At 35.0% G+C, this 72,089-nt stretch overlaps 3 protein-coding genes, 1 non-coding gene and 3 pseudogenes across 4 annotated transcripts; 4 read left to right on the top strand and 3 right to left on the bottom strand.

The window, feature by feature from the left end:
• Window positions 1-13,694: 13,694 nt before the first annotated feature.
• LOC119536838 (olfactory receptor 4C5-like) lies at window positions 13,695-14,630 on the top strand. The gene has a single exon (XM_037839562.1). The coding sequence runs from the start codon at window positions 13,695-13,697 to the stop codon at window positions 14,628-14,630; it is 936 nt and encodes a 311-aa protein (XP_037695490.1).
• A 1,509-nt stretch (window positions 14,631-16,139) lies between these two features.
• Window positions 16,140-16,672, bottom strand: LOC119536837 (annotated as a pseudogene).
• Window positions 16,673-29,299: 12,627 nt separating this feature from the next.
• Window positions 29,300-30,208, bottom strand: LOC119536836 (annotated as a pseudogene).
• An 11,605-nt stretch (window positions 30,209-41,813) lies between these two features.
• Window positions 41,814-42,764, bottom strand: LOC119536835 (olfactory receptor 5L1-like). Its single transcript, XM_037839561.1, has one exon. It carries the CDS (start codon window positions 42,762-42,764, stop codon window positions 41,814-41,816), a length of 951 nt encoding a protein of 316 aa, XP_037695489.1.
• A 10,438-nt stretch (window positions 42,765-53,202) lies between these two features.
• On the top strand, window positions 53,203-53,336 carry LOC119538925. Its single transcript, XR_005217707.1, has one exon. It is a non-coding gene; the product is annotated as a small nucleolar RNA SNORA70 (small nucleolar RNA).
• A 14,414-nt stretch (window positions 53,337-67,750) lies between these two features.
• Window positions 67,751-68,698, top strand: LOC119537986 (olfactory receptor 8H1-like). The gene has a single exon (XM_037840644.1). It carries the CDS (start codon window positions 67,751-67,753, stop codon window positions 68,696-68,698), a length of 948 nt encoding a protein of 315 aa, XP_037696572.1.
• Window positions 68,699-70,022: 1,324 nt separating this feature from the next.
• On the top strand, window positions 70,023-70,719 carry LOC119536834 (annotated as a pseudogene).
• Window positions 70,720-72,089: the final 1,370 nt, after the last annotated feature.

Genomic DNA, 72,089 nt, shown 5'->3' with positions numbered 1-72,089 from the left:
ATTAAAAGATAAAACATAGGATTGAACAACACAGTGAATTCTATTGTAAGCAATGGACTATAGTTAATAGTACAATTACAAAAATATTCTTCATGAATTATAACAAATATGGCATATTAATGCAAGGTGTTAATAATAGGTTGGTATATTGGAAAGAATACACTCTAATGTAAACTATGGACTATAGTAAATACCACAGTTATAATACTCTTTCATCAATTGTAAGAAAGGATATCACACTAATGCAAAGTGTTAACCATGGGGGAGTAATATGGGAATGCCTTAATTTTAACATATTTTTTTCTGTAAACCTAAAAATTATATAATTAAAAAATTTAAATTGTATCAAAGACCTAAATATAGGAATCTGAACTTTTATAAAACTCTTAGAAGAAAACAGGAAAATATCTTCAGAAACTATATTAGGCAATGGTTTCTTACACTTTACACAAAAAACATGAGCAACAAATTATATATATAAATGGGACTTCAAAATTAAAAATTTTTTACAACAAAAGACTTTCATCATGAAAGTATAAAAAATATAACTCACCAATGGCATAAAATATTTGGAAACCACAAATCAAGCAAGGATTTAACATACAGAATATATAATGAAATACTGCAACTCAACAACAAACAGGTAAACAATCAAATTTAAAAATGGGGAAAAAACTTAAATAGACATTTCTCCAAAGAAGATACACAAATGACCGAAGAGTGCATGAAAAGATGCTCAGCATCATTAGAATTAGGGAACTGCAAATCAAAACTGCAATGAGCTATAATTTTACATGCACTATAATAAATATTATTGAAATGGAAATGAATAAATGTTGGACGGGGTGTGGAGAAATAGGAACACTCACTATTGGGGAAATGTAAAATTTTATAGCTGAATGGAAAATTTTGCAGCTTCCTCAGAAAATTAAGTGCAGTATTACCACACAACCCAGTTATCTGTCTTCTAGTTATATACCCAAATACTGAAAATGGGGACACAAACAGATATTTTCACCCCAAGTTTGTAATGGTATTGTTCACAATTGCTAAAAGATTGAAGTAACCCAAGTGACTCTCAACAAATGAATGGATAAAAAAATCTGATATACATACACACACACACACACACACACACACACAATGGAGTATTATTCAGATATTAAAAAAATGAAGTTCTGATACATGCAACAACTTGGATGATCCTTGAAGTAATCATGCTAAGTGAAATAAACCAGGTCCAAAGGACAAATATTGTATGAGCTCAATGATATGAAATAATAGAATAAACAAATTAATAGAGTCAAAAACTAAAAAAAAGGTTAACAGTGGCCAGTATGGGGTTAGGTAATGGAAGGTAAATGACTAATTGGTGCAGAGTGTTTGTTTGGAGTGATGAAAATTTTTGATTATGGGTGGTGGTGATGGTAGTACTATACTGTAAATGTAATTACCAGCATTGAATTCTATATTTGAATATGGATAATGGGGGAATTTTTTTTGTTGATTTTATGCTGCAAGATAAAAACACAGTTAAGACTACAAAACAAACAGTGGAAACTAATGTAAACTATGTGTTCTCTTTAATAGTACAATTATAATAAAATGTTTTATCAATTGGAGCAAAAATACTGCACTAGTGCAAAGTGTTAATAATAAAAAACTGCATGTGTAAGAGGTGGTATACGGAAACTGTATTTTATGATTTTTTTTCAAACCTACAACTTCTCTAATTTGAAAGAAATTGCAAAAAAAATACAACACACAATTGTTGTGAACTAATATGTTCAGAGAAATTTGAGGCAGTTTAATATATGTTCACAAACTTAATAATTCTGTGTAAAAGGAGACACTGTATAATATGCTTTTTTAAAATTTCTCAAATTCCTTTAAAAAAAGAAGAAAAACAATCAGGAGCATTTCTAATGCAGGAAGAAACTGATAAATTTCATTTGAATACTGTGGTATTTTAACTTGCCCTCCTAACATTACACACTTCACACCTAAGTGGCAGCCATTGGAAAGGCAACTCACATTCCTGGTGTCTTAGGGACAATGTGGAACATGATGTCAAATAATTCTCATTTTGTATGTTGACTTGTCTGGTGGGTCCATCAGGTATTTGCTCTGAAAGTTGCCTTTGTTTAAATAGCCTCAAAAGTTCATCAAGGCTTGAGCAGACTCAAGGGTGGATTTGTCAAAAGCAGTTAAAAGCAAACATACTGACTATAGTAGCCTAAGTCAAGTAGGGTGGAAGAAAGAATCAGTGAAGTTGACTATAGTCAATTGACATTATACAGTCTGAGAAGCCAAAAGAAAAATGGTTGAAGAAAATTTAACAGAGACTAAGAGACAGTAGGATGCCATCAAGTACACAAACATATGCAAAATGGAAGTGATTAGAAGGAGAAGAGAAAGAGAAAGGGGCAGAAAGAATATTTGAAGAAATAATGGCACTTCACACCATCATTCCGCACTTCACACCTCAGCAGCAGGCATGGGGATGGTAGCTCACATTCCTGGTGTCTTGGGACAATATGGACCATGGTCTCAAAAAATTGTGGTTCTTTGTTTGACCTCTCTGATGAGTCCCTGAGGAACTGACTCAGGGGCTTAACTTTGTTTCACTGGCCTTGACACTTTCTCAAGTCTGAAGGAACCTCCTGGGTAGCTTCTGTCAAAAGCATTTAAAGAAAAACATACTGACTACAGCTACCTAGTGGAAGGGACAATATACAGGGAAACAGCCACGAGACAGAAAAATATGTGAAGAAGGAGCTGTGGGAAGAGATGCATGGTGATAAAATGGCTTTGGAAGGATACTGTGTGTAACAGGTAATACAAAAAGCCACATGCATATTCTTGTCCAGACACATGCTCAGAAAAGTGCTGAGGAGACCATAATCTTTTAATTCTGGTTTATACTTAGGCTCTGCACAGCAGAAAGTGACAGATAAAGCAGAGTTGTAATAGCCTGAATTATGGTTTGTGACCACGGATACCTCTCCATGAATGGTACATGGTAGTGTCCTAGAAAAATAATACATCAAAAACATGATCCTGGATCTGATTCCCAATTATTCTACATGCTATATGATTCCTGCATGTCAGTTAATTTGTGTGATCTTGTAAAAAAGCCTTAAATAAAATAAGATTATTAGGTGGAATGATGAAATATAGCCTGTGAGTACATTATGAATAGAATTTTTTTATTTAAATTTAGAGAAATGGTTGCATGGCATACATTTCTTCACAATATTATAATGTGCTTTCATTTATTGACTTCTGACCAATCTGTGTGATCTTGAGCAATTCATTCAATTCTCTGTGCTTTCATTTACTCTTAGGACAAATGTAAATAATAATACCTTATAAGGTTGTTGTGAGGATCAAAGTAGTCAATGAAGAAGGATGTAGTGGTCTGGAGCTGTATGTGCCCCCAGAAAAGCATGTTATTAAACCTAATCCATTCCTGTGGGTGTGAACCCATTGCAAATAGGACATTTTGGTGAGGTTACTTCAGTTATTCTAATTATTTCATGTTAGTGAGATCATGCAATATTTGGCCTTTTGTGTCTGGCTTATTTCACACATGAGAGGGTAAGAGGTAGAGAAAAATATTATCACAGTTATGTTTACAGTTATCTGTAAGATTGAAATTACTCTCCCACAGAAAGCTCCCCTTCATTTGCAGCTGACGGTCCAGGATAGGCCCCCATCAATTTAAGAAGTGTTCTATCTAGAATTATCTGAGATGTATCCCAAGGACTTCAGCTTGTGGGTGAAGATTTCAATAATTCTAATTTTGCTTTGCCTTTTGGTTTTCATTTTACTGTTTACTTCCATTGACAAGACCCCTTTGGGGAAAGGAATGTGAGAAATAGTGTCTCCTGGATTCATCCAAAGGACTTTATTTAACAACAGAGCCACAGATCACTGAGCAATTATTAACCTAGGTGATGGCCTGTTGAGAAAGGGACCCAGATATGATGCCTGACTTGTCATATTATTTTATGCTTATTGATCATATTTTTGCAGATCTATGGCAATAATCAAAGTAAAGCATATACTGAACTGAAACCAATGTCATTTTAATATTGACTGGTGAGCTCATTGACTGCTCATTGACAGGCATTCTCATTGACTGCTGGGAATGCCTATGAAAAGTTCTTTGTTACACTAAAACTAAAATGTATGTGGGGATGAATAATAACCATATGACATTTTCCTGGGTAATTCAACTTTTGGGGGCCCAGAATATATATTTTAATTCTATTTAATTCATACATATTCAGCAAAATGTTTTGTGGATTAATAGTCACTGACCAAAATGGTTTAAAGTAGTATAGTTTGGAATAGCAGATAATATACAGCAGTTCACTGTTGGTGACATCAGTGGTCCAAAGATGTGAGTGTCAATGCAGGAGAGTTTCAGCAGACATAAAGCTCACACATGAAATGGCCAGTGATGTTGGGGTCACAGAAGGGCAACCAGTATACAAAAAAATATTTGAATTAGAGCATGAAGAAATCTTCCAGCCCAGGACATGGCCACCAAGAGGCCACACATCTGCCAGTTCATTGTGGTCATGTAGTACAGGGGCCTGCAGATGGCCCTGGGATTATAGGCCATTGCCATGAGCAGAATGATCTCAACTCTCACAGAGAAAAGCTCCACAAAGAGTGGTATTGGATAAAAATTAATGTGGCTACAAAAGATTTTAAAAATCCATTCATAATTTAATGATGGTGGCTAATGAAAAGGATTTTGGTTTTGCAGTCAGAATATGTGGGTAAATATATTTTTTCCACTTGCTGTATGGAATCTTTAGTGTTTCCTCTTTCATGAAATATCAATATTTGAATAAATGATGACTAAAGTCCCTTATGTTTAGAAAAATTATTTGGATTTACAAATTATTCATCAATGTGACACTGCAAATTGATGTAAGTTTGTCACAATGCTTGAAAAATCCATGGCTTTTTATATTCAGTGGAACAATTATTTGCAGAACTCCAGGTATAGATTACATGAACTAAAGGTATTATGGGTGAGTATTTTCTTAAAACTTCACAGTTTTTATAACAACTGCTGAGTCAGTATAAACTTATTATTGTGAGATATAGGAATCAGCCAGAAATATATGGGTTTGGAAAAATGAGAGAAAGTCAGTAAGACAGGACTCATTGCAAACTTAATGTTGCTCTGTTTCATACATCAAGGGAGCATCATTTAAGCTATAATCTGGGCAAAGTCCAAAAATGAATTATTATCTCTGCCTAAATCCAAGGACTGATATTAAATTCTTCTAGGTAAGCCATATAACAAACTTAGTCATGATATGCCCAGGTAGAAGATATTTCTGGAGCACTTTTTGTGTCAAAAACACCCTATAGAGGAACTGCATCCCTGAAATAGATTATATTGGATGAATGGGCACCTTGGCTAATAGGAACAAACTAGCACGTAAAAGAGAGTATATGATATCTGAGTAAAGAAGACAGAGAATCTGCCCTTTTAAATTTGAATATAAAATTTCAAATCAGTAATAGAACAAAGAGATGGAGAATCACTTGTGATATAGACATTTATAGTATACTTCTAAATGAAAGAATCTAAATAAAAAAAGAGCATCCCAAAATTCTGATGATACAGTGACTTAAATCTATCTTCATAAGAACAGAATTAATACAAATTACTCTAGAGGCATGACTAAATCTTATGTTAAATATATATTACATGAGAATTAATATTCAACACTTTTGTAAACAATTCATTCCAAATGGGAAAGTAGCTTTCTCAGTGGTGGCTAGCCCATTTGCTGATCACCAAATACCTGTGTGCTCCCATCATATTTTCATCCCCTTTGTATTTAACTGGCACCATGTGAATAGTTCCCAGAAATGATATGTTCCACATTCAGGAAGAAATATTTAGAAGCTGTATTACATATACACTCCAGCTTTCTTTATCTGCACTGCAGAAAGACTGGGAAAATGCATCGGCACATGCCTACACAGAGGAAGCAAACTGGACTACTGAGTAAACACAAGGAGGACAACTGCCCTAATGGATCACCCAACCTTTAGTGGATTATACGCCTGAACATGAAATAAAATGTATATGTTAAGCCACTGAGATTTCAGAATTCACTTTTTGGCACAACTCAATGCAGCTTATCTTGACTAATGCATTAATTAATCTTATATTTACAAAGACCTATAAATATTAATGAGAATATATTAACATGCCTTTTACAATTATATTGATTCTCAAATACTGTAAAATGGATAAACAACAGTCATACAAAACCAAGCAAAATTATAGATTCTCTCTGCTTCAATGTAGTACAATATACCAACTGAAGTATTTAAATCATAAATGTATACACCAACTTTTTTCTGCTTTACCTAAGATATAATGCAATGCTGAAGAAAACTATGCAATCATAGTTGAGAGGGTGCCAACAACAATTGAACTCCAGTACAAGCTAGGTCTTTAATCCATAATGAACAAATTATCAGGCTGTTTAAGACAGTTGTCTCTTCTAAACACTCTTCAAAGCATAAGCTTCAATTTTGTACCAGTTTCCTCCAATCCCTTTTCTTCATTTTTTTAAAAATCTTCATTTTATTGAGATATATTCACATACCACACAGTCATACAAATCAAATTGTACATTTGATTGTTCACAGTACCATTACATAGTTGTACATTCATCACCTAAAACAATCCCTGACACCTTCATTAGCATACACACAAAAATAACAAGAATAATAATTAAAGTGAAAAAGAGCAATTAAAGTAAAAAAGAACACTGGGTGCCTTTGTCTGTTTGTTTGTTTGTTTCCTTCCCCTATTTTTCTACTCATACATCCATAAACTAGACAAAGGGGAGTGTGGTCCTTATGGCTTTCCCAATCCCATTGTCACCCCTCATAAGCTACATTTTTATACAATTGTCTTCAAGATTCATGGGTTCTGGTTTGTAGTTTGATAGTTTCAGGTATCTACCACCAGCTACTCCAATTCATTAGAACCTAAAAAGGGTTGTCTAAATTGTGCGTAAGAGTGCCCACCAGAGTGACCTCTCGGCTCCTTTTGGAATCTCTCTGCCACTGAAGTTTATTTCATTTCCTTTCACATCCTCCTTTTGGTCAAGAAGATGTTCTCCATCCCATGATGCCGGGTCTGCATTCCTCCCCGGGAGTCATATTCGACATTGCCAGGGAGATTCACTCCCCTGGGTGTCTGATTCCACGTAGAGGGGAGGGCAGTGATTTCACCTTTCAAGTTGGCTTAGCTAGAGAGAGAGGGCCACATCTCAGCAACAATGAGGCATTCAGGAGGAGGCTCTTAGGCACAACTATGGGGAGGCCTAGCCTCTCCTTTGCAACAACAGTCTTCCCAAGGGTAAATCCTGTGGTAGAGGGTTCAACCCATCAAACCACCAGTCCCCTATGTCTGTGGTCATGTTAGCAACCATCGAGGTGGGGTAGGCCAATGCCCCTGCATTCTACACAGGCTCCTCAAGGGGGCTCTACATTCCTCTAATCCTTATCCTACAAATTCTCATGTGTTAGAAGAAGACTATGCTAAATACTTTCCAAGAAAAGAGGGTCCATTGCTGAACCATTATTTCTATCTCAAGTGTCTGCATCAATAATTTTATCTATAAACCTTCTTCACTCTGATTCCTTCCTTCCAAATGAGTAAACTGTGCAAAAGAACACCAATTTAATTTTAATATTTCAGCTTGTATTTGACATACAGCACCTTCCTGTCTCCAGAAATTTTACTTCTAGGTCCCATGACCAAAACACTCCTCCAAATGTTGATGGGTCTGGTTAAACCCTAAGGAGGTTTTTAACACCATAATGGAAAACAAGGGGAGGAGAATACAAAATCCAACACCCTTCATTTCTGTATAACAGTGAAATATTAGTTTTAGAGATAGAGTTGTTAGATTTTTTTTTACTACCATTAACAGGAGATTCTAGCAAGGGGTTAAAATTCTCCTGTCTCTGCTGGTATCTTCCTATAGGAACAGAATTACAGCATAGCTTTCAGATTAGATTATCCCTCCACCCTGCAGCCCTGAAAAATTCCAAAATCAAAGATGCTTAGATAATGCTTAGGCAGGTTGCCAGGATAGGTGCCAAACATAGGAAAGGAAGTTAGGAGATGTTCTCTTATGTCTGTGTCTTTGATCATCTGCTAAACAAGGTCTCTGTCCAAGGAGTAAATCCTTTCTCCCCCTACTGATCTATCTCCCAAACAATCCAGGGTTGGTCTGAACAGCCCTTCCTCTCCCATCACATCCAGTGTGTAGATACATCACAGAACCACTGTCTGATTAAATACAATAACACAATGATTAGAGCTCAGAATTAGAAATCAGATCACTCTGGACTTAAATCTGGGCACTATTATTAGCTTTTCTTCTCAGGCTGAATTACTTAACGGAAAATGGAAATAGTAATATTTTCCTCCAGGGAATTACATGAGACTCAGACAAGACACCACACTTAGCAAATTGACTGATAAATAAAAATTCACATTATTTATTATTTCTCATCATAGTCACATTTCCTTTATCTCCTACAACCTTTTCTGCAAATCTTAACCTCATTGTCAGATGTTTTAGTGGAGAGATCAAACATTCATAGAAAAATTACAGATTTGTGATTACTTGTGAAACAGTATTGAATACCTCTAAACTTGGCCTTTCTTTTCTCCTAATTTCTACATTTGCCTAGAATCCCACCATACACAAGAGAAATGAAGATAAGCTACATATATGATATAAGGACATTTTTGCCAGAGCTTAGGCACAGTCATATCATGAGCCCTCATTTCCTATACAGTAGATGACAGCAGAAAACAGTTTATTCTAAGCCAGACATCATTTTAAGGATTATATGAATTAGCACACACAAACCCACAATAGTCTTTGAGATAGATTCCTTCTCATTCCCTTTGTTCAGATGCGGGCTATAAGGCAAAAAGAAGGTGAGAAACTTGCCCAAGGTCACATAGTTAGTAAGTGGACAATCCAGCCCTAGGAGGTAGCGTTTATTGTACTCCAAAGTTCTTCCTCTTGTGCAAGTCAGAACTTTAACATTAGAGAGCAGTTTCTCTAGCCTGAGCGTGTCTATCCTCAAGGCATCAATAGTAGAATAGCAGTTTTCACTGACCTACATGTTTTCATATTTTATCTTGCTGAATCCTCACTATAATTCTGTGAGACAGGTATTATTAGGACTCTTATAGGCTGTGAGAAGCTCATGTACCCATGCCTTGGTGACTAGAACATTCTGTACCCTACATCCCAGACTCTAGGATTACTTCTAAACCATAGCCATAGAGATACAGATAATCCAACTCTGTTAGCTTTCCACAGACATTGGTCACAGATGCTACAGCCACAAGAGAAAACAGCATGAAGTGGGTAAGCTGCCATCTTGGCTGAAACTGCTAATTCTAATCCTCTGAGAACTGAAAGTTCAGAGCATCCCTAACTCCTTGTGCTTGGGAAATATCCATTTGAATATTTACCTGTAACCATATATGAAAATGTTAATAATGATAGACTCTCGGGATTCCTGAGCCTGGAACACCACGTAAATGTAACCAGCGCCATGTTACTGATGCTGTGTGGATCTAAATTGCAAAACTGTTTGCGTCCAGATTCAGAGGGACAAAAGGAGCTATCACTTATCTTAACCCAGGGTTCCTAAAGAAAAGGCTCAAAAGCACTGACACGGGAGACCTACTACTCTAGGGCAACTTACCTTTGTTGCTGAGTTCATGGCACTTGCAGTACCTAATTATTCTGCTTTAACATAGTTTGCTATTTTGAGATCTTTAAAAAAAAGTTACAAAGAAGATCATGAGACTTTTATAATATACCTTATCTGTTCACCAAGAAAGCAAGACTGGCAAATATGATGGGAGATGGCTTGGGAAGAGATGACTTTCAATGGATAGATTTTTCCCCATCAGGTTCTTTTGAAGCATAAAGTTTTATGAGTTCTGAATAAAGAAATTTTTATCTGAACTGGGATGTGTGAAACACAGGTTGGTGTGAACTTATAGGGCAAAGATAAAACCACTCCACAAAACAAAATTTACTTAGGAAGTCACTGTAAGCAATCATTTTAAAAGTCAGTACTTGAGATAAAGAAACACTAAACTTATGGTAAAAATGGATGAACTTGCAAAACAGCAGTGAGTGATGGGTTAGTGTTTGCTGACTCCATAGGAAGTGTTCTCTACAAACAATGGCTTTTCATGGAATGAGCTTGATGTTTCTTCCACAAATGCATCCTGAGAGGTAGGTAGAACCAGTGATTTCTTATTAGTATTTTCCTTTCAAGATGACACCAGGATACAATTTACAGGCAATTTATATTTATACATGTATTTATACTATCACAGAATTTTATAAATAATAATCAGCATACCAGTCTACTCAGAATATCAGTCACTTGAGAAGTTACAGACTCAGGCCTGAGATAAGAAAATAAAACTTTTTAAAATTAAATTATTTTACTGATTACAAAGGCAATGTATTCTGTTTATAGAAAAATCAGAACAGAAAACTTATAAAAGAAAAGAAAACAAAAATTGCCTTTAATCCTATTTTCAGATAAGCACTACAAGTCTAGGCATATGTTCTTTATATGTTTTTAGTGTATATGTCTTTTAGGCAATTGAGATTCTAATATACATGCCATTTCATATCTTGCATTTCCACTTAGTGTTTTATTGAAAACGTCTTTCCACATCATTAATCTTTTGGCAAATCACTTTGATATCTACCTGATATTTCATAACTATACACCAAGATCTATTTCACTGTACCCCTTATATAGACATCTGGGTTGCCTTCATTTTTCACTATTTTTAAAAATGATGAATTCCAATCTGTAAGCATAATGTTGACCATACTTTTTGTCTGGAGTAGATTCTAAGAAAAGGAGTACAGAAAATTTTATACAAGCACACACTCACAGGCACTGGATAATAGCTCCAATAAATGTTTGCTAATTTGCCAAATAAAATATTTCACTATTTTAAAATTTAATTTGCTTGATTAATTCAGAAATGCAGGAATTATGGATGTCTGATTTTTTCCAAGAGAATTACCTTTTCATTAATTTTGCCTTTTTAATAAAGCTGTGAATAAATATTTCTTATTTGGAAAAGCTATTTCTAAAATAATGGTTGTCTGTCACACTTGTCACAATTATTTCTCCATTGTGCTCCATAACTACACATAGTTGAATTCATTATTTTAGTTCTTTCATACAACTTTTCTTTTTGTTTAACATGTTATCCACCGAGATATGAGATACATATTTTTTTTTGTTTTGTTTGCAAACGCACTTATGGTTTATTTTAACATTTTAATATGCACTATTCTCTTTTTTATTTTATTTCTTTTTAGGGGGCCTGCAAGAAAAGGTGACTTACTTTGTTTGAAAAATGCCTAGCAGTTACTGAAAAAAATACTTTTATTACTCCCTGGGAACTATTCTTAATACTCTCTTAAATATTTAAAAAACTAAGGTCTTTTCAACTTTTGACCATACTTACTTCTTAACGAACTTACCTGTGTTCATCAGTTTCATTAGTATTTTATCAACCCAATATGTTTTTTAATTTATTTATCATATGATTTTTCCTGCTGGTTATATTGATTTTTGGTTTAAACTTTCTTTCCTAATATAATTGGTTGTTTATCTAAGTTTTTGTGTTGAGTACTTAGTCCATTTACTAACTCTCTCAGTTAATTTATTTACTCATTTAATGTTATAGGTGCAAATATTTCAAGAATAAAATTATTGATATATGATTTCCTCTTTTTTGTTTTTTACCAATAAAGTGGAAGTACGTGGAAAGATATTTTTACACTTGGTTACAAATTTTGATATAATAATAATGATATTCCTCTATGCCCTTTGTTATTTTTTCCTATATTATATATAAACAATTCAGGAGTCATTAAGACTCAGGACGAAACACAATGTTAAACAGCAATTAGTCACTGAAAACAGAATACAAAAAAAAAAAAAACCAAAAAAAAAACAAAACCAAACAACTGCCTATTCTAAAGACCAGGTCCTATAAATTGTGGTGTTTCTTTGTCTTAGATATATATCTGTTTTTTAATAGATATATTTATTTACCAATAAATTGGTAAATATATTTATTTACCAATAAAGTGGAAGTACGTGGAAAGATATTTTTACACTTGGTTACAAATTTTGATATAATAATAATGATATTCCTCTATGCCCTTTGTTATTTTTTCCTATATTATATATAAACAATTCAGGAGTCATTAAGACTCAGGATGAAACACAATGTTAAACAGCAATTAGTCACTGAAAACAGAATACAAAAAAAAAAAAAGACAAAAAATACCAAACAACTGCCTATTCTAAAGACCAGGTCCTATAAATTGTGGTGTTTCTTTGTCTTAGATATATACCTGTTTTTTAATAGATATATTTATTTACCAATAAATTGGTAGATATATTTATTTACCAATAAATTGGTAAATATATTTATTTACCAATAAAGTGGAAGTACATGGAAAGATATTTTTACACTTGGTTACAAATTTTGATATAATAATAATGATATTCCTCTATGCCCTTTGTTATTTTTTCCTATATTATATATGAACAATTCAGGAGTCATTAAGACTCAGGACGAAACACAATGTTAAACAGCAATTAGTCACTGAAAACAGAATACAAAAAAAAAAAAAAAAAACCAAACAACTACCTATTCTAAAGACCAGGTCCTATAAATTGTGGTGTTTCTTTGTCTTAGATATATATCTGTTTTTTAATAGATCTAGAAATCATTTCATAAAGTCCTTAAAAAGTTTTTTTCCAAAGGATGCTGAATTCAAAATATGACAGAAGTTCTTCAAACAGTGAATTCTAGTTCAATTAAATTTAGGTAATATACATTGCCTCAGGCTGCCTGTTTTATCCTCTTCCTGACATCTTTCTTCCAGAGTGTATGATATTCTCATACAATTTTGTTCTCAAGTAGTATAAACTCACAAATCTACTTCCAGGGTGCATGTACTGTACTTTCAAACATTCACACAGATCATTTGATTCTGAAATATGACTACATCCTCCCTAACTTCAAACTGAATTCACTTGATATTTTATAGTGACTCTGAAACATGTAAAAAAATATCAAGGATAACAAACCTACAACTCAGCCTCGTCAGCATGAATGACAATAGAAGAGATACAGGTAAATGGGCTATCATGAATTCAAGCCTCTGCTCCTTTTCCAGGTTCCTTTTTATTCCTATTTTCCATGGAAGACTATACTATGGCAGTGACTGAGAGAAGATTCAGCTATGTATGACTGCAGAAAAGGTACCTGGCATGCCAAAAGTCATAAAATCATGTGTGTGTGTGTGTGTGTGTGTGTGTGTGTGTGTGTGTGTGTGTGTGTGTAAAAGAGGACTAGATATTCAACATGTAACTAAAAATATACCCAAGTCTATGGTTTTTCTGCCTTGGGTTTCCATCAATCATATAATAAATTAATTATCTGAGAGGTATAAAATTTCTTCATCCAAAGTGATCTACAACAGTTGCAATTCCTGTGTTATTTGCAGATAAATCAGTTATCCAAAGGCAAAATTGGATTCATGGAAACAGTAAACAATGTGACGGAATTCATCCTGCTTGGCTTGACACTGAACCCAGATGTGCAGAAACTTTTGTTTGTTGTGTTTGCCCTCGTTTACTTTCTCACTCTGGCAGGCAACCTACTCATTATAGTGACCATCACCACCAGCCCAGTCCTGGGATCCCCCATGTATTTTTTTCTGTCTTTCTTATCCTTTTTAGATGGCTCCATACCTTCAACCATGACTCCCAAAATGATATATGACCTACTGGTTGAGAAGAAAACCATTTCCTTCAGTTGGTGCATGACTCAGCTCTTTGTAGAGCATTTTCTTGGTGGAGTCGAGGTCATTCTGCTCATGGTGATGGCCTATGACAGCTACGTGGCCATCTACAGGCCTCTGCACTACATGATAACAATGAACCGGCGGGTGTGTGGCCTTCTGGTGGCTGTGTCCTGGGCTGGAGGATTTCTTCATGCTTTAATTCAAATCCTTTTTATGCTGTGGTTGCCATTCTGTGGTCCCAATGTCATTGACCACTTCTTCTGTGATCTTTACCCACTGTTGAAACTCTCCTGCACTGACACACACATCTTTGGACTGTTTGTTGCTGCCAACAGTGGGTTCATGTGTATGCTCAGTTTTTCTATTCTTATCACTTCATATGTCCTCATCCTTTGTTCCCTGAGATCTTACAGCTCTGGAGGATGGCAGAAGGCTCTTTCTACCTGTGCCTCCCATATTACTGTGGTGGTATTATTCTTTGTGCCCTGCATATTTGTATACCTTCGTCCCACAACCACCTTCCCCATTGATAAAGCAGTGGCTATTTTTTATACTATGATAACACCAATGTTAAACCCTTTAATCTACACACTCAGAAATGCAGAGGTGAAAAATGCAAGTAAGGAAGCTCTTGAGCCAAAAAGGGATCTTGTGAAACAATACAGGTAAATAGACAAGATGAACAAAATCTATTGATATTTTAATTAAAAGTGTGTCTAAAGCAAAAGACAATCATGTTGCAGTCAGCATATCTGGGTTTAAGTATATTTTATCCCTGGTCATGTGAAATCTTGAATAATTCACCTTTCATGAAGTATCATCATTTAATTATATTAATTAAATATATAAAGTCCCTCCCAATTAGAAACATCTTTGCATATACAAATTATTAATCAATGAGTTATTGCTAATTGACATAAAATTGTCACAAGGTTTAGAAAATCCATGACTTTATACATTGTGCAGAAAAATTATCTGTAAATATTTGGTTATAGCTATGTAATCAATAGACCAAAATTTTTAAAATATATAGAAAATGTTTATGGCTAGAATTCTGCTGAAAATTCAACAAAATCCCAATAGATCTGAACAGATTTGCTTTTGTGGGAGATAGTAATCAACCAGACATCAAAGAGTTTGGAGGAATCAAAGAAAGTGATCAGGGCAGGAATCATTCCAGAATTAATGCTATTGTGTTGCACAACCCATGAAGCACCAATGTATAGCAAACTGGGCTATGTGCAGATAAATTATTTTCTCAGCTTTAAGCCAAGGAAGAATATTAAATTATTCCAGGTACAACCTCTTTTAAGTCCCTTATGTATAGAGTGCCCCACTTGAGAATGAACCAAAAATAACATGAAAGAAAGAAATAGTTTCTACCAGTTAGTGGCATATAGTTTAAATTTAAAACAATCAATAGTAAACTTGGCCATGTTTATGTCATACAAATTCACTCAGTATCTATACTGGGGAATATCCTGTAATAAAAAAGGAAGGGTTCAAATAATGAATAATTAATAAGGAATAATGAATAAATCAATTAGTGTGATAGATAACAGACCCAAAAGGCTACAATGTATGGCAGAAAATGCTGAGGGTCTTAGAAGAAGCACACTTAAGATTCTAGTGAGGGTCAGAATACAAGTTATCTGAAAATTAAAAGAAGATTCAGAAAAAATCATGTAGTGTTACTATTTGAGCAGTACTTCTTATCATGAGTAGAATTTGGAACACTATGCTACAATGTGCACATATGTACACACAAGCAAAAAATTGATTAGAAAAATACTCAATGAATTGTTTTTATTTTCTTTAATAAAAAAGGATTATAATATGACAATGGTTTACCCAATATTAGGATTAATTTTGATGCAAGGTTAAGGTGAGAAGAAATAATGAGTAAGAATATTAAATACAGGAGATAAAATGAAGGATAGAACTGCACCTGAAGTAAATATCTAAAATTTCAACTTTAAAGTCATAAAGAGCCATAATATAAGTGATGCCAGAGTCCCCTGACTGGGGTACTATTTCCCTGACTGGCTCCATTCTGTAACTGAGGCCTTATTACCTGCAGATTTGGGAACATTCACATTAAACTGACTTTTCTATCAATTCTGACCTTACAAGGAATAGACATCGTTGAAAGTCTTCCAGGTCCAATTTCATCCTTTCCTAAGAAAGCAATTTTAGAGTGATCGTCTTTCTAAAGGCATTTTTGACATTTCTGTTCCTAGGACAGCATGTCAATTCAAGGATTCAAAGTATGTATAATCAATGTACAGAACACAGAGGCACTTCATCAATATCTCATGAGTGATCTGTGCTTAGTTGCAAATGAATGAAGATTAGGGCAGCATGGTATATAGTGACTGCCATCAGGAGGGAAGCATAAGTGGAGAAGCCTTTCCTTCTTCCCTCAGCAGAGCCTGTCTTGAAGATGGCTGTGATGGTGTAGACATAAGAGAGAAGAACTGTTAGAGGGCAGACATCGTCAACCAAACTAGCAAAGACCACCAGAACCATGTCATGAATGTAAGTGTCAGCACAGGACAGAGAGAATAATGGGGAGATATCACAAAAGAAATGATTAATTTCTTTGGAGCAGAAAAACAGATGGAAGGTTCTTAGTAGTGTGAAAAATTCAGCTTACAGTGCCCCTCAAAAATGCTCCAATTTGCAAGCTGGCAACAAATCCTCTTGGACATAATAATGGTATAAAACAATGGGTTGCATATTGCTATTCACTGGTCATAATCCAAAAGGAAATATTCTGTATCAACTAAAGAACAGACAAAAGAGAATTGTGCAGCACATCCAGCATAAGAAATGATCTTCTCATAAGAAACCAAGTCTGTAAGTAATTTTGGAGCAATGACAGAAGAAGAGCATGCACATATGAAGGGCAATATGCAGAGGAAAAAGTACATATGGGTGTGCAGGTAGGAAGTGTCACAGAGTAGAAGAGAAAAAAATAGAGCGGAAATGAAACTCTGAAGTTATGGATAGTCACTAAGTCCCAAGGGAAAGAATTGAGTTTTCACAATGCCATTTTCTATCTCCATTACTCTGCAGTGCTCTTGAATTTTGTTGGAGCTATTACAGAGTAATAATGATGACAATATTAATAACCAATAGAATCTAACTACAAAAAAGTATGACTCCCGGGGAGGAATGTAGACCTGGCATCATGGGACGGAGAACATCTTCTTGACCAAAAGGGGGATGTGAAAGGAAATGAAATAAGCTTCAGTAGCAGAGAGATTCCAAAAGGAGCCAAGAGGTCACTCTGGTGGGCACTCTTACGCACAATTTAGACAATCCTTTTTAGGTTCTAAAGAATTGAGGTAGCTGGTGGTAGATACCTGAAACTATCAAACTACAATCCAGAACCCATGAATCTCGAAGACAATTGTATAAAAATGTAGCTTATGAGGGGAAACAATGGGATTGGGAAAACCATAAGGACCACACTCCCCTTTGTCTAGTTTATGGATGGATGAGTAGAAAAATAGGGGAAGGAAACAAACAGACAAAGATACCCAGTGTTCTTTTTTACTTCAGTTGCTCTTTTTCACTTCTAATTATTATTCTTGTTATTTTTGTGTGTGTGCTAATGAAGGTGTCAGGGATTGATTTAGGTGATGAATGTACAACTACGTAATGGTACTGTGAACAATCGAATGTACGATTTGTTTTGTATGACTGCATGGTATGTGAATATATCTCAATAAAATGAAGATTAAAAAAAAAAAAGGATGAAAAGAAATGGAGCAGTAGTATTAAATTCAGTTGGGCACCCTGATAGCACTTTGGCATATTTACAGTTGGTGTGCTACAAGGCATAAGTTATCAAATATTGTAGTGGTGGAATCCTGCATTTTTAAAACTAATCTGCTCTATTTAATGTCCCTTATTCCTTAAAGCTACTTGTTTTTGGTTTCCATGTTAAATGGCACCACTATCAAGCCAGTTGCTGAACTCTAAACCTGAGCTTCATCCGTAATTTTTTCAACAGTCTTTTTCACATCTAATGCATTACCAATTCTGCAATTAAAACATCCCATCTCTGTCCAATCAGTCTAATCCCCACCACACTTAGCAATTCCTCCTTCACCTCAGCCCTAGACTGTTGCCCTAGCCTCTTTACCATTTCCCCCCTGTCCAATCCTCTCTGATACAAAACATTTTGCCCTCATCTGCCATTGGCCGGTCCCACAAACTCCCTCTAACACTAAGGTCTTGCCTCCATCAGCATTGGTGATGCTGAGAGAAAGTCTCACCTCTGGAATGATGCAACCCCACCAGCCTAGGGCTTGGTTAGCAGACAGATGGTTTGAACAAAGGAAAAGGTGTTCCCTTCCTCTGTTGTTCTCAGCTCTTTGACAGAACACAGCTCAGCTAGTGTCACACAACAGGATTTGGGCTCTCACTCATCCCAGAGTAGTGCTTTTGTGGAGTGCTGCTGTATGAGCCCTGTCCCTCAGAGCCTTTGAAAATGCAATTTGTTTTGACAGAATATCACCTCCCCACTCATATTCTCATGCCACAGTTTAAACACTAATTCTTCAGTGAGAATTTACTGACCAACTCTAACTAATTCCGTCATTATTCTCTATCATTGCATCCTATTCATTCTCTTCAGAGAACTTACTACAATTTGTAATAGTTTTATTATTTACCTGTTTATGTGTTTATTATCTGCCTCCCTCCCTAGACTGTACAATTTTTTGAGAGTGTGAATGACAACTTTTTTTCCATAACTTGTATAACCAATTCCTTGTATAATACCAAACCACAGTAGATGCTCAGTCAATAACAAGGACTGAATAAGTTATAACCTCTTGTATATAAACACTGAGACTAAACATACAAACGGTAAATGGCTGGATCATATATGACCATAGAACCCTGACTTAAAACCTCTGCAGCAACTAGCCCAAGAATTCAAACTGCAACCTTTGCAACAACCAGCCCAGAAAGGGGAGCACTTAGTCAATGACCTCCCCCTTCTCTACTTTTTGCCCCACTTCCAACTGAGGACCAAACAGAAAAAGCCAAATAGCTCCTCAAACCATTCATAGATTATGACCCTTTTCTAGTTAGCCCATTTCCAGCTTCCTGATTGGATTCCAACAGCCTCTAAATAGAGCTTGCCTGAAGCCATACCCTTTTTTCACTATAAGCTTTCCCACTCCCCTGCATGCCTTTGAGTCTCTGCTAAATGCAAGTGACTGGTGGCTATCTATCTTGCTATAGCAAGCTCTAAACAAATATAACTTCTATTGCTTTCCATTTGGACTGTACTCATTAATTTCTACAAAAATGGAAGCATTATTCCAGGTGAGTGCCAGTAAGTTGAAAAGTTCTATGTTTCTCACCTTCAGATGTAGCTTCACTGCCACAGAACAAAAAAGTCCTTGGGATAGTTGGAATTCCACTGATAAAACAGAAAGAACACACATTTTGAATTAGTTAGACAAGTGACTGAATCCTGCCTCTGAAACTCAGTAGCTTTGAAATAAAAATTAACTGAACCTCAGTTTCTTCATCTATATGAGAATGATAGTGCTTTTCTCATCAAGTTTTATTTATAAGTGCTAAATCAATTTCCTTCCATAGTCCTTTTATGCTCACAAAGTTGTTCATTCACTCTGCCAAAGTGGCAACATAGCAACTCTGGGTAAAACCAGCCATATGTTTTATTTTTCCAAACTTTGGAGGCAACTAAAGAAATCTTCATGCTTATCAATTTATTATATTTAACCTAGGATATCATATTTTAATGAGATCCGGGAATGTTTCCATGCCCTCTGTAGCAAAAAATTTATATATTTATAATATATAAATATATATATAAGAAGACTTCAAAATAGGCTCACCTATCCATCTCAGTAGTTCATTGTTCTTCCTTTAGTTCAGAACTCTGTAAATTACAAATAACTGATAACAATGCAAACGATACTTCCTCACTGACATGCTTATTTTGCCTGGTAGAGAGAAGAGAACAATTGATTTCTTCTTGTCTTGTGAAAAAAGCCAGTATTGTACTATTTCTAAATTCATCTGTGCATTCCTGAGCTATAACATTGTGGTTCTTTGACTTTTCCATTGTACCAGGTGTAAGTTTATTAACTATTGAGTTAAGTAGTTTAATTTTTATACATATTCATTTCATATTTGCATTCTCTTGCTTTATCATGTGTCTCTGTGTGTGTGTGTGTGTGTGTGTGTGTGTGTGTACCAATATATGTAATAAACACTTCATGCTTATCCATTTCCCTTATTTTATTTAACAACTGTTTTAAATCTTCACTATTCCTCTTAAGGCCCCACTCCATCACATTTTTATCACTATCAGAAAGTTATTTCTATTTCACATGTAAAAGTATAGGCTAGCAAATGCACACAACCTTGATTTTCCAATTAAAGAATCCTGTAAGTATGTTCATACTTCTGTGAGCCCCCTGCCCTTCTTTGGAGAAAATTTGTCCCTCCTCCTTGAGGATGATTCCTCTAACTCTGCATTGAACACCAGCTGTTTCCTTTCATTCCAGAACTTATGATATACAATTCTTACAAATTTCCAGCACATATTTATGTCATTTCCATCTTTGAAAATATTGCCTTGCATGTATTTGCTTTTATTTTCCTTCACTTTTTTGCAATGTTTCCTTAGAGGCATCTACATTTTGCCACTTCAGCCTACTGAAAGATAATTTTTGAGCCAACAAGTTAATTAAAGCACTTTTTATTTAACTTCTCAAGCTATGTCATAGCTGCAAAATGTAAAGAGAATTATTTAATAAGTAATGCACTTCATTTCTCCATCCCATATGATAGTTTTGATATCTCCTTTTGTCTTAATTTACCACTTCTCTTGGCTTCTAAACACTTCTTTTGATTTCCCTCCTGCAGTTCACTATGTCTGTACATAGTCTCTTCCAGAGAATGTTGTATTTTCTTAGCACTTCATTATTGACCTACTTTTATCCTCACCTGGTACAACATCTCTAGTTAATTCTGTCTTTTTTTAAACTGCCATATACAGAATGATAGCTTTCATATTTCCATTCCAAAATCATATGCCCATCTCAAACATATTCCAAATGTTATTACATATCTAAGTGACTATACTCATTTGGATGTCAAATAGTTAGTTGTAAATTTCATTGGATCTAAAATATGATTTAGACATGTAGGAGGATTTCACTTCCTACAATTTATCCTATTCTGAATCTCTATCTTGATATATGTCTCTACCACTCATTAAGCTGGTACGAATAACTCTCTCCTAACTACAAACTTACCATGGGCCATTAACTCCATCTTGTAAATATGGCAAATATCCACACTTTGCCTTTAATGTCACTGTCTTTACATTATTTAACACCAGTCTTCTTTTCACTTATTTGAAACTTTTAATTGGCCTCATTCCTTCCAATATCTCCTCACCCAACCTCCAAACATAGACCAAAATTTATTCATGTGCCACTGTCTAAGTAAGATCTGTAAAACATAGATTTTTTTTTTATTATGTTACCTTTTACTTAACCCCTTCAATGATTCTCTGACTCCTACAAGCTCAGAATTCAAATACTTTCAGATTCGATATATATTTATATTTAGTTCCATTTCCATCTCCTCTATATCACCTGTGGTTTGAAGCTGTTACTTACCCCAGAAAAGGCCATATTCATTTAATCTATTTCTGTGGGTGCAGACCTGTTGTGAGTGGGAACTTTTGATTAGGTTACTTCAATTGAGATGTGACTCACATCATTTAGGGTGGGTCTTGATCCTCTTGCTGGAGTCCATTATAAAAGGATAAAACACATACAAAAGCTAAGAGATGAAATTTGATGAAGCACCCAGAGAAGCTGAGAGGTGGACTAGCCAGCAGCTGAAAGTAATGAAACCCAGGAGAGAAGGACCCACAGATGCCTTATGCCTTCTCATATGACAGAGGAGCCCAAGCTTGCCAAAAGCTGGCCTTCAGAGTCCAGGTATTGACCTGCTGATGCCTTAAGTTGGGACATTTTCATAGCGTCAGAACTGTAAACTTGTAAGCTAACAAATCCTGATTGTAAAAGCCAACCTATTTCTGGTATATTGCATTTTGTCAGATTTACCAAACCAAACCAGATTTTTGTACAAGAAGTGGGGAGCTGCTGTGATTGGCAAATACCAAAAATGCTGAAATGCTTTATAAATAGATAAAGGGAAGATTCTGGAAGAATTGTGAGGAGTTTGATAGAAAAAGCCTAGCTTGCTTTGAAGGGACTGTTGGTAGAAATATGGACACTGAAGGTACTTCTAATGAGGCCTTAGACAGAAATGATGAATGTGTCACTGCAAACAGGAGGAAAGGTGACCCTTGTTTTAAAGTGGCAGAGAATTTGACAAAATTGAATATCAGATGGAAACCAGAATTTGAAAAAGATGAGCTTGAATATTTAGCTGAAGAGATTTCTAATTAAATGTGGAAAATACAGCCTGGCTTCTCCTTGCAGCCTATAGTAAAATGTGAGAGGAAAGAGATAAGCTGAGAATTGAACTCTTAGGTACAAAGATATCAGAAACTGATGGTTTCTGAAATTCTGAGTTTCTGGAGAGAAAGTCCCCAGAGAATATAGCACCATGTGAGGATTTAACTGAGCATTGGAACCAGTCAGTCATTTCAGTGTGTGTCAGGATTGGAAGTGTAGTTATACAGAAGGGATTTGTGGAAAGTCCTATTATCTAATGTTTGGGACACCTGTGTGCTTAATGTAAAACTGACATATTTTGCAAGGTCTATATGAACAGAACCACTGATAGCCAAGACTAAAGGACAGAAAAAGGGTAGATTGAGGGAAAAAAAAATGCCTTCAAAGGTAGAACCATGGAATCTGAGGTCTGGAGTGAAGATGCCTTGGGCCAGGAGAGCAGACCTACACATGTACACGGAAAAGTTGAATTTGCCCCAGAGTTTGCAGAGGGTGGGCTTTCCACCTTGTTGTTCAGGGAGAGTGCTGCTGCTCTAGGCTTCAGAGAGGGTAGAGCATATTCCCCAGGGATTGAGGAGAGTCTGGCCACAATCCCACTTTTCTGAGCGTTCAGCCAGTGCCCTGGAGATGATGCAGTGTCTGGATGCCACCCTGATGCTTAAGGAGGGTGGATCTAGAGTTCAGTTGCATCACCAGTGCTTGAAGAGGGTGGAGCCAAGAGAATGGGCCATTTCCCCAATGCTTGGAGATCTTGGAGCACTCACCCCAGTGTTTGGAGAGAGCAGGGCCAGTAGTGCACAAGCTCTTGTAAAGTGTGGAACTGCTGCTTTATCAATCCTGGAAGAGAAAACATCCTTCCATAGATGGATGCTAATGGAAAGCTAATGAAGTATGCCCTGCAGCTTTGCAGACCTGTTTGGGTGCAGTGACCTCTGTTTTTCTTCCAATTTCTCCCTATGGAAATGGAAATATTCACTTCATGACTGTCCCTCCTTTGCATATTGGAAGCAGATAACTTGTTTTAAGTTTCCCAGATTCACAGCCAGAGGGGAATTTTGCCTCAAGACAGAACACACCTGTAACTGATTTTGATGAAACTTTGTACTTAATACTGTTACTGAAATGATTAAAGCCTTGTGCATTGTGATAGAATGAATTGTTGTGGAAATAGAATGAACCCTAACCATGCTAACCACCTTGATTTGCCTGAGCTTCCACTTTATCCAGGTAACTATGAAGAAGAAAAGGAGGCCAACTGAGCTAAGTTGGCATACAAATGATCCTTTGCAATGGTAATGGAAGCCTCTCCCTCTGTGAAGAAGAGAAACTGTAGTCAAGGTCAGCTATAAAGTGCCCAGATGGCCCTGACCTTGAACAAACTTCCTTTCCTGCCACTTGCTAATTAACTGACTATTGCCTGCCCAAGGATACTCCACTCTGATTAACCCATACAGTCCTTCACTCCTACCTTCCCTTAAACAGTCATATAAGCTGCTTAACAGTCCAGCCTTTTGAGAAGAACCCCAATTTTTTGCTGTTCCACATGCATGCTTCTCTTTCTCAAAATAAATAAAAAACAAAACTACATTATTATTTTAGCAGCAAATTCCTGTGGTGTTTTTCCTTTTGGAGAGTGGGAACTTAGTTTCTAGGTCTTTGGGGGCTTTAAGTTTAATATTTCCATGTGCAAAGAACATGTCTTTTTTGGGATCCAGAGGTGGAGTGTGGTAGTTTGAAGCTGTTACATGCCCCAGAAAAGGCCATGTTCTTTTAATTCATTCCTGTGGGTGCAGACCTGTTATGGGTGGGACCTTTCAATTGCATTTCTTCAATTGAGATGTGACTCACATTATTCAGTGTGGGTTTTGATCCTCTTGCTGGAGTTCTTTATAGGAGGATAAAATGCATACAGAAGCTAAGAGATGGAATTCAGAGAAGCACCCAGAGAAGCTGAGAGATGGAGCAGCCAGCAGCTAAAAGCAATGAAGCCTGGGAGAGAAGAACTAGCAGATGCCACCATGTACCTTCCCATGTGACAGAGGAGCCCAAGCTCATAGTTAGTTGGCCTTCAGGGTCCAAGTATCATCCTGGTGATGCCTTCAGTTAGGGCATTTTCATGGTCTCAGAACCATAAACTTATAAGCTAATAAATCCTGATTGTAAAAGCCAATCAACTTCTGTTATATTGCATTTCATCAGCTTTACCAAAGCAAAACACCATCCCAGAACCATATCTAACATTTCTAAAATCTTAACCACCATGCCCTTTCCGCAATTTGTTACAAACTGCTAATAAATCTAAATGTCCTTACTAAAATTGTCTATAAATATAAAGTAAATAAATAGTATATCTGAGGAGTGATGATCTGGGTACAGAGAATGAAAAATGGATACAACAATGATTATGAATTCTGGAATATGAATCAGAGTTTATTTTGCTACCTTTGTTCTGTTTCTGGTTAGCTAAATTAAGTGAGCTCCAGGTAAGTGTTACATGGTGATTACCTTGGGCTGTGTGGATCTGTTATAAAAAAGCCAGGGTAGGAAACTAGAAATTCTATATCATTGGGATCACAAATATTTCTAATAAATATTGCCTTCCCAGAACATGGAACTGAGACAGAGAAAGGCAGTACCTAAAAGGATTAAATAGGTATCATTATTTCCTGGCAGCTTAATGTGCTACATTTGATATAGAGATATCAGTTACAAAGTTAATTTTTCTTGTAGAGTATATGGGCAAGAACAGGCAGGTTACTTCTTTTAACACAGTAACAGAGACTTATGATGTGGTGATTCAAAGCACAGACCCTGGAGGCAGAATGCCTGGGTTTAAATACAAGTTTCTGCCATTTACTATCTATGTGACTTTGGGCAAATTATTAATAACACCATTGCTCAGTTTTGTGATATGTAAATTGTTTATTATTATAGTGTGAGTGTTGTGAGAAGGATTAAATGAGCTAATACAATAAAGTATTTTGAAGAGTGCTTGTCACATGCCAAACAATAAATAATAGCTATTATTAATCAACAGTTGGGCCATATTTGAGCTTCACTAGACATTTGTATTTAATTATTTAGTATCATGAAATATACTCTTTGTTTTCTGATAAAAAGGTCTAAGTGGAAAAAGAAACATCACTGAGCTCAAAGTTAACTCTTTGGATTTCTGCTTTCTAAAATAGAGATCATTTCCTCCCTAGAATGGCAGCCCATCTGTTCTTATCTACTAATGTGTTAATAAAGCCTGTAAAATGACCAAGGAGTTTAGCAACATGAAGATGAGAGAGAAATAAAATTACATCCAGTATCCAGAAAGTAAACAATGGAAGGAAGTACTTCTTTTTTGTGCCATCCTGTTTTGCTAATTGTGAAGAACTACCCTTGAAAAATAGACATTAAAAACGAAGGTTTATCTTTAGGACCAATATTCAAATAAGCTTGGGGTCTGGGCCACCCATCATTTTATTGATGGTGGTTTTCTATTAAAAATCCTGTTTCTTATCACAGAATTGAATGTTGTAAAAAATCAATTAAACAATTTATACTAAGTATTACTTGTAATGACCTTTCAAGGAAGTTCTAAACTTTGAGACTGAAAGATATTTGCAGGATACAGAAATGAAATATGAGAAGCCAAGTAGAGCAATGAAAGGAACAATGATTAAGAAGAAAAAAAAGAGGAGCCAATTAATCTTCTCCTATGCAAATGTCAGTTTGCTAGAGAAATTTCTGAAAGCTTTCAACAAACTGATACATTTCACCACATGTTCTCTATATTGAGTCCTATTCCTGCTTTTTAAAACATTTTTTTTCTGTTTCCTTATGGCCAGGCCCCCACCTTATTCCCAGTTCCATTACTTGTGTGTCAACTGTTGGTATTAGTGAATTGCCATAGGGTAGAATAAAGAATATGCTATAAATTTGGGTCAGCATCAATTGCTATATAAATCAGCTTAACTTTAAATAAGAAATAACAGCTAATGAGGATTGTGTTTTTGTTTGGATTCCTAATCAGTCCCTTAATACTGACAGTTGCCCTATGAATAAAGTATGCTAAATGTGCTTGATTGTTTTCCTTGTTTTTGTTACAAATACCTTGAGGATTTATGACCTGTCTTATTCCAAGCATGTTTCCTTTCAGAACAGCAGCTTCCTCTGTGTAAAATAAGCAAATATAAGGAGATGAGCCTTTAAAACCAGATACAGCTGTAATATTCTATGATTCTGTCAGAATACTTACCAGGTTAGCCTAAATTCATTTTCTATTGGGAAAATTAAGTTTGACACAGAGAGACAAAAAAAAGAAGTTCATTGCAACATTAATTAGAATCTGTTTGGGATAGGCCTTCTGTGTTCATAGAAGAAATTTTTGTCTCCCATTGGAAAGATGTGGTTCTTTAGGAAAATGCAATTCCTTTTTACCATTTGCTTTGAAAATGTTTAGATTATCTTCATGATCACACATCAGATCTCTGGGCACTAAACTCTGATATTCAAATCCCAAGAGTAAAGATGAGTGAGCAATGAAAAGCTCTACTCAAGAGTTGATTAAATGCAAAATGAAATGATGGGATGTGTTTTTGTACATCTTGAGAATGCCCCAAAGAAATATATATTGACTTTCAAAATGGTAGACTATTAAATAAAAAATTGGGTTCTAATATTTGTTATCTAATATTATAAGATATTAGGAGAGAAAGTAAAACATTATCTAGCTAACCAGGGAGAGATATAAAGATCCTGGCACCCACCATGATGAAAGAGAACCAAGTGTTAAGGAAGCTATGTCTCTATATGTGCTATGATGTATTTTTGACTGTCATAAAATTGATTTCTGTTAATCCAAGGCCAGAACAGATCTGAAAGCCTTCATTCAGCCAATATATATATTTTGAGCATATTGGACCAGGCACTATCCTAAGTACAAAGTAGAAGAGTTGGATAATGTGAACTGGATATGAATGGTTTTGTCAGGTACAGAATAGTGAATTAAAGAAGGGAGAGAAAAAAATAAAACTAAGTAATTACATGAAGATGGGAAACTATGAGTCATGCTTAGAAATGTGAAAATGAAAGTTAGAGAGAATATGTTGCCTATTAAATATAATATGGCTGCAAAGATATATTTGTTTCAAAATAATATGGCCTTGAATTCCACTTCAAGGGTCATGAACTTTATTCTTTGATTTAGAGGATATTTATCACTAGGTGTTTTAGTTGTCTTTTAGTGCCAAACTCCTTTTAACAGACTTAAAAAATGGGAATTTATTGTTGATATAACTTAAAAAAAATCTGAACATAGTTCAGTTAACAGAGAATCAAACTATACAAAAAGAAAAAATTACCTTCAAGTACTTATCTTTTATCAACTCTTAGTATTGTTTCCTCTTTGATGATTTAATTCTCAGGCAGACTCTCCTCTTCTTGACAAACAGAGCTGCAAACAGTTTTGCTTTAACCTACCCAGAAGATTGAACTTGGCAGAAATTAGCTCTCCTTTTCCAATAATTTCAGCAAAATCCCACAGTTGGCTCACTAGCTTAGTTGAGTATCCTCCAGGAACCAATCACTATGACTCTTGGTTATAGTAGTTGATACTTGTCCAAACCCAGAGTCAGTGCAGAGACAGAGCTCTACTCAGAATGGGAGAGGTGTGGGTGACCCCTAGGAAAACAGATTTTATTGGCAAGGAAGTTGGGAATACATATTATCCCATAGTTTGTCAGTAATGGGGTGATTGTGATTGGATTGCATATATATAAAATAAAAAAAAATGATTAAGGGAACTCAAGAAGGATCAGATATGTTCCTTTTTGGAAGAGCAATTAGTGTGAGTTCATTATTCTCAGGAAAGTGGAGGCATTACCTGTGAAGTGACATCAGGTTGGAAGAGAAACCTGGAATTTGAAAGCTTTTTGTGAAGCAGAATCTAACTCAGACTGCCTTTTTGCTAACAGCATAATGAGTATTTATACTAATTCCACCCATATCTCAGAAGGAGAAAGATACAGATTGTTATCCACACTAAAGAGATATCGTGTGTTCTTGAAGCCCTAATTACAAGGACACTGTAGATTCTGGATACTCAAATACATGATTTATTCAAGTAATGAAGAATGAAAGTACAATACAGAGCAAAACTTAAAGGTAAAAACAATGGTAACAATATCAGATAATTCTTTAATCAATTACAATATACTATATGTAGCACTAATAATTTAACATGCAATATGTATTTAATCATCATGATAATTTTATGATAGATTATATCTCCATTTTAGATATGAGAATTTCTAAACTTGATAATTATAAGCCTTGTAGCAAAAAAGGTAGTAAAAATAAGATAACCAAAATATACCTAAAAAAATAATACCCACATATACACATATATCCATGGGAAACTGAGTCCATAGTTTTCAAGAAAATGCAAATAATATGAATAAGTGTATATTTAGTTCCTGGAAGAAAAGTGAAATCAATTCAATAAGAAGGGTCATTGTTGTAAAGGCAGGTCGCACCAGTTGCACTTTGTTAGAATTGGTGTTGCCTAGACCCCAAAACTTGAGACTTAGAAACCATCCTGGATACCCACTCAAAACACTTAGGGGTTGGAGAAGAGCAGTAAAGCTGACAGGTGCATTTGAATTATGCTCTGTCCAATACTGGGTAACAATCAAGGCAAGGGGATAATAAAGAAGGATGCAGAGAACCTAGCTCCTAAAATCCATCCCTCTTTTCCATTTCATCCCCATCCACCCAAACAAAATCTCCTTCCCAAATCTCCCATTTGGAACCCTGAATACAGCTAAGGAATCAGCCCCTGAAAGCGTAATTTGAATTCTACCATTTCCTGAGTGCTGCCTTCACATCCTTTTTCCTCAGGCTATAGATCAGGGGTTAAGCACGGGAATCACTACAGTATGCAACACCATGCCCACTTTATCAGTTTCCAGACTGTAGTCAGAACTGGGCCTGCAATAAATGAAAAGGATCGTTCTGTGGAAGATGACGATGACCGTGAGGTGGGAGGCACAGGTGGAGGAGGCTTTGTACCTTCCCTCTCTAGAGCACATGCTCAGGATGGTGATGATAAACAAATAGGAGGTGAGGATTAACATGATGGTGATGATCTCACTGAAGGTGGTCACAACGTATACCATGAGTTCATTCATCGGCATATCAGAGAAGGTAAGAGATAAGGGAGTGGATAAATTGCGGAAGAAGTGGTTGATCACATTTGCTCTATAGGACAGGATCTCAAGAGCTAAACATATGTGAATCAGAGAACACATTTTCACAGAGACAGCAGACAGACACCAGTCCCATACAGAGCTTCTGGGACATGATAACCATGTAGAGCAGTGGGTACCAGATGGCCACAAAGCAGTCATAGGCCATCATGGCCAGCAGGATGACCTCAGTGATCACACATGTGCTAAACAAGTATAATTGCACAGTGCATCCCAGGAAGGAAATGGCTTTTTCCTTGTCTAAGATATTGGCCAGTATCTTAGCCATAATGATGGTGGAGTAGCAGAAATCCACAAGGGACAAGTGACTAAGGAAAAAGTACATGGGGGTGTGGAGCTGAGAGCTGACCTGGATCACTGTGATCATGCCCAGGTTGCCCATCACTGTGACTCCATAGATGAGAAGGAACACCAGGGAGAGGAAGATGCTCAGCTCAGGGACGTCTGATAATGCCAGGAGGATGAACTCTGACACAGTGCTGCAGTTTCCCTCCTCCATTTGCCACTATATTTCAGATTCGGGAAAACACATAAATTTTTTTGCCTATCTCCTAGGAAAAGACTAATGGAGAAAAGAAGATTTCATATTAACTTCAGATAAATGGCATTGATATAAAACACTGTTTTTATGAGTTATAAGAAAAACATATTTTTTTTAATTATTCCAAATGTGAAATACCTCAGTAGAGCCCACTGATCAAAAATAATTTTAGCATAAAAAAAAAGCCTTATGAGTTTCTTTACACTTATTGCCACAATAGAATTGAGTGTTTCTATTATGTTAGGTTGTTCAATGGGCTTTAAAATACATTTGATGACATGCTTTACCAATACATGGAAATTAACACTTGTCCCCTGATCAACTTAATAAGCTCTGAAGAATCAGGGCTACTCCTATTGTGATACTATATAACATACACTTTTTGTTAATCCATTCTACCTATAACATGACTTTACCCAGCTGAGGGTCTCTTCAATCCTATAGTTGGGGAGTGTGAAATCCTAGACTGCAGGAGAAATACATACCTGACTTCACACATATGGGAGATGAGAACTGTGTGAAGACTAGAAATCACACAACCTGGTATTTTCACTATATCTTGGACTAAATTTAAAGAAATGGGAAAAAAGAGTGGTCCTGAGTCATGCTTTCTCTACTTCCTAATCAAAAATATGTGAGTTATTTGCCTGCCCCAGAGCTAAAAGAGGAAAATAAACTTGGAATATTTTCTTCCAAATTTTCTAGGCCAATAATAGGAAACCCAGTAATGGTAAATGCAACAGAAAGTTCAAAAGAATATATTTCCTTTTTCGAGCAGAGATAGTTCACATGTCCCTGAGTCCCCATGACCAGCTCATGGGCACATTAATTCAATCTTCAGAATTAAGGTGATATTTAGGAAGCATCTTCATGGTTATTTTTACTAGATTCCATGAAGAAAATTGGTGTGAAAGAAGGAAAAAAGGGGCAAGAAGAGGGAAAGAATAAGGAAAAGATATACCATTTTGTTTGGTCTGAATTCTTTCTCACACTGATAGAGGTTATGCAATTTTTGGTGTTCAGATGAAATTGTCCCAAGTTCCCATCCATTATCTTTTAATGCCAACGTAAGCATTTTGTGACATAAATGCAACAGAATATGGGCTATATTAAAAGTTCTCCACTTTGAAGAGCTTAATTAGACATACTTGTTAGAATAATTTTTGCTCAGAGAATATATTCATTTGTATTTTCAAGTAATTTGAGTCTAGTTCTAGTGACCACCCTGATGGACAGACATTTATTGTCTGGTCCTGAAGATATCAGGATGTGTACAGAACAGAGTTAAGACTGTATACCATAATAAAGCTCCTGGGAACTGGGTACCTTAAATTCCCAAAATAATAATTATTTTTTGTGGAATAAAAAAGTAAAAAATTAAATATAAAACTAACTCTGTAGAGGTTACAAGATGCAAACAGTTAATCTCTATGGCATATCATCAGGATTTTTTATAAAAATCAGAACCTAGAAATAGACCTCTCTCATAATCCTAATAGGCATCAAGTACCTGGACAGGAATATCTAAAATTTCAGAAGTAAAATTGATAGTTAACTTTACTTTCTCAATAATTCTAAAACTTAATTCTGAAATGCAATTCTAAAGATGTGAAAGTGTAGGAATTATTAAATCAAGCAACTTGGATGGTAACAAGTACTCAAATCCTCATGTAAGACATGCCAGTATCAGTGACCTTCATGAGTTCTAGAAAGAAGGTGAAAGAACTGTTTATATCTGTCCTACACAAACTAATGAAAAGTGGAAGCATCTAATGTATCTTCTGTAATTACAACAAATTTCAACATAATAAAGATATGCATATATAGTGATACAAATAAAATATATCCATTTTAATGTCATTAAATCAATATTTTAAACAAAAGCTTAGCATTTTCTCAGCATTCCTCTTTTTGTCCAAGGAAGTCAGGCATCAAAGTCATAACTGATTAATGTTTTTCAAAAAGGAATATCTATCAAACTGCTTTATTCTACAGGTGAGTAAATGGAAGCCCAAGGAAGTGGTAACTTTCCCAATGACACTAAGATATTAATCAACCTACCACTACTACTCAGATCCCCCTACTCCCAGACATGTGCCCATCTCTCTATGCCAGTCTCATTATGGAGTGAGATAGTAACATTTTCATTTTTCAAAGAGCACATTTTCCAATGCTTCATTTTGCTAATACATTTGACTAGTTATAAGGAAACCTTTAGAAAATATAACTAGGGAAATTAATCCAATGGAAAGCATTTAGTGTTGCAGAGAGGTTCTGAAGAGCTGTGTCAACATGAGACATAGGGGAAAGGAATTTAAAGAAATGTTGCCATTCAGGATTAATTATGATATAAGTATTAAACTTTGACAATGTTACATAGCTTTTCTAGGCTGCTCTATCTTCTCTCCCTTTAAGGTATGTAGAATAGGCATTCTGTACCTGTATAACTTGATAAGAAGCTGTATGATAGCTTAAATTGTCAACACACTAAAAAAATTTACAATAAAGGAGTTTTTAATACTGAAAGAATGGTGAGATTTCTCAAATTGGTTCCCAGATAAGGCGGTCAGATAAAATATAGGACACCCAATTGAATTTTAATTTTACTTTTCATTGGATTAATTTCCCTTTTTATATATTCTAAAGGTTTCTTATAACTAGTCAAATGACTTAGGAAAATGAAGCATTTGAAAACATGCTCTTTGAAAAATGAAAATGTTACTATTTCACTCTATAATGAGATGCATAGATAGAAGGGTACATATCTGGGTGTTGGGGGTTCTGAGTTGTGATAGATTGATTATCTAATATCTTAATGCCATTGAGAAAGTCATCACTTCCTTGGGTTTCCATTTACTCACCTATAGAATGGATAATGATTTTTTTTGTCAGTATATCCCAAATACTACCTGGGGCATACTCATATCAAAAAATGATTTCATTATTTGTCTGAAGTTCAAAGTAAATTGGGTGTAAATTATATGTTTATTTGCTAAATCTGGCAACCTTGTGCCCAGAATTCAGAATTTCAGTCACCAACTCAAAAGCCAGGGACCTTCCTGGTTTTAATGCTGTGAATTTCATATGCCAAGAATCCCTTTAGTCAAATTCCCCAGAATGAAGATCTCCTACTAGACTATCACTTTTGGTAAGGTCATTTCTAGTTCTGCAACCCAACAAATATGTTCCAGATGTTCCAACACTAAAGGCCTGAGGTCCCATGCAAAGATGAGGCCTCTCAATGGTACTATCTGTGCAGATACCCAAGAATTTAAGGACAAATCAGAAGGCTACTTTCTTCCAACAAGCCTCACTGTTATAAAACTCTTTTAGTGTCTTAATTCTGAGTTTCTCAACCTCAGCACTACTGGAATGGAAAACTATCTGTTGTGGGGAGCTGTCCTTGCATTGTACCATGTTTAGCAACATCCCTGGCCTGTACCCACTAGAGGCCAGTAGCTGCACCCCATTCAGTCATGGCAATGAAAAAATAAGTCTCCAGACACTATCAAATAACCCCTTGAGTAGGAGGTGCTTATAATCACACCTAGTTGAAAAGACTCCCTGATTTCCTTGATTCTGGTAGATTTTAATGCCTCTATTGTCTGAATTCAGCTTACAATTAATATGCAGATTTAATATCATGGTTTCTTTTTTTCCCAAATTATGTCCAGTATATGGTTTAACAAAAAAGTATTATCTTTGAATACATCTAATATGGTTTCTAACATACTCTTCATTATGATTTCTTCCCATTTATTTTTCTTTTGCCTTAACATTTTTTCAATATTTAAAAATCTTACTTAGAACAGTTTCTATTTATTTATTTTCTCCAGAAGGCTCATTTCATTCATTTCAAATGAATATATTTTTTTAATTCCTTCCTATTCTCTCGTGAAATTCTTTCAGAAATTCACCAAAGCAGGGAAATATGTTGCTGAAATCTCTCAGGTCAAGTCTGTTCTATTTCTCCCACTCCCAGGAAGCAATTGTTCAGAACACTGCCTTTGAGGAGCTAAGTTAAGCCAGGTCCTCTATAAAAGCTTGGTATGAAGAGTCTACTTCCTATTCCTCATGTATCCAGATATATAATGTCTGCAGTGGCAGGAAATTTCCCCAAAATGATTTTTCACTTGAAGAACTGCTTGTATCAAAGGCATTTTCTAGATATACTACATGTGAAAGAATGCCATACTTTCTCAGAAACTGCAAATAAAAAAAGGCAGCCAATCTCCTGGTTCTCGAGAGCTTGTTTGTCTAGATGCTAAGACTCCAATGTCAACTTCCACTCTTGTGGCACCAGGACCCTAGAGAAAATCTGTTGCCTTATTCTCCAAGATCTCGAAGCAGGTAATTCATATTAACTACTATTTTCTGCTATAATACCAGATTCTTGTAATCCCTGAAGGCAAACAACAGCAATTTTAGAAACATTTTAGATGAAACATAGCTAAAGGTTTAAAACATTCTCCCTGCTCTATCTTCCCAAAGTATCCAAAAATGTTTGTGTGTTCAGGAATCATAACAGAAATTATATTTTTAATTTACTCAAAAATATTTCCTAAGTGTCTTCCATGATCTTGGCCTCTTCAAGGCATAACCACACCTTCATTGACACTAAACACACACAGGTTCCTCTGCTACCCAGTTATCTTCTGCCAAGGGTATTAAGTGCAACACATCTCTTCTCTACATTGAAGATAGGATGACAAATGTTGACAATTTGATTTCTCAGTGTCCCTAGCAGAAGCTACATCTGGGTCTAGAACTTGCATTATTAAGGTTTATAATGTCATTGCCAACACCTCAAATCCCTGATAAATTTAGATATTGTCTCCTATTCACAACATTACCCCATCTTTGCTTCCAATTTATCATATAGTTTTCCCCAAGTCATCCAGAATTCCGCATTCCCTTCACATCCCATGTTTCCACCAGGTTCTTGATTCTTCCTTCTTCTTACCATTGATATATCCTTCAAACATATTTTAATTATTCATACTTATATTATTCTATACCCTCCTATTGGTCTTCCTGCCTACAGACTTTTCCTTTTATATCTGCCCATCACACTGTTAATAAATAACTGTTTACAAAATGAACAAATTTACCTTTATATATTTGTCTGAATATTCATTAATACCTCTACAAGGGTATGCTGGGAATGTTTTATATGACTGAGAGAAAAGGAGAGTGAATACTCCTGTGAAGGTATTACTTATTCCAAAAACAATTAAATTAAATAAACATAAACTAAAGTAAAATGAATAAGTGAAAGCTATCATAAGCAAATCATTCCCCAGCTTGTAAATATGAGTGACACCCATTCACATAGGTATATGTCCAAATTCCTAAAAAAGACAATCAAGTCCTTCTCTATTAGCCTTATTTCTCTCAAGTTTTCTGTAAAAATTTTTGGTTCATATATATCAAGATACATATATATATATATATATATATATAATTTTATCTTGTTAGGGCTGATATGAAAAATAATACCCTAGTTGGCTTAAACAACAGGAATTCATTGTCTGTTAATATGGTGAATTGAATTGTGTGCCCCAGTTTGGCCATGTCCTTGGTCTGAAAATTGCAAATAAGATCTCGCCAATGTGATACTTCAATAAAGGTGTGGACCAATTGAATCAGGTTGGGCTTTAACACACATTATTAAAGTCCTATACAAACAGAAGGAAATTCAGATGCAAAGAGAGAAAGCCGTGAGGAAGAGTCAGGAGCTGGAGGTTAATGGAAACTGAAGGAGAAACGAGAAAACACTGTCATGAGCATTATATTTGGCAGAAAAGCTAAGGACCCATACTCATTAGCAGTCAGCCCCAGAAGTCCACAGTTTTTCAGGAGAAAGCATCACCTTGCTGGTACACTGATTTTGAACTTCTCCTAGCCTACACTTTGAGCCAATAGGTCCTGTTGTTTAAGCCAAGCCACTGTATGCTATGCTTTAGCAGCTAGAAAACAGAAATGCATGATATTGAAGGCTATAAGTCCAAGAGTAAGACATTAACAGGCCATGGCTTCTCTTGGAGTTCTAGTGATGACAATCCTCCATCACATGGAGATAACACTTTCTGGCTTCTTCTGGTTTATTCTGATTTCTTTGGTCTGAATTTCTCCCATTTATATTGCTTCCAGTCTTAGGGATTAAGGCTCACCTTTATAATGTTTGGTCACACCCAAATAGAATCTTTGAAAATGCTATTCATAAATGAGTCCACACCCTGACATACCTGAACATATTCAAAGATACTATTTCAAAATGAGCACACACCTACAGAAATGCAGATTAAGACTTGCACATGTGTTTTGTGGGGTACATAATTCAATGCCCAATTCTACATAGCTGCACATTTGTGCAGTGTCTCATCAGCCTGGTTTATTTCATCCATGAAAAACTACTGAGATGTGAACCATTGCAGGAAACTTTTTTTAACTCCTCCAGACTAAGTTCGTCTTATTTGATAGTTATGGTTTCTGTTCATCATCCATTCTTTATTTCTTTCTCACACCACAGTGTGTTGTACTTATCTGTGTATTCATTTCTGTGGCTTTCTATGCAACTAGAGTGTGGGTTCTTGGTGATCACTATTTATCTTTCACCTATATATTCTCTTCACCTATTTCTGTGTCTATCCCAGAGTGTATGTTATTGAATCAGAACTCTCAGACTTATTTTCATCATCTGAAACATTTGAGATAACAACAGTAGTCTTCATTCTGTGAGTAAGAACATTTCCATTTTTCAATTCCTTGTATTAATTACTGCACCCAGGCCTGGGTCTCCAGTCATATGCTACTTTCTAGTCTTGTGATCTGTCTTCCTTCCTACACTAACCTTCTGTCTTTGTTGTAAGATGCAAGTAATAATGAATTAAAATGCATTCATGCCTTGAGTGAGCTATAAATATTCAATTTAAAATGTATAATAAAATCTTGACTCAATAGTTCCTCTTTGCCCTGACAGTTCTGAATCCCTACCACATTTCTTTGATTTTAAGATGTGTTTTGATCCATAATGACATTTCTGAGATAGGATCTATTTTACAATCACTATGTCATTGTTGAATTAGCAAAGTTTATTCATAGTGGATATATTTAAACATGGTGAATATTATAAGAGTGTAACTATTAAATGGTAATGGACATAGAGAAGGGTGCACAGTGAGAAGCTTCACAGAGATAGTGACCCTGACACTTGGACACACTGTCCCCACCTGTCTAATTAGGATACTCATTGATGTGCTGAGGAATAATTTGAGAATGAGTTGAGATTTATTCTTTCCAATATTGTGTCTTTCAGAGTGAATGCTATTGTTGACATTATGACCTCAATGTTTAGGTGGATTTGTCTAAAATCACAGCTAGTGAGAGAGGCAAAATTTGTCATAGTTTTGTTGTTGTTCTTTGTTTTGTATATTCCTCAGCTAAATACCCCTTATTAAACCAAAGTATCAAAATAAACAAATAAGAAAAAATTGATTGTTATTAAAGGCATATCTCAGAGATACTGTGGGTTCAGTTCCAGTCCACTGCCATAATGCCATCACAATAAAGAGAATCACACAGAATTTTTGGCTTCCCAGAGTATACAAAGTTATGCTTACACTACATTGTAGTCTAATAAGTGTGCAATAGCATTTTGTCTAACAAATGCACATACCTTAATTAAAATGTGACACAGAGACATTAAGTGAGAACATACTGTTGGGAAAAAGAACAGATAGACTTGCTCAAGGCAAGGTTGTCATAAACCTTCGATTTGTAAAAAATGTGATATTTGCAAAGCACAATAAGATGAGGTATGCCTGTATTGACTTGAGTAGTTTTAAGTGTGTTTGTGTCTAAGTCTATAATGTACTGAACTACCTCTTATTTGTACATCTGTAAAGATAGTTTTGATTTTAATACAAATGGCATTAAAGTATTTCTAAGAATTGAACAACTAGATGGATTGGAACAAAATTTCAGAACATGGATTATTTTAACCCTGTAGTCTGTTTGCTTGGTCCTTAAACAGGTTTTGCAGTGAAACATTTACATCAAATTTTGAATTCTGAGCATCACTTTTTTGATGGTTATTGATTTTTTTTTCAAAAGTGAGTTTTAGTGTGAAATGAACAAATGCTCATATGATTGATTTAATTGATCCTGGGAAGTGAATAACAAATAAAAGGAACTCTTATGGAAAAAAAATGCAAGGAAATCTCCAATGTGTTCCCATTCAGGTTGAGGTTTAATCTTTTTTCTAGTTTGTAAATGTCCTCCTTCCACTGATGATTATTGTACCAAGCCAGAGGCACAGTACAGCTCTGTCCAGGTAACAATAACACAATTGCTAGTAGAAGAGGGATGGTATTCCTTATTGCTTTTCATTATACCAATATATTCCATGGTTACCATATAGAAAATTTTGTACTTTGACTGTTAAATGGCACTATAATATCTTGTAACTTTATTTTAGAAAATAAGGTAGGGGTAGTGTTTTATGTTCAAGGTTCTAGTGGAAAGGTATAATGCCAAGAACATAGTTTATAGTTTAATAAAGATATTATACATTTTAAGGGATATATCACAAACCCATAGAAAAGGAAATAAGTATCAATAAATAGGGTTGTGAAAATTACTATACAGTTTGGGAAGAGGAGTTAGAAAATTACTTTGTAAGCAATCATTCATTCAGCTAACATACAAAATCACATAAAAGCCTATCAGTTTAAGACAAGATTTGTTTTCTTAGAAAAGCATACAAATTCAAGATAAAATGGAGAATATGGTAAGATTTATGTTTACTGCTCTTATTCCTTTAACTTCAAAATATTAATATGAATACATAAAAAGTAAACTATACCATAAGAAGCTTAACTAATATATAACATGAAATGACAAATACCAAATTGTCATAATTTTCAAATATATTCCCTATGAGTTATGTTCTTACTATATAAAATATCTTGCAAATATTATTGAAACATTAATACAAAGTGGAAATATAGGAAAGTGAACAGAAATCTCACAGAAAATATTTTAAAATATTTTTGAAAATGAAACGCTACCATTTGTCACATTTCTCTCTTGTTTTCTCTGTTTTTAATTTTCAGATTGACACGTAAGTGATCAATTGTCTTGGAAAAAATCAGCATTAGAATGTTTTCTGAAGCCCTGTTTTATCCCAAATAAATTTTTACAGTGTAAATGTGTCTTTACTTTTCTGTGTGATTCATGCACTTTGCACATTACACTTGATTTGATTGCAGATGCAAAATGCAAAAGTAAAGTTAAAAGTGGCAGGTACGTCTTTATGGTTCAGCCATGTATTCCTCTAACTTACCCCCTTCCTAAATTCTGAATCATCCATTTACATTCTACAAGATCACCAAATGCCAAAAGAACATTCTACTGATGATTAAAATATCTTTTGAAAAAAGTTTCCCAGCAAAGCTTCATCTTTGTTACTCTGGCTAAAAATAACCAAGATAAACAAAAGGCTATTATTTTATAGAAATTATGGGAAAAATGTTAGACTTGCTATCTGATATGGAACCATGGAAATTCACATACCTTAATGGGTGACCACCATAAACATCACCCCCCACCCCCACACCATCTCATCTGGTTTTCAAATGCTGCAAAGTATCAATCACACCTTTGATTAATATAATGAAATAAAATCTGAGGAGTCTTAATGCTTACATAAGTGTTCACTTCTAGAGAGATTCATTCCCTCTAGGGGAGATGACAAGAGGGAAAAAAAAATCCTTTCCATGTGTTTTAGATTGCAAGTCCCTCAGAAGTTGTGTTTATTTTCTCTTGTCTCATTTCCAAGTCTTCCTTTCCAATCTTTGGGCTATGATGTTCCTTCTGTGACTCTATCCAATGCATTCCACAGACATTCTTGCTAGCTGTCTTCCTGTTAGTTTCTGCTAAGTGGAGGAACTGGAGGTGGAGGGGGAAGGAAGGAGAATTGGAGGACTGGGAAGATGTGGAGAGGAGAGGAGAAAGGACTTCCTTCTTGTTTTCTCAATTACTGTTTGTGTGAATCCAGCAGAAATAGATTCTTTGCACTGGCTAACAGTGTCTTATCATTTCACCACTCTCTTCATAGGTTGAAGCAGCAGACTTTGGTCTTGATAAGACCCTACTGTTACATGCCACTATAGGTCTGAGCATGCTGAGGCCTGATCTGTACACAGAGGCTCAGACACCTGAGAGCAACACCCCTTCCTCAAGACTTAGCAGCTGAGTGCAGAGCTTCCTCCAAGCTCTGAGATTCTGGTAACAATTCCTTTTCCCAATTGTCTCCAAATATCAAGTATAATAACTGTTTTCTGAGTCTAATAATCACTAAATTAATACATTGTGTATTTCAGCCTTCCAACACCTAAAATTTCATGTATTAAATCCCTCTGGGGATTTGTTTTACTGAGTGGACCCTAAATGATATAATACTCATGACAATGTGGGACTATTTTAGGTCAATTCCCAATTCCTGAAAGTCAACATAGTGCACTAAGTTGCACCATTTATTCACCAGTGTTTATTCATTCATCAATTTAAAAAAAAAGACAAATGAAGAGAAACTGAAATATGCCAATGATAGTCAAAGAGAAAAAGATGAATAACCTTAGGCCTTAAAGACAGTGAGCTGTCATATGTCTAATATGTTGTCAAAATTTAATCTCAATATAATGCTGTGAAGTAGGCAGTATTACCCAATATTTTAGTCAGGAAACCAAGGATAGGAGAGTTCAAATTACTCACCAAATGAAAAATTATGATCAAAACACCAACCCATGTTTTCATGAACTCAAACTCATGGACTCATTATTGGTAGATGGAGAGAATCTTCTTTTAAAAAAAGAAATGTAATGTAGAAACTCACATGAAACACAACGGAAGTACAGTTAAAGCCTCAGTCAGTGCATCTTAATTGTGACTGAGTGGAGCGGTGGGGTTTAGGCTTGTTGAGAAAGGGGGAAGAAAGGCCAGCTCAGAGAACAAAGACATGCAAAGAACATGAGCAGAGACTAAGAAGTCCACTTACAAGCCACAGGAATAATTTGATCCACTATAGTTAGATATTAGAGTAACTATGAAGACAAGAAGGAAAAGATAAATTGAGAAAAATCAGAAATGCTACTACTGATAATAATGATTATACAAACAGTTGCAAATATATATCTTGTGGAAAATAAGAATGTAATTTTCAAAAGAATCATAGTTTCCATAGCAGATACAGAAACCAAGTCTAATTCTCCTGAGTTATTCATTAGATTTATGAAGGTTTTACAGCAAACTAAATGCCTGTGTGTTAGCAGTGCTATTTCCCATATCCAGTTAAAACAAAACAGATTGAAGAAAAGCAAAATATGGGATTAACACTTTGAAATATTCTCAGTCCTACATTTGGAACTTGAAAATGCACAAAATATGCAAAATAAAAGGACTCATTCATAATGACCTAGCAACTGACTGCTCTCTCCATTCTAACACTGCAACCCACTTACTCACCCCACCACCACCCTCCACTTTGGAAACTTGAGTCCTGTTAAAAGAAACATTTTCTAAGAAGATATCTTGGAACCCAAATTTTCCTGAGGGCTGCTTTCATGTCCTTATTCCTGAGGCTATAGATCAGGGGGTTCAGCATGGGAATCACTACAGAATAGAACAATGTGACCACTTTATCAGTTTCCAGACTGTAGTCAGAACTGGGCCTGCAATAAAGGAAAAGGATTGTTCCATGGAAGACAATGATGGCTGTGAGGTGGGAGGCACAGATGGAAAAGGCTTTGTGCCTTCCCTCTGCAGAGCACATCCTCAGGATGGTGATGAGGATAAACAAATAGGAGGTGAGGATGATCATGATGGTGATGATCTCATTGAAACTGGTCACAGTGTACACCACCAGTTCATTCATAGACACATCAGAGCAGGCAAGAGATAATAAAGGGGGCAAATCATGGAAGAAGTAGTTAACCACATTTGATCTGTAGGATGGGATCTCAAGAGCTATACATATGTGAATTAGAGAACTCACTGTTGCACAGAGATAGCAGACAGAAACCAGTCCCAAGCAGAACTTCTGGGACATGATAACCATGTAGAGCAGTGGGCAGCAGATGGCCACAGAGTGGTCATAGGCCATCACAGCCAACAGGATGACCTCAGTGATCACACAGATGCCGAACAAATAGAATTGTACCTTACACCTCTGGAAGGAAATGGCTTTTCTCTGGTCTAAGGTATTGGCCAGCATCTGAGGCACAATGATGGTGGAGTTGCAGAAATCCACAAGGGACAAGTGGGTAAAGAAAAAGTACATGAAGATGTGAAGCTGAGAGCTGACCCAGATCACTGTGATCATGCCCAGGTTGCCCATCACTGTGACTCCATAGATGAGAAGGAACACCAGGGAGAGGAAGACGCTCAGCTCAGGGAGGTCTGATAATCCCAGGAGGATGAACTCTGACACAGTGCTGCAGTTTCCCTCCTCCATGTCCCCACTTTATTTGGACTTGAAAAAAAGGAAAAAATGAAAACTAAAAGGCATTGTCCATTATAGGATCCAAAATTCAGTTTTTGCTCTCTCCTACAAACAGACATGAGAATAATTAGGAGAGTTGATTTTGACAACAAATAAATAGGACATTGCTGTTGTGAAATTTAGGAGAAATTCAGAAATAGTAGAATACAGATGTACAAGGCTCACAGTTTACTTCACAGATCACACAAAATTATGAAGAAACATTAACAACTACAGAAGCCTCCAAGATTCTTTTACCTCACCTTCACAATTTGGTGACTGACATTGAATAAATAGAAAGAAGTTAAAGTATTATTTAATTTGCTTTATTTCTCCATGGTTTCAAATCCATTTCTCCCCAAAGTCCTTCAGTCAATTATATAAACCTGGAATCCTAGAAAATAATATTTATAATATGTAATAACTTTCTCTTGAGTTTTCCATTGAAGTGATAGAAAATATACTTATATAAGATCACTGAACCACAACTTTTCATATTATATTGATATCTGTAGATATAGACAACAGTGTTTCTACACTATACTGGCATTTTTCTAAAACATGAGCATAGTGATTTCATTAATTATGCTCTTCAGTGTTGGGCAGGGTTCAGGGAATTGGATATGCTTACATGTCTTCCTCTAACTATGACCCTTTCTGTAACTATGACCCTGATGCCTTAAAAATATATTTTTGAAAAATTAATTTCACTAATTTCAATCTATTGCAAGAACTGATCAGAGATATGAATTATAAATTGTTAACAAAAATGTCTATGGATACACTGCAGCATAAATTATGATATTAAAACTTAGAAGTATCCTAAGTGTCAAAAAGAGGGAAATGGTCAAGTCTATTGCACACATATATGATGGATGACTATTCACCTATTAAAATAACAATTTTGAAGAATTTTTAATGACCTGTAAGTAACTGTGATAACATTGCAAGTTAAAAAATAGTAAGCCAGGTTACTCACAGAGAATATTATTCATGCATACATGAATTGAATTGTATCTTTAATCCCCATAACATCTTTGAAAGGCAAATATTTTATTCCCATTTTGTTTTAATGATTAATATAAAAACTTGCCTGAATTCTCACAAAATATTAGTATTCGGTGGATTGAGTGGGGAAGGAGAGTAAAGTTTTTTTTTTTTTTTCTTTTTAAAATCAGGGGTACATTCTTTCAAGTTCCAGAACATAGCAAATATAAATACAGAGTCACGACCCTCTCCTGCCTGATCTTGGATAATACATACATGCCTGAAGAGACACCAGTTGGATTAAAATGGGAGACCAGAATCTAAACTAGAAACCAACACAACAAAATATTAACCCCATTATTCAGCTGATTTAGAAGAAGTAAAAGATATATATAGAGAGAAATCCTTACCTGAGAACAAAAATAATTTTGATGATATTGTTTTCTTTATTTCCTAACCAGGATAATTGAGTCATTTAACTTTCCATGACTTCAAAGTAGTATGTAATATTGAAAACCTTTTCCATATTTCAAGAATAAAGGTTAAAAATCAGGTTGTTGCATACAGAAAACAGTGATTCTTGCCAAGGAGTGACTAATCCTCAAGGGTCATTAGCAGTATCTGCAGTCATTTTTTATTGTGACAACTGGGTGAAGTTCTGCTGGCATCTAGTGGATAGAGACCATGGATGCTGCTAAACACCATACAGTGTATGTGCAAGACAGGCTCCTGTGACCAAGAATTATCTGACCCAGAGTGTCAATATACTTCCAAGCATGAGAAGCCTTGCCATCAAAAAGCATCTTACAGTCTGTTACACAAGGCCAAACTGATTCCTCTCCTTTCCATTTCAGAGGTTGTTCCTGTCTGAGTCTCCATGGACAGTCCTGAGGGTCTCTTACTGCCATCTTCACCATCAGGGTGACTGTCAGGAGAACTTCCAAGCTTTCTCCTCCAGGTTCCATGATGGAGTTAGTGTAAGAGACTGAAGCCCCAAAACAAATGTGTGCTTTCCATTTTGTTTATACTATTTTCTTTCTCATACTAATGGCCATTACAGGATATTTGGTCCTGCAGACTAAATTGTTTCCATTTCCTATCTAGTCTATTTCATAATATTCAAAGACAAAAATGTTTCCATGAAGGTGAGCTCAAAAACATGTTTTTTCTTAAAATATTCTTTAATTAAAAGACAGGTAAAATAGAGATTTGTAAGATAATCTCTGCCTAATTCAATTCTTCTTTTACAATTCTCTCCTCTCACATAGAACTTGATTTAATTAATCCCATGAGGAAAAAAAAAATGAAAACAACCATTAAGCTCTTCAAAATATCAGTCATATCCATTCTCAAACTGCCAGTTTAGTCCAACTGATCTATCTGTGGGACAGACATTGCTTCCCCTGTTTCTGAAGATGTTATGATGGAAAATATTACAGGCTTTATGTATTTTTTGTGTCCCTAGGGTTCATGTTCTTTAAGCCTCTAAAACAATTATTTATCTCTGAGGGACAAGAACAAGATATCAAGAAAACTTCCCCGTCTTGGGACAAAAACATTTATTGATATCTATACAATATAAATATGGGGATAAATACCTATGAGATACAGTATTGCAATATAATACAATTCCTTCCAGAGTTTGTGTTGAATTGCAGAGCATTAAGTGCTGTATCTGATGATTGCTTCTATAAGCCAGTGTTCACATTGCCATTATGAAATATATAAATGTGTCTACAATGTTTCCTGTCTTATATTCAAAAGCTCATAACTTACGGCATGACATGGTGTCTGAAGTCACACCAAAGTTCCACCAACTACCAGAAAGGTGTGGGACTAATAACCTTCCTTTACTTGGAAAAATAATAACAATAACAATAATAATAATAATAATAATATTTGCTCACATTACTGAGCACTTCCAATGTGCTAAATTCTGTTCTAAATACAAGAATTAACTCACTTCTTCTTTATAAGTGAACAAGGTAATTTTTTCATGTCTTCTTTTTAACTAAGATAACTGAGGCACAGGTGGATGTGACATGCTTTTTTAACATCATCCCATGAGCATGCAAATTGGCAAAGTCATACCACAAGTTTGTGCACACAGTGACTCTCTGACCTGTACTCAGCTGTAGGGCTCTTAAGATGGCAACTGATTCTGCCCATTGTGTGAAGTTCCGGGTGGAAGAAGCTTTGCCTCCACTATTTCTGTGAGGGTGACTACCGAGTATCCTGCCCTCCATTCATGCTGTTCCATGAAACTACTTCCTTCAGTGAATATTTCTAGGTCTGGATCTGCTAGTGGCACATTGGTAGTCCAGTTATGCTTGAATAGACTTCATCCAAGAGCTAAACACAATCATGTTTTGGGCAAATCCTTTCAGATCCTTTCTTAAACTCTGGAAGAAGGAGGGCAGGATTGAGCTTATCTATTGTCTTTAAGATGACATTCAGAATGTCCAATAGCACTGCCTGAAAATGACTTAGTCTTCCTATCATGAGCCATTGTCACTCTTTTTGTTCTAACATGGTAAGATTTTTCTACTTCTTGAAGGAGTTCACAAGTGGCTGCTACTGCATGTAAAGCTGCAGGCCATCCTTAGGTCACTGGAACAAGCTATTTTGTTAAATAAACCGCTGCTTATGTTTCCTCCAAAAGGCTGTACCAGCACTCCTAAGGCAATGCCCTACCTCTCATGGATAAATAGGTTGAATTATTTCATGGGACCAAGGCTGGAGTTGACATCAAGTTTCCTTTAAACTTTTAAAAGCAATTGTGCATTCCAGTGTTCATTCAAAAGTTTCTTTCTCATTTCCTCTCAGGGCCAGATATAAAGCTTGGGCTATTAGTCCAAAATTGGGTATCCACAGTTGACAGTAGCTGCCCATACCCAAGAACACTCTGAATTCCTTTGGTTCTCACCATTGTTCCTCATTTCTACTAGGCAAAAAAATTCTTTGTCCTTTAGAGAGCTTGAATCCTAAGTATTTAACATGGTTTGTGTAATCTGAGCCTTTTTCTCAGATATTTTTCATGCTGTCAGCTAGCATGTTTAGCATTGTTATGGTATTAGTGTCTGAGGCATCTCAAGTTTTGCTAGCTATAACGATACAATCTACTTATTGGAGAAAAAGTCCCTTGTGAGCTTTACTCCTTGAGTACCTGTGGACAAGTCTTGTCCCAAAAGATTCAGGGCATTTTTAAAACCTTGAGGCAATATAGTCCAACAATTTTCCTGCTTCATTCCTGTGTCAGGTTCCTCCCACCCAAAGACAGAAAGTTTTTGAGGATCTTTATCTAATGGGATGCAATAGAAGCTGAATCCTTTAAGTCTAAAACCATAAACCACACATAAACATCAGAAAGATTGATGAGGAGAATATATGGATTAGTCCCTATTGTATACATATCTTCCATTATTTGATTTATAGCTCTCAAATCTTGGACAAATCTGTAATCTTGAGTTCCTGGTTTTAGCACTGGCAAAGACTACAGTGGGACTGTGCTAGTCTGACTCTGAGAATGGGTGGCAAATGTGGGTTGACTCCCTTCTTGGAAGTACTGTGAGTTTAAACACATCCCCTAGCAGACAGTGGCCACTTACTGGTATATTCTTTCCCCTTTTGCCCCAAGCATGTGTAAACCTTCACTACAGACAGTCTAGATAACCCCTACTGATATAACTGTTCCTGACAGGGAGGCCACTATGATACAGGAAGTCTGCATAGCCTGTCTTTCTGTACATGCTACAGATTGAGACCTACTGCCATGCAGGACTGATACCCACTACTGGAGCTGACCTTGTTTTGTCTCTTCTCTATATAAGTAAATATTGTTCTATCCAATACCTGAGTGATTTGTTCTTTTGCAAGTGGCCTTGACACCTGAAAATCACAGAGTAAGTTGGGATACTGACTACTTCTCCTCATTTTGTGAGGAGAACATAATGAACATAACATAATCACAGTTATGCTCCTTGCTACCCTGCCTGTAATGAGTCCCCTCCCCTGGAGGTGGTAATAGGTTTCTCTTTCTCTGTTTGCAGAAGCTAGCAGAGTGCTGACAAAAAGACAAATAACCTAATTTTAAAATGAGCAAAAAATTGAATGGTTATTTCTGCAGCTAAAGTATACAAGTGACCAATAAACACATGAAATGATTCTTAAATTATTAACCACTGGGGAAATGCAAATCAAACCACGATACCACCTATGATGACTAGAATAAAAAACAGAAAACAACAAGTGTTGGTGAGGATGTGGATAAATTGAGTCCCTCATAGAATGCTGGTGGAAATGTAAATTAGTTTGGTCACTTTAGAAAATAGTCTGGCAGTTCTTCCAAAATTAAACCTAGAGTGACCATATACCCTGTTAATTCTTTTCCTAGGTATATACTCAGGGGAAATGAAAACACATGTCCACACATGTCCACAAATGTTCATAGCAGCATTAGTTATATTAGTCACAAAATAGAAAAAACTGAAATGTCCATCAGCTGACTAGTGGATAAACAAAATGTGATATATTCATATGATGGAATATTATTTGGAAAAAAATTGGAGTTTGATACTTGCCACCACACAGCTGAAACCTGAAAATATGAGGCTAAGTGAAAGAAACTAGTCAGACAGGATCATATTTTGTGATTCCATTTATATGGATTGGTTCAGAATGGGCCAATAAATAGAGAAAAAAATAAATCTTTGGTTTCCTAGGTCTAGTGGAAGAAGTTGAGGAGAAAAGAGAAGAGGCTGCTAATGTGGATGAGATTTCTTTATTTATTGGCAACGAAAATATTCTAGAATTTGTTGTGATGGTTGTACAAATTTGTGAATACACTAAAAACCATTTTCACACTATAAATTGGTGAATTGTATGGGCTTTGAACTATTAATCAATAAATCTGTTATAAAAAGTAGAACTCATAACTGGAAAATATTGTCAATTTATCTATTTATACACCTGATATCAAGAGGTTAATACTGCAAGAGGCAGGAACTATGTTTATTAATGTGGATATTATATTTCTTTTAGTTAGAAAAAATACATAAAAATTTACCAACTTTGCAGCAAAATACAACCTTGAAAAAGTCCTTGTATTGTTATTCTTCTAAATCATTTTTTTTTTAAGTAGGCCTATAACTTATATGGAATCAGTGATTGATGTGATTGCCAAGGAATTCCATGGAGAGCTGAGTTTTAAAAACTGAATAAAAATTTAATTTTTATAACTCTAGGGTTGACTGATTTTATTGGTCTGAGTGATAAACCAATATTTTGAGTTATGAAATATATAAAGACACATATATGCCTGTCTTATATTTTGCTATAAATACATGCATTATTTCACAATTTGGAGGGGGTTAGAGAATAAATCATACAAAATATTTTAACCTTTTCTTTTCCCCCTTTGGTCAGAAGACATTCTCAATCCCACAATGCTAAGCCAAGGCTCATCCCTGGAAGTCATGTCCCACATTGCCAGGGAGAATTACACCTGTGGGATTAATGTCCCACATAAGGGGGAGGACAGTGCATCCAACCTGTAAAGTTGGCTTAGAAAGAAAGGCCACAATTTGAGCAGCAAAAGAAGCTCCCCATGGTTGAATCTTAGGCACACTCAGGGAATCTCAGCTTCTCCTTTGGAGGAATAAATTTCATAAAGGCAAGCCCAAAGATCAAGGGCTTGGCTTATTAAATTGGGAGTCCATAATGCTTGAGAGAATATCCAGAATTACCCAGATGGGGAAGTTTAATAATTCCACATTTTTCCCTAGTCCCACAAGGGGATTTAAAATACTTTTTTTTTTTTTTAATTTTCTGCCCCAAATATGCTGGAATGTATCAGGGTATTACATTAATCTGTATAGAATAACAGGATCTTGTTCCCTATTTTGGTTCCATGTAATTATGTTATTTAAGTAAACTGACTGTACTGATTAAATTAGATAGTCTGCTACACAAGATTTAAATTTTGTACCAAGTAAGCATCTCTTCCTTGGGTTTCACACAGAAGTTGAAGTTTCAAAATACAGTCAATGTCATCCTTTATCCTGTATTTTGATTTACCTTATTCCTAAACAAGTCCATTTCATTCATATCTCTGATCAAAGTTTGATCTCTTTTCAGCTTAATAAATCAGTCTTAAGACTTTCTTTTGTGAAACTTAAAGCTGTAAATGGGAGGCTGAGCCCTATAACTATGCCTAAGTATCTGCTGTTACTCAGATGTGGCTTTTCTCTCTCTAAGCCCAATTCCCCAAATAAATTCATTAACCTCTCCTCAATGAGGGGCATGACTCACAGGGGAATGAATCTCCCTGGAGATGTGGACATGACTCCCAGGAATGAGCGTGGTCCTGGCAGTGAGGCATTGAAAATGCTTACTTGGCCAAAAGGGGGAAAAAGAAGGGTAACAGGCTGAGCCTACAGTGGCTAAGAGATCCCAAATAGAGTCAAGAGGCTATCCTGGAGTTTTCTCTTAGGCAAGCTCCAGCTAGATATCTCAAATGGCCACAGCACACCATGCCTTTACCAAAAGTAGGCCCCAAATACATAAGTCCCTACCTGAGATTGTATAAAAGATTCAGTCACTAAGTTTTCTCTCTCAGAAACTTAAATCTGCTAGAGTGTTCCTATGCCAGACAAATCCTAAAACCAAAAGGCAACAGCCTCTTTAAGAACAACAATCAGATATGGCCCCCTTCCCCACACTGTTGACACCCCTTCAATATGAACAAGTTAGGCTAGTCACTGCATAGACTCCACTGAAGATGGAGTGAGAGATTAAGCAAGAGGAAGGGGTAGCAACAAAGAAAGGTCTATGAATACTGAAACTTTATATAACTATATATACAGATGCTGGGGTGTTGTAATAGCTGGAAGGAGGTAAATGACATGGTGCAACTGTAACCTATAACATTGTTTGAAATTAGCTCTATAGCTACTCACTGAATTGAAAGTCTTCATCTTTCTGTACATACCCTATGTTTCATAATAAGGAAATAACTGAAACTGTGGAACTGTAATCAATAACAATCTTTGCAATTACCTATATAACTGCTTGTTAGGCCTTACTTTGAAAGTTAACACCTTTCTGCATGTATGTTATAATTTACAATAATGGAAATAGCTGAGGATTTGGAACTGTGACCCATGACATTCTTTGAAATTTACTCTCTAACTACTTAAATCACACTTTGAAAGTTATCACTATTATGTATATATGTTAAAGTTCACAATAATAAATGCATTTAAAAATAAGCAATACTGTCACAATTCAGAAGTAAAGTAAGTGCCATTTTTCAAATTTAAACCCAAATCTAAGTAACTGAAAGCCCATGCCATTTTCACTAATGATTCATTGAGTAATTGATAGTGTTTTGAAAGATGTGGTTTTATAGCTCAATATTTTTTATGCATCTAAGTCCTATCTAGGTGTAAAGACTTTTATAGTGCATCAAAAACTATAAAAAAGAAGATAGAAATTTTCATGATTCCACATTTTTTTTTTTAATTTAAAAGCAAAATCAAGGCATTTTAAGCTTCCATAAAGGGGTTCTTCTTGTCCATTAAGGGCTGGATAAGTTTGACTTAAGCAACGTATCCTTCTCTCTGAAATTTCACAGATCCCAACTCCAGGTTTGCACTGCTATAATGCTCTGAGCAAAGTAGAAGTTTATATCACATTAGGCCTCCTTTTTCTAAGAGTAGTATAACCACTCCACCACAGAATAATTCCCTACTTGTCCTTCATCCTCTATATGCCCTTAGCCTTATATAATTCTACTGGCTTCTTCATCCTCCTACTCTTTTCCTTTTCTATCCTTCATTTTCTTTCTACATCTCTATCAAGAACTACAAAATTTTATTTCCTTTTCTCAAGTAGAGTTATTACTCTATGTAGCTGGAGGTCCTTCCAAACTTATGACCTCAGTTTTCACCCTCTTTCCCAAACTACCATCCCAGATAGATTTTCTCTCTTTAATACTTATGAAGATAATTTTACAATCAATAAGGATTATCTAGGTAGGAGCAGATTGTTGACACAGAAGTTGTAATAAACTCTACCTCATTTCACAAAATGTACATGAAATTGGATTAAATAAAATGTAAATATCAAAAGGCTTACTTCTTCAAAAGCAATTTAACCACAAAAGCAGTTTGAGATACAATGATGAGAAGAGGTTTCTAATAATTAAAAAAAAAAAACTTTCCAAAATATATTTCAAAGATCTTATAGAATATATTACTGAATGTAAATAGTTATTAATGTTTATTCAATCACAAAAATATATTGATTTAGACAGGTACTCATTAGACTATATCATGCTATTTAGAACTTTTTATGAAATGTATGTTAGAAACTGTCATGTTCAGATATACATGCTTAAAATATTGCTTCTTGATCATGAGATAATATGGCTGTAAACAAATGATTCTTTGTTGACAAAGAATCTCCTCTTCCACTGCAATCACTTTTCTTTCTTTGCTTCCTCCCTCAGGCTTTTTCAACATTTCATCAACAGTTTATTTTTCGTCAATTGGAAAACCCAAATTCTAAACCAGAAAGCCATTGTAGAAAGCCATTAATGAGAAATACAGTTATGGAAAGAATGGCTCATAGTATGATCTTTGGATAACACAAAGGAGTCAGGCTATATCTCAGCCACTCTGAGGATGACAAATAGTCTAGCCATGTGTCCAGGAAGCAAAGCAAAAAAGACTTGGTAATCAACCAGCCTGCCTCTGCTTTAGCGTGTACAGCAGTTCTGTGTACTTCAACAATTACTTTATCAACATTACCTTAATCTTTCCATCTTATCACTACTAAAAACACTGAAATATTAAATATATATTAAAATATTATATTTTTCTCTGTTACAATTTCTGAATTTCTTTGTTGACATGGATTGTGCTTAACTGAGTTTCAAACTCAGAGGTATTTGAATATTAAAAATGATATATCAAGGCAAATAGAATTTGTCTTTATCAAATTAAACTTGATTAAATCATTTATCTCAATTCTTACCATATATATAAACAGCAAATAATCATAAATAAGAATTCAGGAGTCTGAAATCTTTGTACACTGATGGGGGAATGTAAATTAATAAAAATGATCTTGCAAGAGTCCATTATAAATTAAATGTATTTGTCTTGAATCAGTGATCCACTCCTGGATGCTCAATCATGGATCAGCAGAGGGTCACATACAAAGTTGTTGATTTTGGTGATATATGTGTAATTCAGTAGTTAGGAATTAACTGAATATTTAATACTAAAGAAATGGGTGTTTTATTTAATGGGGGTAGATACAGATTATAGTGATATCATATTACTATTATATTAGTGGAGAAGAGAAGGCAGGAAAAAAATTGGTGTATATGTAATAAACAGATCTCAAAACATAGTTTATTCTGCAGCCAGTTAAGGTGACCACCCCTTCTTCCCATGGGGTCCCAGCTTGTAGTGGCTGCAGACAGCAGCCTCCTTGGTAGTTAATGGAGCTTGTTGCTTGTACAGGTTGCCCTAAGGAACCTTGAAGAGAGTATTTTCCTGTTCATGGTCCTGTCTGATCTCATGCAGTCCCCAATCTAGGCTCCAGACCATGATATGAAGTGACTTTGGAAAGCCCTAGGGTATAGTGGCCAGGGTCCACATCAGCCCAGTCATTACGCCCATCTGCACCAAGTTTCAAAACAAGGAGTATGTGATCAAGGTGCTGCACAGGGCCAAGTTCAAGTTCTCTGACCACCAGAAAATCCATATCTCCAGGAAGGGAGGATTTACCTAGTTTATTACTGACTAATTCAAAAACATTGTGGCTGAGAAGTGCCTCATCCTGAGTGGTTGTGGGTCAAATACATCCACAATCATGGCTCCTTGGACAAGTGGCAGGCCCTGCACTAGTGAAGGTTTTGCCAGCACTATCCATGTCCAAATTATGCCTGCCAATAAACCAGTTCCTTGCCATCAAAAAAAAAAAAAAAAATGGAATGAGAACATTAGATATCAAAATGACATATGTAATAACATATGTATGTTCATTAAAACATACATTATATTTACTTTATAAAGATGCATGCCTTTTTAAGAGACATATGTCAATCTTCTTAGAAGAGGTGCCTACATAGAAAGGAGAATTGAAGTGGAATTGGGATTGAAGAATGATGATGATTATGGGATAACAGATTAAAGTAGGATGAACTCAATGTAGTTGTGAGATTAAAGAAAAAAAAACAAAATAAGAGAAACACAGATGTTCATAATTTGCATTCCTTTTTAATCTTTTACAATCTTTCATAGGGCATGTTAAAGAAATCTACCTTAATTCTCAGGCATAAAACTTGCAGGAAGCCAATATGGAAAATGCTGAATATTGACAAAATTTTAGGGAGATTAAAGTGTGTATCCAACAAACAATGTACTTAACCCAAGGTGTTCAGAAAGGGGTATTACAAAATAACACAGGAAAGCAAGGGAATTATATATAAAAGAATGTTTCTCAAACGAGAGATCAAAGATACTCTGAATAATTAACAAAGACCCAGTGGCATCATTTCCTGCTCGCTGGGAATAATAACTAATTGCAATCAAGCTCCCAGGTGTTTGTCTCAAAGGGGAGAAACACTCATAAATTCCTCTGATTTCAGTAGGGTTAGCAACCACATGATGGAGCAATAGGAAATTTGTCATTTAAGGGAAGTAGAGGACTCTAATCATGATTATCAGATATCTCCAGATATAATTCTTGACTCATGGTTTCAATTCAAATTATGGAAATGACAATAGTTCCAAGACCAGACTCAGCACAGTATGCCATGCATATTAATATTTTCATTTTATAGTGATGTTTTCTGGAGTAACTTGATATTTTTCATACCATTATCATGCTCTTTGAAGAAAGCAAGGAATCTGTTTCTATATTTTATGATTTCTACATTGACATTGGAAATCTAAACAATGGAAATTATGAAGATGAAAGGGGTAAGCATTGTTTGAAAACTTTGTCAAGAATGTGGTCTTAGCAAAGATGGTGATGGTTAGGTTAGGATTATAGATGCTGAGTAAGTGCTTATGTTGCAAATACTAATAGTCTCCAACAAAAGCTTCCAGTTATTCAGTAATGTGATATTAGTGTTATCATTGTCTCCTACAAATCACATCATCTACAGAGTTTCATTTGAGCCCTGGATATCTATGCTCTCATTTTACCAATACCATATAAGTCGGGAATTGTCAGAATTTAAATTCCCCTTGAGTAGTTTGTTTGACAAGAACTTGAGTTATGATGTTTAAATTTGTAGGTGTTTTCAGGAAGGATAAATAAGGGAACAGGGAATTTGAGATAGGAAAGAGATGAAAGCTAACAGTGTGCAATAAAGAGCAAGTTACTGCTGTAAGTGAAGTTCAATCACTTGTGATGCTTTGAGGTGCCCTGCAGAGATCTTTTTGGAAGGTTTAAGAAGCTGCAGCTTGGCTACAGCTGCATGCGACATCAGAGGTGGTCCAGTGTGATAGGGAGTGGGGAGATAGATGTTTCTGCAACAGTGATATTTGCAATAATAAATTGATGGCAAAGTCAAAATAAAATATTAATCATTTTGGCTTAAGCTAATATATTCATCAGAGCACAATAATATATGCTTTGACCCTACTATTTTGTATTACATTTGCAAATGTTTCCATACAGACATTGAGGTTCAAAGCTTGGAAGCATCTCTGAATATATTTCTAATGAGGGACAAACTTAGTGCAATTACAGGATGAGGAAGGGTCAATCCTTAGACGAATCATGTCAGGTATGTATATTCTGCTTTCAGAATTTGTGAATTTGCCTCATCTTAATCCTTCCATAGCTCTAGGCTATTTTATTCTCAGAATATACCCAAATGGGTTAAGAGAAGCATTCACCTTGGTCTGTAATCCATGTTACAAATTTTACACTTCACAAGCAAAGAAGGAAAACTATGTTTGGGGATGGGAAAAGATGAGATCTTCCCATAACTTTCCACAGGCCCCTGTTACATGGCACAGCTATAATGCAAATCATGTATCTCAGCTGAGAGGATTTTGTCCATGTATATGAGAATCTGGCATAATGGGATATAATTTGGTTGAAGAAGGACAGCTAAAAAAGTCTTCAAAGATCATCATAAGCTGCATAATAATGATTTGACATTCATCCCCAGGTGGTATAGCATTCACTGATGTCCCTGTATTGTGAATTTAGTGTTTCTTACCGATATAATGCACTTACTTTACCCAATAAGGAGTGGAACATTTTTAAAGCTCTTGGTTTCATTAGCTGTGTTGAGTGTCCTTTTTATTTTTAAAATAAATGTACATATTTTTGCTGATGAAATATCACTCACAGCATCCCACACTTGATGTATTTTTAGAGTCATTCAAGACTATTCCTGTCTACTTTTCTCCCTCTTTTGTTCCTTCTCTCCTTTCAATGGGAGTATTATGATCTTAATCTGACCAACCTATTAATCTGTCAAGTCTATTTGCAGTATGAAACATCTAAAATAGGCAAATTAATAGAGACAGAAGTTCAATTACAGGTTACCTTCTAAAGTTGACGTTAATGATACATTAATATTGTTCAGGATTTTTGCATCTGTATATATGAAATGGTAGACCATAAATTTTTTTTATATCTTATGCTGAACTCCTAGGATGAGTTGCAGAGTAGTCCTCATTTGTATAATCTGGAAGAGTTTGTACAAAATATGGGTGATCTCTTCCTTGAAAGTTTGGAACTGCTTGCCTTTGAATGAAACTGAAGGGGAGAAGTGTTGGGAAAGCAAATTTAGGGACAAAGCAAGCTACAAATTAAAATTTGTTAATTCAAGATGTTTGTTGCATACTTGACAGAAGATGAGATAAAGATATATGAATAGCATTCAAAATTAAAATGTAGCAACAATATGCTACTCTATTCAATGTCACAGCTAGTTGGCTTTATCTAGGCAGAATAAATTATTTGCCTTGGCCATGTACATTTTAACAAGTAAAATTTGGTGATTTAGAAAAAAACATGCAATATCCACTTCCCTGTATTTCCTTGTATTTTCTTTAACTTTACTTTCTTTAACTTACAAGAAAGCATCACTTGCATGATTCTTCATACACTATTGTGCACTATCTCTTGAGGCATTTGAGCTAGACCCCCTGCTTTAGAGGTTTGTTTCACTTTGTTGGATGAATATATTTGTAGTGCTTTACTAGATAATTTCTTATAGTACACTAATATTTACATTTTTAATATTTACATGTCTTAAATTATATTATAAAATTATAACTAGAAAATAAAATCCATCTTTTCAGACACATTATTGCTAAGTCAAAGCTAATGAGGGAATGCCTGGTAATGTTTCTTTCCCAAAGTGAATAAAATATGTATGCAGGATTTGATTGATAGTCAACACAGCAAAAAGCAGGAAGGTAAATTCAGACAATTCATCCATCTCTTAAACACACACACAATCAAATTTTAAAATAATTTTTAATTGAGTTTGAACAGCTATAAAGGTATTAATTAATAATTCAAGTATGTATTAATACATTTTGGTGAGAACAAAAATCCAATTCTCTTACAAACAGTTCCTCATTCTCTTTCTCTCTACCCCACCTTTTCTATCCCATTGTCTGTCTCTCCCTCTTTCAGCCCTTTACCTTTGTCTCTTTTACAAAAGTCCATGAAATACATTAAAAATATTTACTGGATAGGGTCAGGGGCAAAACAGGAATGAGGAAGATAGAATTAAGCAGTGAAAGGAAATAAAAATATGCAGTCAAATGATGAAAATTGTACCAATAAAGTGTCTAGTAAAGGAATCCATCAAATAATCCATCTCAATTAACATACACCACAGAAATTTCAGCAACATTCCAATTCTACACTTCACTAGCATGCCTGAGACAACAATTGTTGAAGATTAAGAGACTCTAAATTCCTGTATTAAATCAATCTTTCCCCAAATTCCAAGTGAGCTTGGAAACATAACTACATCCTTCCAAACCAAAGAATAACTAAGATTGAACAAAATTTTCACACACATCATGTTTAACTTCATGAACATAGTGTCATTGCATAGTTCTTATTTATGAGATGCATTAAAATAGTTTTATATTATTTTTTCATTATATTAGACATGAAGGATGCAGTTATGACTTCTTATTTAATTTAAATAAAGCAAAATCAAGAGTTATAAATTCAGTTTTTTACTTCATCAAAGTATTGAGCAACAAATGAGCCCCATACCTGAAGCTATGTATTTTTTCTGTAAAGTATGCATGTGCTTGTCAAATGACAATCAATATATACTAAAATATCATTTTACTGAGATTAAACCCAATGAACCCCAATATTCTATGCTAATAGGGAAGAAAAAATTCATTGCTGCTACCACATTCTGCTTTTGGACATCTCAACAAAATAATAGTATTTTTACTTAAACTGCCCTGATATCCTTGGCAATATAATTTTCTGGCATCTCTTGGTGTCTCTGTTTGTAGGTCAAGATGGTGGTTTACAAATGAAGGTATATTTTATACAAATCAGGTCCCATTAGTAAAATTCTCTACATTATTATAAGGCTTTGTAAAGATGATAGAAAAAATATTATGAGATTTAGCCATTTTATCCAACCTGCTCATCAAAGGGCAGTTCTGTTAACTAGTAACTCAGTTCTAGTAAAATTGTGTATGTTTAGCTGATTTCATTTTAAGAAGAGATAGAGGCTAGAAAGAAAAAATATATATATATAGATCCTGAATTATAGAAATACCATGATCAATCTGGCAGACTAAAATAAAATCATTTTCTCAACTCATATATGTCAGAAAACTAAGTAGCTATCACAATGAGGATAGTTATACAGACACTGATCTTGTGAAGGAAAGCTATGTTAACAGCTACCACATTATTAACAGGTCACCAGGATTTAGGAATTTTCTGTCACCTTGTACAACATGAAAACTAAATAATTTAGCATACTCTTATAGATGAGAAAATTGATACACAGTTGGACATATAACTTGACCAAAACCACATAGTTAATTACTAGCAGAGGCAGGGTTCAAGCCAAGATTTTTCTGACTGCAAATTCTAAGCTACTCCTCCATATTAGAATCCTATTGTGACAGCCCCAAATTCTGGAATTTGATCCTCTAGTAACAGTACAAAATAATATTCCTACCTATTAAAATTTTTGTTTAAAGCCATCAAACTACATAGATCACAGAATTAAAACAAATAAAAAACTAAAGAGGACAATTGATCTATTAGCTAACTGGGAAAATAAGTTTAAAATATGTTTATATTCCTCTATAACAAAAAAAATATGATCTCAAACTTACATATATCCAAAGGACAGTACAAAGTTAATAATCTACTCTTTTACAAAATTACAGATTTCTAAAATGTGGTCCTGTATTTCTAGGGTACCTATTTTGACTATTATCTTTCATCAAAAATATTAAAGCAAATTTGTAAACTGCATATATTGAACTAAATTTGTAGACAGCCCTTCCTATTTTCCCTGCTATGTTCTGTGGAAGGCATGTAGTTCAATTTTCAATAGAAATCTAAGTAGAACACCCACTCTCTAATTTAAATTTTGAACTTTATATTCTAATTGGATTTTCAGGCTTGTAGTTTCTAAAATATTGTGTTAAATGAGGAAAAAGCCTTTCCTTTAACCTGTGGAACTGAACTGCTCGTTTATTTAAGGTAAGAGTATAAAGTGCTTGGATTCTTATACCAGTTTAACAAGCTCTTCTTGAAGTCCACAAGGGAGACCCCAAAGTGAAAGTACACTCTTCTGGAACAGAAGTGCAACAATATGATTTCTTTTTTCCTGTAGTAAACAAGTGAATATTTTGGGAACAACAACCTACAGGATAAAATGATTATGTGAGTGCACTTTGGCCTCCAGTGAAAAAGAATCAGTAGAAATCATACGGCATAGTATTGGAAAATAAAACATAAGTGCATAGTTCTACATCTCATACTTATTATCTATGTGCCATTAACAATATGAAATCATAACCCATGACAGAGTTCATAATTGGTTAAAAAAAATTGCTATTTTCTTATTTAAATTGTAAGGTGGTATACTTCTAAGTGGTATGAAAGAGTTTAAGGTCATTGAAAATTTCATAGAGGAGATATATGAATATTGAAGCTGATGGATAAAAAATATTTACAGGAGAGTTTGGCCAGTAGACACATTAATTAAATATTTTATTGGGAAAATATTAGAATATTAGAGTTCTGATATCATACCCTAATCTGTAGCCTGTAATTTGCTATGTTGATAGAAAACAAAACAAAACAAAACAAAACAAAACAAAAACTCTTAGATCTATTTTGAAAAATACATGGCTGCTCAGTCCAGAACCCATGTATTCTTATCTAATTATGTAGTGTGGGCTGAGGAATCTGAATTTAAATGAAGAAAGAAATATGATACTGTCAGGCAGCAAAATTGGGAGCAATCTATTAATTACATGCATTCCAAAACTGGTCTATAGTTTCAATGAAACCCCAACTGAAATTTAAGTAAGTTTTTTTGCAGAAATTGAGATGTTGATTCTACAATTTAGATGAAAAACCAAAGAACTAAGGTAGTCAACACAAATTTGAAAAAGAGGAATAAAGTTGGAGGACTCACAATCTGATTTCAGGGTGTATTATCAAGCTAAATAATCAACAGAATGTGGTAATGTTGAAACAATGAGAGCTAGATCAATGGAACCTTTTAAGGGGTTCAGAAATAGATTCACACATATGTGGTCAACTGATTTTTTTATTTGATTTTATTGAGATATACTCACATATACAATCATACAAAGTGTACAATCAGTTGTTCACAGTGCCATCACATAGCTGTGCATTTATCACCAAAATCAACTTATGAGCATTTTCACTACTCCAAAATAAATAAATAAATAAATAAAAATAAGAATAAAAATTAAAATAAAAAAGAACATCCAAAACATCCCATTCCCCCCATTCTCCCCATTATGCATTTAATTTTTGCCCCATTTTTCTTATCATCTGTCCATACAATGGATAAAGAGGGTGTGAGCCATAAGGTTTTCACAGTCATATGGTCACACTATGAAAGCTATGTAGTTCTACAATCATCTTCAAGTGTCAAGGCTACTGATTTGGTCAATTGATTTTTGATGAAAATGCCAAGGGATATCCATAGGGGAAGTAGTCTTAAAATCAAAAAGTGTTGCTGAAAAAATTGAATAGTCTTTTGCCAAAATAGAAGACATTAACTCATCATTTGCAGCATATTTAAATTTCTCTCATACTAGAACTTATAACACCTAATACTAAAAAAATTCTAAAGTAAACATAGGACAACATCTGTGTGACCATGGTTTAGTCCCATTTTATAGATAAATGCCAAATAAATGAAACAGGAGAAAATTGTTTTTCATCATATTAACATGCATTCTTTGAGAGAAATGTTGAGGAAATGAATAAGTCACAGAATTGGAGGACATATTTGCTATTCCACATTTTTCCATGGGTTTTACCAAATGACTTTTCTGCATCAACTGAGATGATCATGTGTATGTGTGTATTTGGCTTTGTTTTGTTCTTTTTACTTCATTCTATTAATGTGGTGTATTACATTAATTGATTTACTTATGTTGAATTACCTTTTCATACCAGGGATAAATTGTACTTGAACATTTTTTTAACTTGCTATTGGATTCTGTTTCCTGGTGTTTTCTTGATTACTTTGCATCTTTATTCATAAGGGACATTGGTTCATAATTTATTGTGGCATCTTTAACTGGTTTGGTATTAGACTGATGTTCACCTCATAAAATACATTAGGAAATGTTCACTCTGATTCAGATATTTGGAGGAATTTGAGCAGGATTGGTGAGTTTGGAACATTTGATGAAATTCATTGGTGATTTCATCTGGTCCTGTGATTTTCTTTGTTGTCCTCTGTAAGGACATAGAATTTACTATGATCCCCCAGACACAGAGCCAGGGACATACACTGAGCATGCAGGTTGGTCAACACTGAGCCAGGGATGGGTTGGGGAAGAGGCCAGATTGGTGGTACCTGTTTTAAGTTGTATTTTCTTAATTCAGCACTCATTCAGTTACTGCATTTATATGCTTTCTGGAGTTTTGAGGAAAAGGATTTGGCCAGTTTTGCTCGTTTCTCAAAGATTCTGTGTGTTGCCAGAAACCTGGAGAGTATCCTGCCATCTTGGGTGCCTAAAAGCAATCATAATATTAAGTGCACAAAAATAATTTAATGATGCAAATTTTATCCCCTAGAGATATAAATATAATGTAATGAAATGAAGTCTAACAGAGACAATAAAATTTACTATTAAATATTGTATTAACCTTTTTAACCAAATTAAGACTTATTAAGCCAGAAGAGAAGAATCAGAATTTCAAGAATATCAGACACAAAAAGGAAAATAGCATATAAATAAAAATTATAAATGTAAGTGGAATAAACAGTCAAATTTAAGCCCAGTAATTGACTTTATTAAAAAATAATCCCCAACTATATGATGTCTATAGGAAATAGGTAAATAGTAAAAGATGTAAAAATATTTAATTGTAAAAATAAGTATATAAATACTTCTGTACCATGTGGTACTACTAGAAATATTAGACCTCTGTATTCCAGAGTAATGAACAATAGTATAAAATTGCAATAGAGCCAATTTTTCAGAAAATTATAAAATTTCTTAACACTGCTGCAAAGCATAAACAAAATTCAACAGAATTAAATTGAGGAATAAAATTCTGTAAAAATAATGACACTCAATGCCTGCCAGGAATGAAGCTCTAATTTTGTTCAAATGTAGAACAGGAGAAGCCATGTTTTTTTCTGTTTCTCACTTCTGATCTTTTGCCAAAATTATTTTACTATTAGAGATGATATATTGAAATCCCACCAATAAAGATTCAGCCATAAAGATTAGTCATAAAATTAGTTTTATATATTATTCTTTCTTTAATTCTTATTTTATTATTTGAAAGTGCACTTAGTGAATATTAAACCTTATTTCATTTCTGAGAAGAAAAAGTCTCTCATGGTTATTTTACAAGGAATAAGGAGACCCTACTGAGGTGACATTGACATAGAAAATCTCCACTGATATCTCATTTAGTTTAAATCATAAGATCACATATTGTTAAATAAATTGTTGCTGGCTTTTTAATCTCTAAATATGGTTTTATTGGTATCACTGAATTTTTGATGAAGAGAAGAATTCTGCTTCCATAAAAACAAATGTCTAATATGTTATTTTGTAACTCTTGATCAATACCATCAAATACCCTCCTGAAATTCTACAGTATAAACAAGCATTCTTGCATGAGTTGCTTGCAAATCTACCTGAAACTTGATTTCATTATCATTAATTATTGCAAGATTCACTTCTAAGAATTTCACCTGTTTATGTAGGGAAAATGAGCTTTTCTCCAGTAAATTAATTATGAAAAATTTATGTTCTTATCTAATGTTTCTTTCTATATAATAAAAACCAATACCTAAAAATAATAAAACTAGTTGCACAATAATGGTCATCACTGAATACAACAGTACATCTGCTATTCAGATGAATTAGGTGACATGATCAAATCTGAATGGAGAAACACCACCATATTTTCCTTGTGATGCCTTCAATATACCCATTCATGAGCTGGTGCCCTCTCCCAGGAAGAAGTTAGTTGCAGAGTACCAGCCAATGCAAAATACATGAAATTGTGGGTTTTACAAAAGTCTAATATAACATAGATCAAGGTGTATTATAAATCCTAAATTAATTACAAAATTAGGATGCTATTGAAAATACAGTGTGATAAAAATTGTATAAACATATAAGTATACATATGAATAAGCATTATATGCACAAAGGAAACTAATTGTAAGAAAATACATGCAAAGAGTAAAAATATTTATGAATGAGTTTCATTTTCTACTTTGAATTTTGTTGTATTTTAACTTTTGTGTAACAACCAATGTTTACTGTGATTGTTTCACACTTTTAAATATAAAAATGTTTCATTGAAAAAAATGTACTTTTCACTCCATGGTGGTTTTAATTTTCTGTCCTTAAGCCATAGGCTAATTTTCTCTCTAGAAATACCTTCTCTTTTTCTCAATCATCAATTAGAGCATTGCAAATGAATAACAAAAAAAAAAAATAAGCTCAACATTATGTGGTTTCCAACTGAGGAGAAACTCTCTGATGCACTCTTTTTTTCTACTTTGCATTGATTGTATTTTTCTGCAATACTATCCCATTTTCAACACCTTGTAAAGTTGGCATTCATTTGTTTTTACTCATGTGAAAACATTCTTATATTTGTACATTTAATTACAATAATTGACCACTCTAGATTTCACTAAGTTATACAGTCTTAATCTTTATTTTCTATGTTTCTTTCCAGTGTCATACATACTCTCAACTTTCTTCTTTCAACTGTTCTCATAGTAATCTTTGTTCAATGTACTTACAATATTGTGCTACCATCACACAGTATTGTGTGAGGCATTTCTGGATCTATGCAATCAATCTTCTTGAACATTCTATACTCCTTCAGCATCAAATGCCTGATTCTACCTTCTTTCTATCTCGTGATATCTTCATTTCTGCACTCTTTTCCAAATCTCTCTCTCCTGTCTTTTCCTATGTGTCTATAGCACTTCCTTTAGTATTTCTTGTAGAGGAGGTCTCCTGTTCATGAACTCTCTGTGTCTTTTTATCTGTAAATATTTTAAATTCTCTATCATTTTTTGAAGAGCCATTTTGCTTGTTATAGGATTCTTGGCAGTTATTCTCTTTCAGTATCTTGAATATATCATGCAACTGCCATCTAGCCTCTGTGGTTTCTGTTGAGAGATCCACACTTAGTCTTATAGAGCTTCCCTTATATGTGATTGATCATTTCCTCTTCCTGCTTTCAGAATTCTCTCTTTGCCTTTGACATTTGAAAATATGATTAGTAAGTGTCTTGGAGTCGGTCTATTTGGATCAGTTCTGTTTGGGGTATGCTGTACTTCTTGGACATGTAATTTTATGCCTTTCATAAGAATTGGGAAACATTCATTGATTATTTCCTCTATTATTCTTTATGCCCCTTTTTCCTTCTCTTCTCCTTCTGGGACACTTGTAATATGTATATTCATGTGCTTCATGTTGTCATTCAGTTCCCCGAGGCCCTGCTCAAATTTTTCCATTCTTTTCACTATCTATTCTTTTGTGTGTAGTATTTCAGATACTATACTCTAGTTCACTAATCTTTCCTTCTGCTCCCAGTCTGCTGTTGTCAGTATCTGTTGGGTTTTCATCCCTTCTATTGTGACTTTTATTCCCCAAAGTTCTGCCATTTGTGTTTTCAAGCTTGCAAATTCTTCCTTAGACTCAATGTCTTCTTTATATCCTTCATCTATTATTTTCACATTTTCTTTCAACTCATTGATTTGATTTAGAAGATTTGTTTGAACATCTTTAATTAATTGCTTCAACTCCTGTATCTTAGTTGAGGTGTTAGTTTGTTCCTTTGACTGGGCCATATCTTCATGTTTTCAGATGTGGCTCATGATTTTTTTGCTGTCTAGGCATCTCATTTTCTTTATTAGTTTATCCTAGAGGTTGTTTCCTGTCTTTCACCTAGGGTTTTCTTGTTGGTTGTCTTTGATTTCTATCTCTTCTTTGTTTCTCTTACTGGCCACTTGCCAGATTGGCTCTGTCACCCCAGGATCCCCCTCCATAATTAGATGCCTACCATGGCCTGCCACAGGGATGGGAGGTAGGCACTTGGCACCCCTGCAAGTACACTGTGTGTGGTAATATGAATCTGCTGGCTTCCAGTGGTCCTCTGTTTTTCACTGGCCAGGTCTTCCTGGGTTTGTTTTAGAGCACTGCTTTAACAGTTAGATCATTCATATCTCTCAGCTGAAGCAGGAGTAGGTTTCCATACAGGGCATGTAGACCAGCTCCTTTGGTCCTAAGAAAGGGTCTGGAGCCTCTTTTCAAAAGTGTTTCAATTCCCTTGCACCTTCTGGACTTTCCAGCAGATGGAGTTTTTGGTAACTTAATTGTCCTCAGAGGCTGCTTTGCCCCTGATCACAGGCTACATCTACACGGGTGAACTGAAACTGTGGGATTCTTGTGCCCTCACTTTGTTGCCTAAAATATGAGTTGATGTGGGGCTCCATCTGTGGTAGAGGACTCCCTCAGCTGACCCAGTACTCCAGTCATCCCCCAGGAAAGGAATCAGCCACCTACTCCTTCTTCCCTTAAGTTGAGGAAAGGGCTTTCAGACCCAGGTCTGGATATAGTCTCTGTCCATGTTTTCTCAGTCTCTTTGTCCCTTACCAACCTGGGCCTTGAAATGTCCTCCCCTGTTCCCTGGGTCTTCAAATGGTAAGGGTATGTCTCACTGCTGTGAGGATTTTATAAACTGAGTCCCTGGTGGGAGAGGTCCTGTTTGCTGATTCTATGCCTTTTCCACAAAGAGACTGAATGAAGGATAGAAGAGAGGACTGGCTGGTCAGGAACAAGATTCCTACCTGATACTTCTTCTCTTTCTTTAATTCAGCATTTGCATGGTTCCTGTCCTGTTTGTATCCTCCTCCAGAGTTTCAAACAATTCAGAATTGTCCTTTTTTTTCATTGAATCTCTGGAGAGAGTTTTCAGTAGCTGTTTATGTTGCCATATTGATGATGTCACTCCTCTGGTACACTCTTAGCATGGCCACATTAGTTTTGGAAACATGCCAAACAGTCTTATTTAGAAATTCATACCATGGATGACCAAATGTTGCATTATCAGCACCTTTCAAAATAAGAGGTGCCAGGGCATCATCAGGGTGAAAGGCAAGGTTTACTCCCTTCTGTGTTCCCAGTAGCTTCCAGGTATACATGTGATACATAATTTCCTGGTATACTTTCTATTTGACCAGGACTTGAATAAAAACAAATAATGCATGCACAAAATAAAACACAAATTATCTCAAAGGAAACAAATATATCACAGAAATTTCAGGCCCCTTGTATGGTTTACATATTTTATTCATGAGAAAAACTGTATGTAGGTAAAATCTAGACCTGTGTCTCATGTTAGGTATCATTCACAAAGTTACAGTGTTTCAGTTTATCTCAAAAAAATGGGGGTATTATTAGAAGGACAGGCATATATATACACACACATATCATTTAGGCCACATCTATGTAATGCCTGGATTGTAGAAATACAAATATGGAATTGATGCAGAGTCATCAAGTAATATACATATATATATATGTATATGATAACATATTTTTGGAAGAAGTATGATTTTAAATAATCACTGAAAACATATTTATTAAAAATTAATAATATACAATCTACAGTGTTAATATAGCACATTAAAGAAGCCTAAGGTTTTCCTTTCTGATCTGCCATTTATTGAAATAATTTTGGATACAAACACATTGTAAATGCTGCAAAACCTTTTCTATCATTGCTTCTTATATATCTAAAAATTTTTTTTATGTTTTTCTGAAATTAATTATAAGTAGGAGTATAGTGCTGTGAGCTTCATCCCTGGACTCAAAAATCATGGATGAATCATGACCAACAGTTAATAGTGTGACCTGGATAAGTTACTTGACTTTCTGTGTCCTTTTATTCCTCTAAAAAATGTCTTGTTAAGATCATTCTAGTTATGCAATAGATATAAGCTTTTATTATTATTCAATTGATGATTTATACATAATATTTATTTGGTAGTCAAACTAAGATTTTTTCAGTCATACTTTTCAATCTGCACTTTATTATGAATTTTAGTAATCACTACACTAATTTTTTAAAACATCAGATCATTCAGTTAATAAAAACCTTTTTGAAGTCATTCATTCTATCACCTATTATTTCTCAAAAGTTTACAACAGTTGATCATTATGGGAAGTTGGAATAACACAAATGTACCCGGCTTCATTCTTATGGGATTGGCAGACTGTGAAGAGATCCGGCGGGTCCTCTTTATGCTGTTTCTCCTTACATACCTGATTACTCTGCTGGGAAATGCAGGGATGATACTGATAATTTTCCTGAATCTCCAGCTTCACACCCCTATGTATTTTTTCCTCAGTCAGCTCTCGTTCCTTGACCTCAGTTACTCAACAGTCATCACACCTAAAACCTTAGAGAACTTATTGACTTCAAACAAGTATATTTCATTCATGGGCTGCTTCACACAGATGTACTTTTTTGTCTTCTTGGGTGTCACTGAGTTTTACCTTTTGACTTCAATGGCCTACGATCGCTATGTAGCTATCTGCAATCCTCTTCAATACCCAGTTGTTATGTCTGTAAGATTCTGCTGTGCCCTTGTCACTGTGGCCTACATGACTGGCTTTACTAACTCCTTGGTCAATGTTCTTTTCATGAACACTTTGCATTTCTGCAGCTCCAATGTAATCCATCACTTTTTTTGTGACACAACGCCAGTTTTAGCCCTGTCCTGCACTGACACTCATGATACTGAAATCATGATATTCATTCTCTTTGGCTTTACTGTAATGGTATCTCTTCTCACAATCTCTGTGTCCTATGTGTCCATTCTCTCTACCATCCTGAAAATCAATTCTGCTTCAGGAAAGCACAAAGCCTTCTCTACTTGTGCATCTCACCTCCTGGGAGTCACCATCTTTTACAGCACTACAATTTTTACTTATTTGAAACCAAAGAAATCCTACTCCTTGGGAAAGGATCAAGTGGCCTCTGTGTTTTATACAATGATGATCCCCATGCTGAATCCAATCATTTATAGTCTTAGGAACAAAGAAGTGAAAAATGCTCTGATTAGAGTCATGCAGAAGAGAGAGGGCTCCAGGCAATTGAAATGACAGTGGCACTGAACATTCAAGCTCATATATCTATTTGGTATTTTCTTGGTCTCTCTCTAAATAAGATAGTATCCTGTAATCAGTTTGCATTTCTGTTGACCCATCATCTACCTAACCATACATTATCTGGAACATTTCCAAAAAACATTTTTTGAAATCTACATAGTAATGGGAATTCATGAAATAAGTATTGAAATTGTGGTATATACATACCCTATTGTCCTCCAAAAGTGTTTTTGTTTTGTTTGTTTTTGAATTGTTTCATAGAATTCCCTAGGCATGCTCCAATTTCATATAATTTCATTATGGAGAGCACTTTCAAAAGTTCCTTTCATTCTGTAGAGAAGTAATATAGTACAATATAAAGAGTAACTGCTATGGAATAGAAAATCCAGGATAGAGTTTCTAGATCTGCCAGCTTTTTAGCTGTATATTCCTGAGTCAGTCATTGAAACTATAAATCTAGTTTCCTCAAATATACAAGAAAAAGAATAATTTTAAATACATAGAGTTATAAATATTAAATCATATGAATTGAAGTGTTTAATGCAGTACTAATAAATTTTGGTCACATCATCTGAATACTTACATACTTGCAAAATTTTGAATACTAAATGACTTTTGTTATGAAAATATTCCCTAGTGCTTTTCACATACTTTTGTTTATTCTCATTCTTTAACAAACAGTTGAAATCAGTACTTCTAATATGGTCTTACAGCAAAGTAAAATACTGTGATAGAATTAAGTTATGGAAAAAAAAAAGATATATGATCATTGGAAAATATTTAAAAACTTTTTAAAATTTAAACCATTTTTGATAGTTTTTTTCAGTCTTCTGGATTAATCTTATTAACATGTATGTACATATTGCATACATATAAAATTGTTTGCCATTTTCTAGTTTTTTTTCCTTTGCAGCTTTCTGTTTCCACTCATCCCTAACATCTCTGTTAATTCCTGTCATTGAATCTTCAGAATTGAATGTTTTCTTAATGCATAAACAAAATAATCTTACCTTAACAATGCTTTACGACCTGAAGTTTATGGATTCATCAGGTTAAATATATGCTTACTATTATACCTGTTTTGCATCTACCTGCTAACCATTTCAAAATCCTACCATACTGTGTTGTGTCAGCAAGCTTAAAAAAATAATAATTCTTTATTTAATTTTGATAAGATTCAAAATAATTCACGCACGGCTTGAGTGCGAGCTCAGGGGATGCAAGGTTGGAACTCCTGCTTCTCACTCGCTAGTCCCCGGCCGCGACGGGCGCTGGCTCCTTCTCACTTCCATTTCCTACCGCGGACGCCCTGTCGTGCATGTGAGGCAATAATGTGTCAGCCCCGCTGCTCGCCATCATGCCTGCCGCCCGCGGGGCCACCGTGGCAGTTATTTTTCGTAATGGATTGAGAGACACAGGGCATGAATAGGCAGAAGCCTTTGCAGGTATTAGAAGTTCACATATCAAATATATCTGCCCGCATGCGCGGTTATGCCTGTTGACATTAAATATGAATATAAGTATGCCTTCTTGGTTTGGTAAAATTGGGTTTTCACTCCATTCACAGAAGATGAACCTGGAATCAAACAGGCAGCAGAAAACGTCAATTTGTTCATAGACCAAAAGGTGAAGAATGGAATTCCTTCTAACAGGATTATTTGGGGAAGATTTTCCCAGGGAGGAGAATTGTCTTTATATATTGCTTTCACCACGCAGCAGAAATTGGCAGGTGTCATTGCACTCAGTTTCTGGCTTCCATTTCGGGATTAGTTTCCACAGGGTCCTATCATGGTGCTAATAAAGATATGTCTATTCTCCAATGCCACGGCTGTGACCCTTTAGTTCCCCTAATGTTTGGTTCTCTTACTGCTGAAAAGCTAAAAACATTGGTAAATCCAGCCAATGTAACCTTCAAAACCCGTGGGGGCTTGATGCACAGTTCATGTCACCAGGAAATGATGGATAGTGAGCAATTCATTGATAAAGTCCCACCATAAATCGATCGACATCAATAAGAGGCCTTGGGTAGAAGTACACCAGCATAAATGTAGGGGAGTAGAAACTTTTAAATGTTCACATTCCTGAAACTTCTTGTTTGTAGTGTTAGAATGTTTTGCATATACACACCAATGACACAGACTAAATAATGTCTCCACATGGGAAATGTATGTTCTTTTAAGTTTCTATTCATGCATTTGTATAATGTTAAAACAGAGTAATACTAGTATTAAAATAGTTTAAATATCTGGCTTCTTTTTCCCAAATGTAATTCTGAAAAATAATAAAATACTGCAATCAGAATACTTATCACATCATTTGAAAATAATTAAAATGCTTAAAGAAAATTTGTTCAGGTATAAATGAGTAATTAAGATAGAAATGATTTAAGCTAACTGTAACTTAGAATATGGATTTATTCCAAAACTTCCTAGTCACCATGCAGTGGCTGTATTTTTATATATGTGTTCATAGACACATAATAATTGTAATACAAAATAAGATGGTATTGATATACAACAAAATGATAATACAAAATGAGATGGTATAATATTCTTCGTAATAATAGGGATGATACTTTTAAATGTTAATGAAAAAGTAATATTGCTCTTCCCAACTAATGGACCTTTTATTTGGGGGACCAGACTTTTTTTCCTATCATTTCCATTTGATACTCTTTTCTCCTCTCTAGAAAAAGACATGTGTTCTTCCTTTATTATCCTTCATAGGAGACCAAATATTGCTTCCCTTCCATAGACATCTGGTGTTAATAAATATTGTAATTTGACATTCTGAACCACAGACATATGGTATTTATGATGTATTTTCACTTATAATGAAACCAGACTTCACTTAAAACGTCTGTAGTACTTCTTTCTTCCACCGTATCTTTGTCCAAATTTAGACTTATTCAGTTATTTAGAATCTTTCATTCAGGGAACAAGAATGTTCCCGTGATTTTAATTTTCTGTAATCAACTGAAAGAATAATTAGATCATACTTTAGTATGTTCTGAAATGTTTAAGAATTGCACTTAAATTTCTAAAGTGATTTGATCTAAGAAGATTCTCCTTGTAACATACAGTTTCATTTTACTTACTTTGTACATGTTTGAAACCAGCTACTGTGGAAAATTAGATTCCTTTAGAAATTTTGCTTTATTTTTATCTGCCAATGAATTTTGGAGTTTTGACTTTAGTCAAATGATTTTTTAAATTAGTTTTTGTGCATACATAAAAATAGCAATCCTTTGATTTTATATAGTCAATATTTTCAGATTACTGATAAAAATTATTTGAAAACAAATTTCTGGGTAGTAAAGGGTAGTCAGAACTTGATACATTTGGTGTAATTACACATGGTTTAATATTTAATTGAAGTGTATGGT

The sequence above is a fragment of the Choloepus didactylus genome, chromosome 6, assembly GCF_015220235.1.
Source record: "Choloepus didactylus isolate mChoDid1 chromosome 6, mChoDid1.pri, whole genome shotgun sequence".
In the NCBI taxonomy this organism is placed as follows: Eukaryota; Metazoa; Chordata; class Mammalia; order Pilosa; family Megalonychidae; genus Choloepus; species Choloepus didactylus.
This window is presented reverse-complemented; position numbering and strand designations above follow the sequence as displayed.

Excerpts from the sequence above, each read along its gene's own strand:
- LOC119537986 (XM_037840644.1), top strand. The coding sequence starts at position 67,751 with ATGGGAAGTTGGAATAACACAAATGTACCCGGCTTCATTCTTATGGGA.
- LOC119536838 (XM_037839562.1), top strand. The coding sequence starts at position 13,695 with ATGGAAACAGTAAACAATGTGACGGAATTCATCCTGCTTGGCTTGACA.
- LOC119536835 (XM_037839561.1), bottom strand. The coding sequence starts at position 42,764 with ATGGAGGAGGGAAACTGCAGCACTGTGTCAGAGTTCATCCTCCTGGGA.